Source organism: Bos indicus x Bos taurus, chromosome 15 (assembly GCF_003369695.1).
Source record: "Bos indicus x Bos taurus breed Angus x Brahman F1 hybrid chromosome 15, Bos_hybrid_MaternalHap_v2.0, whole genome shotgun sequence".
NCBI lineage: Eukaryota > Metazoa > Chordata > Mammalia > Artiodactyla > Bovidae > Bos > Bos indicus x Bos taurus.
The window spans coordinates 1,141,748-1,211,528 of record NC_040090.1 but is presented as its reverse complement, the minus strand read 5'-3'; the positions used below and the strand labels follow the sequence as shown (position 1 = coordinate 1,211,528).

The window sequence follows — 69,781 nt, the reverse complement described above, 5'->3', positions numbered from 1 at the left end:
AAGACAAGACAATTTTCACGTTCTACTTGATAAAGGCTTTATTTGTTATAAAATAATAATTATGAAAATGCTGTTGTTCAGTCACTAAGGCAGGTCCTACTCTTTTGTGACCCCTGGACTGTGTGTAGCCCACCAGGCTCCTCTGTCCTTGGCGTTTCCCAGGCAAAAATACGGGAGCAGGTTGCCATTTCCTTCTCCAGGGAATCATCCCGAGTAGTCAATTAAGTTTTCCTTGAAATGAAATTCAGCCTTTACACATGAGGCTAAAATATTATAAAGTCATTACCACGTTTATATTTTTTAACACTTTACTGAAGTACGATGTACATACATATAGAAAAATGTACATAAGCCTAGAGTCTGATGAACTTCCACACAAGCTGAATACATCTTTGCAACAAGTACCCAGATCAAAGAAACATAACATTCTCAGCACCTCAAAAGCCTCCCTCACGCTCCCTTTAGTTTTGCACACCTCGGTTCTTTATGTGAACAACACAGGAGTGTGTGTATCTTTTGGCCTGGATCATTTGGCTCCACGTATTCGTGAGATTCGTGGATGTTGTTACATGTAGTGAGATCTTCCCCATTGCTACGTAGCAGTGTGTGGATTAACAGTTTATCTTTTCTACTGTTAGCGGGTATTTGTGCCATTCTCCAGTTTGAGGCAATTACAAACAGTGCTATGAACATTCTAGGCTATGTCTTCCAGTGGACACATAGAACAACAGATTGTTCTTAAGATGGAGATAGGTAGATGGATGACAGAGAGATACATATAGATCTCCATCTTAAAATAATAGCTAATAAAGATATCGGAGAAGGCAATGGCACCCCACTCCAGTACTCTTGCCTGGAAAATCCCATGGATGGAGGAGCCTGGTAGGCTGCAGTCCATGGGGTCGCTAAGAGTCGGACACGACTGAGTGACTTCACTTTCACTTTTCACTTTCATGCATCGTAGAAGGAAATGGCAACCCACTCTAGTGTTCTTGCCTGGAGAATCCCAGGGATGGGGGAGCCTGGGGGGCTGCCATCTCTGGGGTCGCACAGAGTCGGACACGACTGAAGTGACTTAGCAGCAAAGATATAGGTATCAGTATTAGCAGATATAATCAAACAGCAAAATGGTTATTTGACACCCCACCAGCAGGGTTCCAACTGTCTCATAGCTTCACCATCACTTGATACTTTGCAGTTTCTTGCTGTGATTTTAATTTGCATTTCCCTGGTAATTAATGAAGCTGAATCCGCTTTTCGATACTCTGTTGTGAATTTTTTTCTCCTAAATGTGCATCTATTATTTCAGCCATGCTGGGTCTTCCCTGCTGTGCAGACTCTTTCTAGCTGCAGAGAGCAGGAACTCCTCTCTAGCTGTGGTGTGCGGGCTCCTCCTGGCGGTGGCTTCTCCGGCCGCGGAGCACTGGGCTCTAGGGTGCTCGGGCTCCGTAATTGCGGCTCCCAGGCTCTGGAGCACAGGCTCGATACGTGGGGCTCACTGGCTTAGTTGCTTTAAGGCGAGCGGGATCTTCCCCGACCAGAGATCAAACCCATGTCTCCTGCACTAGCAGGCAGATTCCTCACCACGGAGCCACCAGGAAAAGCCCTTTGGTGAAGTTTTGGTTCCTGTCTTTGGCCATTTTCTGCTTTGCTCATCTGCCTTCTTCTACTGATTTGCAGAAGTTGTTTACATACTCCGGATGTCGGTCTTTTCTCAGCTCTAAGTATTGTAAGTATCTTCTTCCATTTGAGAGTTCTTTTAATTCTCATAGTGATGTCTTTTCTTTGCGTGTCCTACAGCGCATGCTTGCTCTTCATCACGGCAAGTGTCACTTGCTACAGTACATGGAGAACTGAAGAGGTCCCCACAGCTGTCACCTGTGTCTCAGTGGCCACAGTGATAGAACCGACCTGCTTGAACGACTCCCGTCAGAAACCTGGGTCACCTTCTCCCTCACGATGGCGTACAGAGTTGCAGGCACAGAGCCTGCCCAGAAAATAAAGAACCTCCCAGGCCAACAGCAAAACCCAAGCGACAGAAAAGACAAGGGTAGATCTCTTAATACATCCTTTAACTGTGCTGTTATTTCTTCCAGAGATGTACTTGAAAAAGAATCTGTGACCCCATGGATCAGGGAAACTATACCAGAGTGAAAGAATTTATTTTCCTGGGCATTACCCAGTCTCGAGAGCTCAGCTGGGTCTTGTTCGTCTTTTTGTTTCTGGTTTACATGACGACTCTTCTGGGAAACCTCCTCATCATGGTTACAGTGACCTGGGAATCGCGTCTCCACACCCCCATGTACTTCCTGCTCCGTAACCTGTCAGTTCTTGACATCTGCTTTTCCTCCATCACAGCTCCTAAGGTCCTGGCTGACCTGCTCTCAGAGAGGAAGACCATCTCCTTCAGTGGCTGTGTCTCTCAGATGTTCTTCTTTCACCTGCTCGGGGGAGCGGATGTGTTTTCCCTCTCGGTGATGGCCTTTGACCGCTATGTGGCCATCTCAAGACCCCTCCACTATCTGACGGTCATGAGTCGGGGGCGGTGCACTGCCCTCATCGTGGCCTCCTGGGCGGGGGGCTTCATCCACTCCATCGTGCAGATCTCCCTGCTGCTCCCCCTCCCCTTCTGCGGACCCAACGTCCTGGACACTTTCTACTGCGACGTCCCCCAGGTCCTCACACTCGCCTGCACGGACACCTCCTCTCTGGAGCTCCTGATGATTTCCAACAATGGATTAGTCAGTTGGTTCATATTCTTCTTTCTCCTCGTCTCCTACACAGTCATTCTGACGATGCTGAGGTCCCACTCCGGGGAGGGCAGGAGGAAAGCCATCTCCACCTGCACCGCCCACATCACGGTGGTCACCCTGCACTTCGTGCCCTGCATCTACGTCTACGCCCGGCCCTTCACCGCCCTCCCCACCGATAAGGCCATCTCTGTGACCTTCACTGTCATCTCCCCTCTGCTGAACCCCCTGATCTACACCCTGAGGAACCAGGAGGTGAAGGCAGCCATGCAGAGACTGAAGAAACAGCTAGGGCATTCAGAAAGGGTTTAGCGTCTATGAGGACAAGATAATACCAGAATTCAAAGATAAATATTAGGGACTTCTCTGGCAGTCTTGTCATTCAATCCCTGGTCGGGGAGCTAAGATCCTGAAAGCTGCTTGATGTGACCAAATATATATACATACACAGGAGAGGGGTCCATTTGAGCCAGTCCTGAAAGTGGACTGTATTCCAGCCTTTAGTCCTACAGCCCCAACTAACTGCAAGGGAGTCGGGAATGTAGTCCAGCTCTGCACCCAGAAAGAAGAGGTGAGATCATGAAAAACGGTGAGCGATAGAAATCTCTTTGGCATTTATGACTCATGGCTAAGAAATCACGATCGGATCAGAGTACAGGGACTAGAACATTGTGTTAAGGAGTCTCTTTATACATAGAAATGTTTGCTGGAAGGAGTACTGCACACTTGGAACGCACAGAGAACCACGCTGAAGTGAAAGAGACAAGAGATGAAGAAATCTAACTTTCCTGACCCAGGGATTGAAGCAGCGTCTCCTGCATTGGCCGGCAGATTCCCGACCAGCAGCGCCCCTGGGAATGCCTGTTGTAAGCCAACATTTATTAATACAGAGGCTCCTATAGAGATGAGCGTCGTCTTCTTACTGTCCTTTCCAGCGTTCTGTTCTCTTTCCACCACTCAAATATGTTCTGAATTATTTTCCAATATTAGACATTCTTCCTCCAAGCATCAAAGTCCCAGTAAAGACATAACTTGTCTTCAGTTGGATCCATCTGTAGAATAAACCCTCCTTTACTGCCTGGTTCCGTCTTTACTCTGGTACCATTGTTCTCCAGCTCCTCTGTACTTTTCACAAAGGTGTCTTTTTTCCCCCTACTTCTCTGTTGACTTTACCTTGAGCAAAACTGTTATGACTGGGCAAAACTTTAAATAATCAAAGATCTATACCATCAGAGTCTGTGTTCCCAAGTGTGCGTGCGTCGCTCAGCCCTGTCCAACTCTTTTCAACCCCATGGACTGCAGCCCCCCAGGCTCCTCTATCCATGGGGGTTCTCCAGGCAAGAATACTAGACTGAGTTGCCATGCCCTCCTCCAGGGGATCTTCCTAACCCAGGTATCGAACTGGGGTCTCCTGCATTGCAAGCAGATTCCTTACCAGCTGAGCTACCAGGGAAGCCTGTTCCCAAGTGTAGGACCCCACAAAAGACTGTAACCTACAAAAGTTGTTCACGAAGCTGACTTGGACCATTTGCAACATGCAAAACAACCTCATAAAACAGTGAGGAAAAGCAGCTGAATTCAGAAGACCGTTAAATTTACTTGTCTGTCACCATGACATCAAATACTTACTTGGATCAATATATATACATATTTTTTCTCCAAGTAGAGACATTTTCTTAAGGAACAATTAGACATTGAGCTGATTCTAGTTTATTCTACATACATTCCATATATCTGGCCCTATCATTTGTGATGTTTTTTCCTACCCCAGAAACATTGATTTTTTAAACTCCCATGATATTTTTCATAAGCAAATAAATGTATCTATATACACGGATGGGTTAATTCAGGGGTGATCCTGTCATTCTGGATGTCTTTGAAAAATTCAAAGAAGAGTCAGGTTGCTTCAGCTTAGTTTCCAAGATGCTAATGGGGTCAGCACCACAGAGACTATACTGAAGCAACCGTGAGATTCCGGCCAGAAAACTCTACCCTGGACGGATCTGCAGAGTTCTGCTGTCGATACTGTTGTGTAACTTGTCTTTCGAGTCTGGAAGAGAGTGTTGTCCACATGGCTCTTACTCGATAACAGACTGTCAGCTCAGTACGATGTTAGTGAGCTATTGCTGTACAACCCATTACCCAAAACTTAGTGGCTTAAAACAGCACCCGTTACTTTTTATTTATCTATTTATGGCTGTGCTGGGTCTTCGTTTCTGCACAGGGGCTTTCTCTAGCTGCAGTGGGCGGCCTTCCCACCTTTGTGGCAGCTTCTCTTGTTGTGGGCTCACGGGCTTCAGCAGTTGCAGCAAGCAGGCACAGTCGCTGAGGCCTGAGGGCTCCAGAGTGTGGGTTCAGCAGCTGTGGCCCACAGGCTTACTTGCTCTGTGGCACATAGCATCTTCCCCAACCAGGGACAGAACCCGTGTCCCCTGCAATGGCAGGTATTCCCGCCCCCTGTACCCAGGGAAGTCCCACACACATTTCTTAAGTCACAGTTTGTGTGAGTTGGGGATCCGGGCACAGCTTAGCTACATCTTCTGCATAGAACCTCTCACAAGGCCGCAGTCAAGGCATGAGCTGAGAGCTGCAGTCTCATCTCAAGTTTCGACTAGGGAAGGGTCGGCTTCCAAGCTCACTCATATCGTGAGCCATTGGCCTGGGGGCTGCAGTTCCTTCCTGGCTGTGGCTGGAGGTTATCCCCAGGTTCTAACCCTCCAGGGCCTCTCTCACAGGGCACCTTATTTCACCAGAGTGCACAAACAAGGAGGAAAAGTGGGGGTCAGCAAGACAGAAGTCACGGGCTCTTATAGCCTGATCTGGAAAGGGGCAGGCTATCATTTTTGTCAACGTCTCATCTTTAGAAGCAAGTTAATTAAGTCCAGTCCACACACAAGGCAAGGGGATGGCACAAGAGCATGAATATTAGAGCAGGAACTGACAAGCTCTCCAAATAAACTAGGAAAAAATGATTGCAAATGATGAAAGAAACCTAAAAGCAATTGATTCAGGAAGAGTTACAAAAGACCTCCCTGCCAAAAAAAAAAAAAGAGTAAAAGGAAGTATCAGAGGTATTTCAGAGATACTGAGTCCTTGTGACAAGGAGAAGAACAGTGCCAGGTATACCGAAAGAAGGATTGAGGTGTTCTTTTTTTTTTTTTTGGCTACACGGGGTCTTCACTGCTGTGCTCGGCCTTTCTCTACTGCGGAAGGTCGAGACTACTCTCCAGCTGTGGCGCACGGACTGCTCACTGCTGTGTCTTCTCCTGTTGCAGAGCACGGACTCCGGGGCTTCAGTACTTTGGCCCACGGGCTTAGCTCCCCACAGCCTGTGGAATCTTCCCAAATCCGGGATGGAACCCAGATCCCCTGTATTAGCAGGCAGATTCTTAACCGCTGGGCCACCAAGCAAGTCCTAGTTCTTTAAAAATATTTGCTATTTATTTGGCTGTCCTAGGTCTTCGTTGCAACATGCAGGATCTTTGGTTGTGGCGTGCAAAGAATTAGTTGCTGCATGTGGAATCCAATCCCCTGACCAAGGATTGAACCTGGGCCCCCTGCTTTGGGAGCACAGAGTCTTAGCCACTGGGCCACCAGGGAAGTGCCGGAAGTACTTAGTTCTTGAGAGCAATGATCAGATCTATTTTAGACGTTTTGAGTTGTAGGTGTGCCCTATATCCAAGTGAGACAAGCCATGGGTATGTGGTGAGAGACGAGGTTTCAAAAATGATATTGAAAATAAGAGGAGGGGGGAAATGGAGTTTTGGGGCTCATAGGGCCTGGAACAAGGGAGACAGTAAATATTTAGAGATGAATGGTACCAACCCATCCTTTGTCTGTTTACTTGCCTTCTTTGTATGAGAAGTTTGGGGGAAAACAAGAAAAAACGCATCTCCAAGTCTCTATGATGCATCTGATCATGTATACTATCAGGACGACAAGCAAACTACCTGCCTTAAAAAAAAAGAAAGAAATGAAACAGGCTGCACACACTCTCCTGGGAGTTCTGTTCATTTTCCCTGAGTTCCATCTCTTAAGGAGACAGAATCCTGTCTGCCCCCATGAGCCCTTCAGGCAAAGATCCTCGGGTTCTAATCAGAAATCGAAGAGAAGTCACTCCTCCCCCGCACTAGGAGAATTTCAAAACCAAGGTGTGCGCGTTCGCATACCTTTTCCGGCGCGTGTTCAATTTCTTAATAAGACTCAAGGGAACGGCATCCCATTAGGAAAGTCTGGCCACTCAAGTTCAACAATCACATCTGGAAGCACACCCGGAGCCGAGGGACTGGCACTCGGGGCAGCCACACCTGCGGCTGGGTGGCAGGACGACGCGGAGGCGATTCTTGGAGCCTGCCATGTGCCTTCGGCAGCAGGAGAGAAGATACAGTGCGGCCAACCCCCAGCTGCACGTCCGCCTTAAAGGGGACTGTTGATGAGCATCCATGACTCCTAAGATCAGCGTATGCCGCCGGACGGCCAGCACTACTTCTCAGGTAGGAGTTAGAGGTCAGGGGCTCTAAGTGGCTCTATTTGGGGGCTTTGGGGTGCGGGCCTGTGTGTCTGAGTGTACGTCTGTGCCTGTGTGCGCATGCACTACCAGCTTGGAAAATCTTATTGTGGATTTCAGAAATACTTTGAACGTTAATAATGCTCCTGAAAGGTAGAGGATGCTGGACGTTAAAGCTCAAAACTTCAGAGACGCAGCGCAATTAGCCCTTCAGTATTCGGAAGGGTCCTTGAGGAGCAGAGAGAGGTCAGCTTGTCAAGAGGGCCCCAGGGGGCACACGCTTGGTGGACAATTGAGGGGGTGAGGAGTCCCTCAAGTTGGGGGCTCCATGACGTTCCTTAAGCCTGTTTTGGTTGGGGGGATGTTGCTGTTTGGTTGCTACTGTTGTTTTGCATTTCAGCTGAGCCGTTCAGCTCGCAGGATCTTTAGGTTCCTGACCAGGGTTCGGACCCAGGCCCCATCAGTGAAACCACCGAGTCCTAATCACAGGACGGCCGGGGAATTCCCTAGCCTGTTTTATCAGAATGGGTTTCTCTGGCCCTTTATTACTATTATTATTCTTTTTAAACTTTATTATGTAGATTAAAATATTCCCTTTAGAAGTTATCACTTTGCTTTTATGAGGGTTTCTTTTGTGAGCAGTACATTCGTTTTTTTAATTGAAACATAATTACAATGTTGCGTTAGTGTCCACAGTACAGCAAAGTGAACCATCCGCGTGTGGGCATACATCCCCTCCCACCCCACGCTCCAGGTCCGCACAGAGCGCCGCGCTGAGCCCTCGCGCTGCACAGCAGCTCCGCTAGCTGTCTATTTTACGCATAGTGGTGTGTATGTCAATGCTGCCCTCTCGACTGGTCCCTGGACCTACTTCTAAAGAAATTCTTGGGGTCTTGAACTCGTTCTTGCCAAAAGCAAAAAATAAAGCAAACATAAACAGTAATGTTCTGCTTTCTTTCCTTCTCTCCTGTTGCAAACAGACACACATACACAGAGGCTCTCATCTGTCTTCCCCTTTCCGCCTTTACTCTTAGCTGGGCAAATGCCCTGTGGAGGGAGGAGCAGCATTTTCAGCATTTTTCAGTTGGATCAATGATCACTTTGACCACTCCCTCCTGCACAGAATCTTGTGCCTTTGGGTTTCAAAGCCCATTCTTCTCACCACTAGGACGAACTGCCCCTGGCATTTCTTGCTACCAATCAGCCATCAGTTAACTTCCAAGACACACTTGAGATTTATAGGTTAACTGAGATTCAAATGCTGGTAAGCAATAGACAGAATACAATCTTAGACTCATCACAAGATAATTGAGGGCAACACTATTTAAAACAATCGAGAATTAAAGCTCCAAAGGTCTAGAGCAGGGGTAGGGGGTGGGAATAAATTGGGTTTAACAAATGCACACTGTCATATATTAAAATAGATAAACAAGAATTTACTATATAGCACAGGAAACTATATTTGATATCTTGTAATAAACTATAATGCTATAATGGAAACAAATATTTGTAAAGAATATAGATACTTACATATATGTATATATAAAACTGAATCACTTTGCTATACTCTTGAAACTAACATGATAAGTCAACTATACTTAAACAAAAAATAATTTAATATATATTTATTTTTAAAAAGTTCCAAAGGACTTACCTGGAAGTCCACTGGTTAAGACTACACTTCCACGCAAGGGGCACAGGCTTGTCCTTGGTCAGGAACTAAGCCCCCACATGTTGCACGGTGCAGTCAAAAATATTTCTAATTTTTAAAAAAATGAAAAGAATTTTTTTTTTTTTAAAAGCTGCAAAGGTCTGGAAATCACCTGGACCGATGGATCCATTTAATATTGTGTAATGCCGGGCAGACCTTGCCCGCTTACAAAGGGACTCGAGGCAGCGTGTTCTCCCGTTTCACGCATGAAAAGACTACACATCCTGGAGTTTAGACGCCTTTAAAACTTCCACTGTTGCTTCATGAAGTCCTCAGAGTTCAAATCTCCCAAGCTGGTATCTTCTTTCTGAGCCACAATACTTCCCACTGTAGTTTAAAATTTAAAAAAATAAATCCTCTGTGCGTTATCTAAAAAACTAAAAAGCTGCCTATGTTCTGATCACTTTATTTCAAAAATCTTTTAAAATATTTACTCTGGAAAAAAAAATAAGTGGCCCTTTTAAAAACAGAAAGCATTTGAAGGGGATGAAATCTTTGGGGAGTTATTGATGGATTCGTAGGTCACTGGGAGTAAGCCAAGAAAATTAGCTTTGCTTGGCTTGGCCTTCAAAGGAAAGAGAATAGGAGGAAAGTTCACACCGTGAAGTTCTGTTCTGATGAGAAAATGACACATAAAGTACAGTGGGATCCAAAGACATAAAGTACAGTGGGATCCAAAGATCTGAGTCGTTAACTGAAGCTGAAGCTCCAATACTTTGGCCGCCTGATGTGAAGAGCTGACTCACTGGGAAAGACCCTGATGCTGGGAAAGGTTGAAGGCTACAGGAGAAGGGGACGACAGAGGATGAGATGGCTGGATGGCATCACTGACTCCATGGACATAAGTTTGAGTAAACTCTGGGAGACAGTGAAGGACAGGGAGGCCTGGCGTGCTGCAGTCCATGGGGTCACAAAGAGTCAGACACAACTGAGCGACTGAGCAACAGCAACAGCAAAACAAAAGGATGGCTTCAAAGTGGGAAGGACACAGAAAGAAGTAAAAAGAAGTGTCAGAGGTGAACACAGCCCGACGTCCGTGAGAGCAGCAGTGAAAGGACTGAGCTCCGCGCCCATTTGCCCAGAGTGATCAAAGGGAGCGCGAAGGAGGGGGACAAGCTAGGGCTCGGCAGAGTCGAAAAAGCAGAAAGTGGCAGAGGTGGTCGGTGCCAGTGCAGTCAGGCCTGTCTGCCAGCGGCATTTATGTAAGTCACCCCCTACACAGACTGGGAGACAGAGGCTCCTTCCTTCATGATGATCACATTCAAGGAAATGGCTCTTGGTCCTTGAAAGAGACGCTTGTAAGTTGCAAGAGATACACATCACAGTTGCCAGGCTGCTGCTGCTGCTAAGTCGCTTCAGTCGCGTCCGACTCTGTGCGACCCCATAGACGGCAGCCCACCAGGCTCCGCTGTCCCTGGGATTCTCCAGGCAAGAACACTGGAGTGGGTTGCCATTTCCTTCTCCAATGCACAAAAGTGAAAAGTGAAAGTGAAGTCGCTCAGTAAGTGTCAGACTCTTCGTGACCCCATGGACTACGCCTACCAGGCTCCTCTGTCCATGGGATTTTCCAGGCAAGAGTACTGGAGTGGGTTGCCATTGTCTTCTCCGACATTTGCCAGGACTGTCCGTAAATGCTCTAAGCAAGGGAGATCGGGGGCCACCTCTGATGTTGGCTGGAACAAACAGTAAATTCTCCTGGCAGCTTTGTGCTTTCCCAGGCAGGCATTTTAAATGAGGGCCTGGGGTCATCCTAAGGACACTGTCCTGTGTCTCCAGAGGCCATGTGGTGGTCTGGTCATCTCTTTTGCAGGTTTGGACAGAGTCCTTAGGTGCCAAAATTCCGCAGTTCTCAGGGGCACAAGCGAACTTCAGGCTGAGGGAGATGTTCCTTATCCTAATTTGGTGATGGTTTCATGGGTGTATGTATATGTCAAAGCTCATCAAACCTTTAAATGTGTGTAGTAGTTCATTGCAAGTAAGTTACACCTCAACAAAGCTGATTTTAAAAAAAGAAAAAAGGTGCAAAGGATAGTTTTTTTGTTGTTGGTAAAATCACAATAGACTGATGCCTGTTAACACCCAAACTAGAATTCATTCTAAATACTCTCTTTAAAACAGGGTTGGAAACAGGAGAACAGCAACAAATTAGGATCAGCAAATGAAGCTCGGTGATAAGCGTTTTAAAAATTGTGTTCCTTTGCAAAGTAGAAATGTTCTAAATTGTTTTATCCTTTGGTATATGTGTTGGGGCGGGGAGGTTCAGAGGAATAGATTTTATTTCTTAGAACAATTTTAAATTTACAGAAAAATTGGACAAAATGTACAGAGAGCTCCCATCAACTACCGTTGCCCACTGCCAGCCCAGTTGCCCCTCTGACTCCCACTGTCCACAGTGGGCTCCGTTGGGTAAAAGCTGACAGACCAGGATGGATACATTATTCTTAACCCCCTCTGACTCCCACTGTCCACAGTGGGCTCCGTTGGGTAAAAGCTGACAGACCAGGATGGATACATTATTCTTAACTGAAATCCATTGTTTGCATGAGGGCCAACTCTTTTTGTTAAGAAAAAAGGAAATTTTAAGTTTCCTTTCCATGCCATACATGATCATTTAGTACGAGGAAAGGAAAATTGGTTGCAATCAGTTTTCCATATTCTAGATGTGTTTACAATACTGATACTTTAGCATTACTTTTAAAAAGGGAGGAAAATAGACACTTACCACATTCCTATTCTTTCTGACAAAAAACAATAGTTCAAATAGTGCTAACAGCTTAATCACAAAAACAGATTATGGGTTTTATCCATGAAAGATAATGGATATTCACTTTTATCCATTAACTCACTTAGTGCTGAGTATTTCCATTTTCCTGCCAATAATAACAGAATAATAAAACATATGTCATAAGATGAGTATAGTACTTGCATGATTTTAGTAATGTTTTTTAAAAAGTAGATCTACCCTTCAATGACCTAGTATTGAATAACTGCAGTATTTCCTAAAAGCATGATTTAAATGATTTTTAAGCATTTGCTGAAAATTCTTTAAGTATCACTAACAATGATAGCATGACAATTAGAGTGTTCTTAAAGCTCTTTAGAATAACAACTTATAATATTTTAAGCTAACCTGAATCATGAGTGCAAATTTGGCTTCAGTGTAGAATTTCCCCTGGCAGTAACTGATTCAAGTGTGTGACCCAAATCCTTCCACATACTGGAAAGCAAGAATGTTATGTGTGCTTGTGCAAGATGAAGGTGTTCCACACGCATGAAAAGTCTGATCATGACCCGCTGAAAGCTTGAGACCCTGATCTTAAACGCCACTCGATGTTGTACATTCTATGGGTTTACATGGTGCTGTGTACCCGCAATCTGAGCGGCATACAGATTAGCTTCAGTGCCCTAAAAATCCCGTGTGTGTGTGTGTGTGTGTGTGTGTGAGTTGCTCAGTGCCCTAAAAATCCCGTGTGTGTGTGTGACTCGCTCAGTCATGTCTGACTCTTTGCGACCCCATGGACTATACCCTGCCAGGCTCCTCTGACCATGGAATTCTCCAGGCAAGAAGACTGGAGTGGGTTGGCATTCTCTTCTCCAGGGGATCTTCCTGACCCAGGGACTGACTCAGGTCTCCTGCATTGGCCGGCAGATTCTTTACCCTCTGAGCCACAAGGGATGCCCCTCAAATTCCCTGTGTCTCACCTATTTATCCCTCCCAGCCTCCACACCCAGCCCCCAGCAGCCATTAATATTTTATTATAATTGTGTTATAATCTTTCAATTATGATTTATTATATTGTCATTTCCAGACTGTCATATAGTGGGATCATACAGTAAACACCTTTTCAGATCGGCTTCTTTCATTTAGTACTATGAATAACGTTTCATCCCCATCTTTTGCTGGCTTGGTACCTCATTTCCTGTGATCACTGAATAATATCCCATTGTACAGAACATATCTGCTTTTGAGATGCTAGATTAGATAATAGTTGCAATTATTTCAAAGAACCATATTTTATAACAGAAGTATAAAAGTGCATTTTTGTCAGTGTTTTCAAAAAAAATGTATAAAAGACTGACCCTGCAAAATGTTAAGTGTATTATACATGGGGGAGATGTGGTCTGTGTCACCTCAGGTTGACTGTATTCAGCAAGTCTCCTCAAGGTCCACAGTCCTGTAAAACAAACACGATGATACTCAGTTTTACTGATGATGAAGAGTTATCTGCCAATTAAGTGGCAGCATCTACATTCAAATTCAGGTCTGCTGCATACAGAACAGACTTGTGCTTGCCAAGGATGCGGGTGGGGAGGGATGAATCAGGAGTTTGGGACTATCGGATGCAAACGTATTATACGCAGAATGGAGAAGCAACCAGGTCCTACCGTACAGCACACGGAACTATATTCAATAGTCTGTGATAAACCATAATGCAAATGACTGAATATGTGTGTAACTGAGTCACTTTGCTGCACGGCAGAAATGTACATGCACTGTAGATCAGCCACATTCAGTAGAGTAAATTTGCACACACACACACAAATTCAGGTCTGCTGATACTAACATCTTTTTTTTCTTTTGAACTTTTTATTTTGTATTGGGGTACAGCTAATTAAAAATGCTGTGATAGTTTCAGGTGAACAGCAAAGGGGCTCAGCCACACGCACACACGCGCAAAATCCATTCTCCCCCAAAGCCCCTCCCATCCAGGCTGCCACAGCACACTGAGCAGAGTTCCCTGCGCCGTACACTGGGTCCTTTTTGGTTACCCATTTTAAATATAGCAGGGTGTGATACTAACATTTTGCTCTTTGTGCAAAACTAAAGCCTCTACAAATACCGAAGCGACGCACAAATGTAGGTGACAAAAGGGAGGGAGACTGAGGAAGGAAGAGCACTGGTCCAGGGGCCAGGATGGTGAGGTCTTTGGCAACAGCATTATGAAAAGCAGAGACTGTAGTTGCCAAGTCCTGATCTTGGGCCACAGAAATCAGAGGAAAGCAAGACACCAAAGAGAAGGGAGATTGAAAAGGAAAAGAAGAAGGAAGAGGAGAAGGAAGGAAGGAAAGAAGAAAAAACAGAAAGAAAGAGAGATGCACCCAATTAAATTGTCTTAGCTGCTGCAAAGCTGTTTGTCCTAAGTAGAAAGTAAAATGGAAACTGTCTTTCTGGCCTTGATTTAGTGCTGATCACTGGTATCATGAAGATCCAGCAAGACTATGCCAAGTAGATTGTCTCCGGTGGGAGAAAATGAAGGAGAGGCTACGAGCTTGCGTTAGAGCCACAGACTGTGCGTTATACCGTCCCCTCCGCGTGTTTCCCACTTCCTAACAACTGGATGCGTGAGTGTTCATTGAAAACAAAAACAAAGCTAGTCTCTTCACTTCTCAGAGCATTCAGCGATTTTTCAAGAATAAAATGATGAGACATACAATTTTTAATAAGAATAACATACTAATTAAGGTGTTTTAATTAATTTGTTGGTGTTCACTCATTAAGTCATGTCCTACTCTTCACAACCCCATGGACTGCAGCACGCCAGGCTCCCCTGTCCTTCACTGTCTCCTGGGGTTCACTCAGATTCATGTCGATTGAGTCAGTGATGCTAACAAACTATTTCATCCTCTGATGCCCTCTTCTCCCGCCTTCAGTCTTTCTCAGCATCAGGGTCTTTTCCAATGAGTTGGTTCTTCGAATCAGGTGGCCAAACTATTGAGCTTCAGCTTCAGCATCAGTCCTTCCAGTGAATATTCAGTGTTGATTTCCTTTGGTTTGATTGTCTTGCAGTTCAAGCGACTCTCAAGAGTCTTCTCCAACACCACAGTTTGAAAGCATCAGTTCCTCCTGCTCAGCTTTCTTAATGGTCCAACTCTCACATCTGTACATGACTACTGGAAAAACCATAGCTTTGACTATACAGACCTTTGTCAGCAAAGTGATGTCTCTGCTTTTTAATATGCTGTCTAGGTTTGTCATAGCTTTCCTTCCAAGGAGCAAGCGTCTTCTAATCTCATGGCTGCAGTCCCTGTCTGCAGTGATTTTGGAGCCAAGAAAATAAAATTTGTCACTGCTTCCACTTTCCCCCTGCTATGTGCCATGACTGGAAGACCCCTGGAATGGCAAACCACTCCAGGATTTTTGCCTCAAGAACCCCATGAATGGTATAAAAAGGTTTTAACTAAATACTCCTTTGAAAACCCACTCTTTGTTTTGCTCTGAGATAACTCAAAAACACCATCTACGGCAGTTGGCGTCTTTCCCCAAAAGGAAAATAACTGCAAAAATAACACCCAAGGCAGTCCAGTCATATAATTCACACTCCTTTGGTTTTTAATGATATGTTTTCTGTATTCCATTTTCTGTCTTCTCTCCAGGAAGTTGAGAAAGAAGAAAAAACATGACCCAATGGAGCAGGGAAATCACAGCAGGGTGAAAGAATTTATTTTTCAAGGACTGACCCAGTCCCGAGAACTGAGCCGGGTCTTATTTCTTCTGTTATCATTGGTGTACACAACTACCGTGTTGGGCAACCTCCTCATCATGGTCACTGTGAGCTGCGAGTCTCGCCTCCAGACCCCCATGTACTTCCTGCTCCGCAACCTCTCCGTCTTGGACATCTGCTTCTCCTCCATCACCGCCCCCAAGGTCCTGGTGGACCTTCTTTCAGAGAGAAAGACCATCTCCTTCCGTGGCTGCCTCACGCAGATGTTTTTCTTCCACCTCCTCGGTGGCGCAGACATCTTCTCTCTCTCAGTGATGGCCTTTGACCGCTACGTGGCCATCTCCAAGCCCCTGCACTACGTGACCATCATGAGTCGGGGGCGGTGCATTGGGTTGATAGTGGCCTCCTGGGCGGGGGGCTTCATCCACTCCATCGTGCAGATCTCCATGTTGCTCCCCCTCCCTTTCTGCGGACCCAACATTGTGGACGGTTTCTACTGCGATGTCCCCCAGGTGCTCACACTCGCCTGCACTGACACCTTTGTCCTTGAGCTCCTGATGATTTCCAACAATGGCTTGATCTCTACCCTGTGGTTCGTCTTCCTGCTTGTGTCCTACACAGTCATCCTGATGATGCTGAGGTCCCACTCTGGGGAGGGCAGGAGGAAAGCCATCTCCACCTGCACCGCCCACATCACGGTGGTCACCCTGCACTTCGTGCCCTGCATCTACGTCTACGCCCGGCCCTTCTCCGCCCTCCCCATGGACAGAGCTGTCTCCATCACCTTCACTGTCATCATTCCTGTCCTGAACCCCCTGATCTACACCCTGAGGAACCAGGAGATGAAGGCAGCCATGAAGAGACTGAAGAAGAGACTTGGACCTTCTGAAAAGGAATAGATACCATGCAGTCTAGAATGGAAGAGTCAGAACTGAAAAGTATTTTCTCACACACAGTAGAAGACCCTTATCAATAGACCATCGTGAGGCCAGATGAGGCCATCTTTACCCTATGGCAGAATCTTCTAACGAAGATGGTCTGAAATAATTGTTTCAGTAAGGATTTGTCATGGTGAGATTTTCTGCTACTTAAGTCTCAGATCCAAAAGCCATTAGCTCATGATGTTGTTGTTGTTCAGTTGCTAAGTTGTGTCCAACTCTTTGTGACCCCATGACTACAGCACACCAGGCTTCCTTGTGCTTCACTATCTCCCAGTGTTTACTCAAATTCATGTCCATTGAGTCAGTGATGTTATCAGACCATCTCATCCTCTGTCACCCCCTTCTCCTTTTGCTTTCCATCTTTCCCAGCATCAGGGTCTTTTCCAATGAGTCGGCTCTTCCCATCAGGTGGCCAAAGTATTGGAGCTTCAGTTTCAGCATCAGTCCTTCCAATGAATATTCAGGGTTGATTTCCTTTAGGATGGACTGTTTGGATCTCCTTGCAGTCCAAGGGACTCTCAAGAGTCTTCTCCAACACCACAGTTCAAAAGCATCAATTCTTTGGTGCTCTCACATCCTTACATGACCACTGGGAAAACCATAGCTTTGACCATATGGACCTTTGTCAACAAAGCGATATCTCTGCTTTTTAATATGCTGTTTAGGTTTGTCATAGCTTTCTTTCCAAGAAGCAAGCATTTTTTAATATCATGGCTGCAGTCACTGTCTGCAGTGATTTTGGAGCCCAAATAAATAAAATCTGTCACTACTTCCATTTTTTCCCCTTCTTTTTGCCATGAAGCAATGGGACTTGATGCTGTAATCTTAAAGGAACTCCAAAGTTTATATCACTCAAGCACCTCATTTTACAGGTGAGGAAATGAAATCTGAAAGAAAATTACCTCTCAGTTCTTGAGTTGTGGCTGTACCTTCTGCAGCCCAAGCAACAATTAGTAAAATGATCTTTAGGGACCAGAGTCCATCCTATAAAATCCAGCCACTCTTCCCTTTGTGGAAAATTTCCATTGCCCATTTTGAGGATATCAGTTCTGTTTTTCTAAGGAAACCTCTGGGTCTTCCTTACAGAAGCTGAGATGGTTCATATTTTATCAAAGTTTTTATCATTGATAAATAGCTGAGACAAGGCTAGATCTGAGATATCTGACCTCAGGTAAATGCATGTCTGACTACTCCTGTTGCCTCAGGCAAGATTTGATGGCATCTGAAACAAGCTCGTCTGTTTATCCTCTATTGTAGTGTTGAGCTTCCCAGGTGGCACAATGGTAAAGAATCCGCCTGCCAAGGTTGAAGCTGCAGGACATGCAGGCTCGACCCCTGGGTCAGGAAGATCCCCTGGAGGAGGGAAGCGGGCAGGCCACAGCCTTTAAATGAATGACAAGGCCTTGAGGATATGACAAACTGGCTAGAACCGACTAGGTCCAAGATGGCAGAAGATGTGACTTCCAGTGGACCTTGAGCCTCATTATGCACTCATTGTAATACACTAGCATCTAAATGACATACCTACAGTCACCATGACAATTCCGAGGCCAACCATCAAAGACCAATGATGCTGATACATGGTGCTCAGTTGTGTCTGACTGTTTGCAACCAGTCAGACTGTAGCCCACCAGGCTCCCCTGTCCTTGGGATTATCCCGGCAAGAATACTGGAGTGGGTTGCCATTTCCTCCTCTAGGAGAATTGTCATGGTGCCTGTGGGTATGTCATTTAGATACTAGTGTATTACAATCCATACATGACTACAGGAAAAACCATAGCTTTGACTAGATGGTGGAGAAGGAAATGGCAACCCACTCCAGTATTCTTGCCTGGAGAATCCCAGGGACAGAGGAGCCTGGTGGGCTGCTGTCTATGGGGTCACACAGAGTTGGACACAACTGAAGCGACTTAACATGCATGCATTGACTAGATGGACCTTTGTCCACAAAGTAATGTCTCTACTTTTTAATATGCTGTCTAGGTTGGTCATAGTTTTTCTTCCAAGAAGCAAGTGTCTTTTAATTTCATGGCTGCAGTCACAATCTCCAGTGATTTTGGAGCCCAAAAAAATAAAGTCAGCCACTGTTTCCCCACCTATTTGCCATGAAGTGATGGGACCAGATGCCATGATCTAGTTTTCTGAATGTTGAGTGTTAAGCCAACTTTTTCACTCTCCTCTTTCACTTTCATCAAGAGGCTCTTTAGTTCTTCTTTGCTTTCTGCCATAAGGGTGGTGTCATCTGCATATCTGAGGTTATTGCTATTTCTCCTGGCAATCTTGATTCCAGCTTGTGCTTCATCCAGCCCAGCATTTCGCATGATGTAGTCTGCATACAAGTTAAATAATCAGGATGACAATATACAGCCTTGACGTACTCCTTTCCCGATTTGGAACCAGTTCCCTCCTGTTTCACCATCACTACAAAAGTTAGATACATTTCTGGAAGGCCATGGCCATCTTCTGGTGGTTACGGTGTAGAAAGGGCATCTGCAGGCCCATTCTCAGTAGTGTCTCACTAGTGATTAACTTCAGGTGGTCTACTGGCCCAATCAATGGCTCCAGGTGTCATCTCACGGGGGAAGAGATACAGGACAGGACAACTGCAGAGGGTGCACATGAGGGAGATATGTCCAAGCCCAGGTGTCAGAGGTAACCTGAGAGACCCAGGTACAGACAAGTGAAATACTTCAGCCAGGTGACGGGCAACACAAGACAGAAGCTATGGACAAAATTCACATACACTCATATCTGATCCTGGACTTTTAAAACTCTACATTAAAAAAAATCTACATTTGCTTCTTTGGGGTGACTGTTACTTTCTGACTATAATTAAAATCATTCACCAGATTTCTGACTATAGCTTTGAATTTTGTACCTAGCTATCCACATGAATGGAGAAGGCGATGGCACCCCACTCCAGTACTCTTGCCTGGAGAATCCCAGGGACAGGGGAGCCTAGTGGGCTGCCGTCTCTGGGGTCGCACAGAGTCGGACACGACTGAAGCGACTTAGCAGCAGCAGCAGCAACCCACATGAAAAAACATCAAGAACAACAACAGAAAGTCAAGAACAATTCAAACTTCCTCTCAAACCAAAGAATACAGAATCATAGTCTCCCATAATCAATATGTTGCTTTATCACCAATAGCTATTTGGTTCCTTGTAAATCAATTTTTATACAAAAAAAAAAAAAAAAATTCCCTTCCTCATACCTTTTCTCAGCATTTAATATTTACTTTCTAGAGACAGTGAATTGAGAATTCCAAATACACACACACACAAAATCATAAACACACAAACACCCACACATTTACTTTTAAGAAACAATTGATTTTAAAGAAAGTGAAAGTATTAGCCTCTCAGTCCTTTCCAACTCTTTTCAATCCTATGGGCTGTAGCCCACCAGGTTCCTGTCCATGGGTTTCTCCAGGCAAGAACACTGGAGTGGATAGCCATTCCCTTCTCCCGGGGATCTTCCCTACCCAGGGATTGGGCCCAGGTCTCCTGCATTGCAAGCAGATTCTTCACCATCTGAGCCACCAGAGAAGCCCAATTAATCAATTACTGGGTTCCTAAAAGACTATGGTACTTTGGAGACATAGTATACATTAAAATCTGTTTTCCCAAGGAATTCCCTGGCAGTTAAGCAGTTAAGATTCTGAGCTTTCACTGTCAGGGGTGCAGGTTCGGTCCCTGGCCGGGGAACTAAGATCCCCAGCTTTCTGTGTAGCCAAGTTCTTTTAAATAAGTTTGTGCTTTAAAAAAAAAAAAATATTTTTCACAAAAATGTGTTTCTCCTCCTTCAGTGTGATAAGAACATGTTGCTTGACAACAATTGTTTAACATATGAGTTCTAACACAGGGTATTTGTATTTTGACTAAACTGTTCAACATCTCCCACCCTAGGAAGCTGTATTTCTTTCCTTCTTTTTTTTGAAGCGGGGTGGGGGGTGGGGGTGTGCTATATTTCTAAAGAACCTCTTCAATAGGAGCAGAGTCTACAGAGCAAAATGGTTCATAATGTCTTCTCACCACTAGAGGGAAACATTCATTTTCCATAATCCTCCCTTTGGCAAACCTGTAAGAGTTTAACTCAGATTTTTATTTCCAGAGATGAGGCCTGAAAACCCATGTTGAATGGGGGGGGGGGGGGGGGGTGTGTGTGCAAGGACACACAACCTAAGAATCAAGAATTATGTTTTATTCGGTGGACTTACTGAGGACTTAAAGCTGGGGTCCAGCCTCTCAGGTAGCTCTGAAGGGTTGTTCTGAAGAGGAGAGGACCAGGATGTAAGAGTTTTTTGAAAAGAAAAACAAAAAGTCAAATATCAAAAGATTACTGCTAATTAAAGAGACATCTCAAGTTAATGAATTTCGCACCTTTTTTATGCACGGGAAGATGCAAGAGTTGGGCTCGATGGAATAATTGCTCTGATGCGTACCATGACTGTCTAGGGCACTATGAGACTTGGGCTATCAATTAACTTCCCTGTTCTTTCTCTTCCTCATCTGTAAAATAGGTCAGATAATAGTGACCATTCAAGATTTCTGCTATTAGTACTCTACAGACTGATCCACTCCAAAACCTACACATAAGGAAACCCACTAGAGCATGGTCTGTAAGACTGAATACAATGTAATCGCTCATTAAAAGGCACAGATTAAAGAACTGGGCTATACCCAAACCATGAAGTGAAAGGATGAGTGAAGGCTTAAGAAGGAAATAGAAAGACTTCTAGGATATTGCTGGGGCGGGGGAGAGGTCCTTATGGCATGCTACCTTTTGTACAATAATCATAAGTCTTTTACGAAGAGGGGCTCTGGGTGGTGCTAGTGGTAAAGAACCCGCCTGATGCAGGAGACACAGGCGATGAGGGCAAATTCAGCTCCTGTCTGGAACAAACAGTAAAGGCGGAACGGGGCGGCAGCCTTCAGCTTTCTCAGGCAGACTCTGTAATTGAAAGTCGGGCCATTTTAGGGGGTGCAGCCTTGAATTCAGTCAGTTCAGTCGTGTCTGACTCTTTGCGACCCTATAGACTGCAGCACGCCAGGCCTTCCTGTCCATCACCAACTCCCGGAGTTTACTCAAATCCATGTCCATCACGTCGGTGATGCCATCCAACCATCTCATCCTCTGTGGTCCCCTTCTCCTCCCACCTTCAATCTTTCCCAGCATCGGGCTCTTTTCCAATGAGTCGGCTCTTCACATCAGGTGGCCAAAGTATTAGAGTTTCCGCTTCAGCATCAGTCCTTCCAATGAATATTCAGGACTGATTTCCTTTAGGATGGACTGCTTGGATCTCCTTGCAGTCGAAGGGACTCTCAAGAGTCTTCTCCAACACCACAGTTCATTAAAAGCAATACTGGTGTTACTGTCTCTTCAAGCCTTATAAGCCGGCTATTTGAGACAAGGGCTCAGAGGGGCCGGCTACAATTTGGTCAAGGAGAAATTCTTAACCGGGGGAAACAACACTGTAAAAACAGAGGGGCATCCGCGTGTTACTGCTCAGCGCTCAGTCGTCTCCGACTCTTTGCGACCCCAGGGGCGGCAGCACGCTGGGCCTCCCTGTCCCTCACTTTCTCCCAGGGTTTGCCCAAGTCCACGACCATCAGCACACAATGTTTCAAAAAGTACTGTAAACTTAAATGAAGCAACAGGTCAGCGGACGTGAAGTAATGAACAAACAAGGGAGGGGACCGTAGGGATGTCCCTCGCGGCCAAGCAGGCGTGGACAGAGCAGGGCCCGCGGACCTCCTCAGGGACCCGGAAGCAGATCCACTGGCGGGCGCGAGCGCGCAGGCGCAATGGCGCGCGACGCCCGCGGCCCCCTCAGGGACCCGGAGGCCGACCCACCGGCAGGCGCGAGCGCGCAGGCGCAATGGCGTGCGACCCCCCTGAGCCGGGCGGGGCCGCCCGCACGCTCCTAGAAACGCCGCGAAGGGGCAGCCTCGGCGGCCCGTCTGCACGGGCACCTCGGCGCGAGTCTGCGCTTGGGGCTCGGGGCAAAGCCCCGTTGGGAGTCGCAGTCGCCACTTCCCGAGTTAAAACTCAAGCAGCGGCTGGCCCCAAGAAGTCTCAACTTAAAATGCTTCTAAAAGAGAGCGACCCCCGCCTCGTGGTTCCACTGGGGCTCGAACCCAGGACCTTCTGCGTGTAAAGCAGACGTGATAACCGCTACACTATGGAACCGCGCGCTGCAGACCTCCGCCAGGATGGGATACAGAAACCGCGCGCAGAGACTTTTTCCTCCGCACAGTGAGGCGGAGGGTGGAGGCCGGTGACGGCCGCGGAGGGAAGCGTTCAGATGGCCCTCAGACCTCTCCCCGCAAGTCGCGTCCGCACTTGTCCTCGGCGACACGAGCGCCCCCACTTGTCCGGGACACAGCCGGTCTGGATGCGCCCGTGGCGGCCCCCAGACGCCGCCGCTCTGCCTTGATGTCAGCTGCGCGGAGGGGGCCTGAGCACCGGGCTCTGTGGCGCAATGGATAGCGCATTGGACTTCTAGATAGACGGAGGCATTCAAAGGTTGTGGGTTCGAGTCCCACCAGAGTCGCTTCTCTTTTGATAAATGAGGAAAGAGTTCGGAGGGAGATAAACACATCACCTACCAAGTCCAGCGACCTTCGCCCACGTTGGGAGGGGTCCCATCCCACTTCGCTGTGATGAGTCCTGCCTCTTCAGTCTTCCCCATCGCTTTGATGTGGCTCCAGAGCCTCTGCTAACTCGACCTGAGGAAATTAACAGGCCGTGGTGAAAGCTGCTGAGCGGCCCCTCCCCACTCCCATTCCCTTGTTGTTCTTGTACAACAGGAATAAAATTTAAAAGGAATAAAATGTTTTATTGTTTTACAACTTAGCAGTAGCTTAATATGACTCAATTTGCGTAAAAATAAGACTTACTTGGCAGATACCAGAATGGCCGAGTGGTTAAGGCGTTGGACTTAAGATCCAATGGATTTATATCCTCGTGGGTTCGAACCCCACTTCTGGTACAACGGGTCCTGCTTTTCCAGCCTGAGGCGCGATGACCTTTTAATCTGAAAGTTTGTAGCAGACCTGGAAAATGTAGCAATAACTTCAGAATTTACGGCTTGGAAAGTTAGAAAGTACACGTCAACGTGAAGCTATGCCACTTGGTAGAGAAGTGGGCAGGAGGCAGTGTGCAGTAAAAACTTTCGCTTTTTTAAACAGTCACCAAAATAAATTTAAATTAAAAAATAAAATAAGCAGTCGCCATTTAAGACCATGCTATGTGCCAAATACCGTTCTGAACGCCGAGGTTGTGGGCATGCGAAGATTAAAAAAATAAATAAGCAGAAAATAACATGAACAGCAACAAATATACAAGGTCCTTACCAGCAGGCTTGCAGAGTAGAGTAAGAGAGGGGAGAGATGGTTTATAAACCAGCAAATAGAATTCCAGATGGTGGTAAGCGCTATGCACAATTAAGTGGGCTGGCACGATAGAGTGCCACAGAACTTTTTCAGGACAAAGGTGGGCCTGCCTGTGGTGGGCGCAGCAATACCGACGGTCTAAGAGTCCTCAGGACCGGACGCCCTCTGGAAGGGATCAAGCCGGGATCTCTGTGGTAAAGACAGGCGAGATCCCTGACTTTAAGGACTGGAGGGAACTTCCCAAACCAAAAAACTTGGAAAGTGGGAAGACGGTGGCATTTCAGGATGGAGGACGAAAAGACGGAGGGATAGTACATAGGGGGGGAAAAAAAAAAACACTACAGTTTGTTAAATGAGATTGCACACAGCTCCAGTTAACTCTCTCTGTGCTAAGCAACCCAGTTCCACACCATCAACACTTGATGTTTCGCCCTCTGAGACTTCGGTTCTCCGTGTTCAGTGCCTGTCCATCTAGTCTGCCTTAGGAGAACAGCAAATAGATCTTCATGCTCCCCCAGTTGCATTCAAAGCCGAACTCAGCTTTGAACCCAGAGCTGTGGTAGAAGCCGAGGTTATGCCAAAAGCTCACCAGCTCCTCAGAGGATTGACTTCATCAGACAGGGAACTCCTGAGGCAGGGGTGGGGGAGCTGCTTTTATTTTTCTTGGTTAAAGCCATGTCATATAATTCGTAGGGATCCACACCTTCATTTGTGAAAGATGCTTCTAATTTCACTGGTGATTTTTCACTACCAGTGGAGGGGAGCAAATTCACCACCTCAAAATGTGTCTTTGGCACGAGGATTGTCTCAAGCTGAAAACAATTGAAGTCTAAAACGCTGGAGAATAAAGTGTGACTTTTAACCTTCTCCCTGACCGCCTGAAGAAAGGCCATGGAGAACCTGTTCCAGGCAGGGAGCTATTGCTGTAGACAGCAGGAGCCCCAACAGGTGTGTAGACAGGGAAACACCCAGCACAGGCTCTGCATTAAAAGTCCCTACCCCCCCCACCCCCCCACCCCCCCACCCCCCCACCCCCCGTGGCCTCTGCATGGCCCAGCAAACCTTGGTTTAGCACACATTTGCTTTTCCATCCCCATGTCAGTTGCCTTCTTCCCCTTTGAGGTCCCAAATCACTACCCGGAGCATCCTCTTTTGGCTTTAGCTGAAGATATTTGTGGTGAGGGTTTCAGACATTTTGGCAAGTTACTGATTTTTCTGGGTCCCTTCCATGTACACGTTATTCAACTTTTCTTTGATTTTTTCCTGTTAGTATGTCTCATCAATTTAATTCTTAGACCATCAGAAGAACTAAGAAGGATACAGGGGAAAAGTCCTCCTGGACACCAGTAACTCCCCTCCAAAACCCTGAGGCACAGAGGGAGACCCAGCCCCTGCTGCTGCTGCTGCTGCTGCTGCTAAGTCGCTTCAGTTGTGTCCGACTCTGTGTGACCCCATAGACAGCAGCCCACCAGGCTCCCCCATCCCTGGAATTCTCCAGGCAAGAACACTGGAGTGGGTTGCCATTTCCTTCTCCAATGCATGAAAGTGAAAAGTGAAAGTGAAGTCGCTCAGTCGTGTCTGGAGTGTCTGGAATACTGGAGTGGGGTACCATCGCCTTCTCTGGACCCAGCTCCTACTGGGAGGGAAATTTGTTTTTCTCTTTTGTCTGCTGGGGTCTGTAGAAAACACAGGATCAGGGACGCTTTGATCTGAAGGACTGCCTATGTGATCTCTGAAGGATAGAATAATCTGATACATTTTTTCTTCATTTATTATTTAAAACAATACGCGCTTGTTTTTTTTTTACCCAATAATACAGATGTACTTAGAGGAAACACACACTTCAAAGCCGTTCCTCTAAAGGTGGTCATTTTTATTAGATTGTTTTCTATTCTTAAACATCTCATGTATATGCAAAAAACAAATATGTAAATATATATATTTAATACATGTATGCGTTTATACATGTTTATACATGTTTAATACGTATATATACAGATATACACATTTAAAGGATGTCTATTCCTGTGCACATCCTTGACTCTTCCACACATATTATGGCATACATGTTGTTTGGCAACTTCTGTCATTTTTGTTCAACGTAACTTGAATATCTTTCCATACTGGATTACTTTTTAAACTTTGTTCGTAGTTCCTGAGGTTAGCGGCAGGAGCTGGAAATGAACTCAGGTGCAGCTGTTCTCACTCAAAAGTCAATGTTCAAGAGACACAAGAACTGGTGGGGAAAGAAAGCTTTTTATTCAGGAAGCCAGCAACCTAGGAAGATAGAAGACGGGTGTACCCCTAACCGTCTCCAAGTTTTCAGATGGAGAGAAAAAGATTTCATAGGGAAAAACCAGGAAGTGTCTGGGGTGAGCGAGTGGGTCTTGTGTGCAGAACAGCACAGCCAGCTCTGACGGTCGTCTCAAAATGAGTAACGCTGTGGTCTGGCTGGACTCGTCTTGTTTTAATCACAGTTAATCTTCAACTCCAGGGTCAGTTTGGTTCCACTTTCTTGAGGCAAATTTCTGGAAGTATGCAAGCCACAGATTTGGTACCGCTCAAGATGGAGTCATTTGTGTCAAGGCTACAGTCTGCTCTCTGTGCAGCTGGCTTTTTCCCTCTGGTGGTGGTTTTAGCATCTGCAAACCACCTCAGGAATGTGCATCAGATACTGTTATCTGTGTCTTTCAGGGAGGAACTAAAGATGCTGTGACTTATGTGGCTGATCTATTTCCATTGTTACCAGTTCTCTTGGCCCAGGAAGGGGGCGACAGAGGATGAGATGATCATATAGCACCACCACTCAGTGGGCATGAATTTGAGCAAACTCTGGAAGACAGTGAACAACAGGGAAGCCTGGTGTGCTGCAGTCCATGGGGTTGCAAAGAGTTGGACAGGACTTAGTGACTGAATAAAAACTCCTGGCCCAGCTGCTAGCTTTTGTTACTAGATGTTTACATGTTTCCAATCCTTACCTCTAGAGCTAGCCTTTGGGAGGCCTGGGAGAGGAAACCTTTTCTACAAACAAGAGACAGGTAGCTTTGTAGTGGGGGTGAGGAGTGTGTCCCAGGAAGGCCCCCTAGGATCCTGCTCAGTTACGTGGTACATTTCTCCATAAAAGAACTACAATTATTCTTCCCCAACAGAGGAGGTGTCTGAATTCCAGGGACAGCTAAAACCCTTATGAGGCTCTACTCCATAGGATTCCCTTCCCTTCCTTTCTCTTTCAAGGGATCTTATCCAACGCCTTGATGAATAACATGGCAATGAAGGAGCAGAAGTAAGAAAAAAAAAGCGGGGGGGGGGGGTTGCCTACTATTGACAATTGAAACACACACACACAACCGACAACTTACGAGTCACATTTTATTCAAGGACTTGACTGAAGACCAGCCAGAGAAGCAGACTCTCAGGTAGCTCTGAGGAACTGTTTCAAAGAAAGTAAGGCAGGACCCAGGATATATAGGGATTTTTTCTGGAGGGGAAAAAAAAATATAATTGAACATTAAAAGATTACTGCTAAACATAGAAAAACATACATCTCAAGTTAATTATTTTAGTGCTTTCCTAAGTATGGGATGATGCAATCGTCATTGAAATTATTGAAATTATTCCTTTGACATGCATCTTAACTATCTAGGGCCAATATCCTGTTTTTTATCCATTCTGAATTCCCCTTAGAGTACACAACAGGGAAGCTGCAGTGCCTGAAGGCTTGATGGCTGCAGTGCCTGATGGCCTGATGGCTTGATAGATGGCTATCTATCAGTGTTTGATAGAACGGTAGGCAACATGGGTTGCCTCCAGGGTAATAGGACTTCCTAAAAATATAAAATTCAGCCTGATTGAAACTTTTCAATGAGAGCTTCAAGGAAAATGTTCAGATTCACTAGCGGAGGTCTTTTCCCTTCTGCCCTTCCCTCTGCTCAGGATTCTCTTCCTGAGCCTTCAGGCCCCCAGTCACCACTGGCAGCTCAGCTGGCAATCATCATCCGCTGGAAGACTAGTTAGGACCCTTAACTTCTGGTGTTGACCCGCTTCCCACCACCCAAGCGCTTGATATCTATCTCGTGTGTCTTCCTGCCTCACTGAGGACGCCTACCGAGTCTTGGTCCTGAATAGGTTCTGATGAATAAAGACAGGAAACCTAATCAATTATTCATAAGGTTCCACCCACAAGATGCTCTGGGGCTCTTCACAGACCAAGACTGGGTTTAGAAATCCCCAGTTCCCCAGGAGGCCCCCAAGGGTCCTAAATCAGAATTCCTCCTGAGATGCTTCCTTGAGATGCAAGGGGGAGAGCATCCCCCTCTGGTCGGAGCAGGGGTTGGCCGGCACTTACTAATATTTTCTTCAGTCTGTCTGTGACGGGATCAGAAAAGACTTCCACCGAGAGCCTGCTCCAACTTGATTTTGCAGTTTCACCACTCACTAAATCAACAAAAAGACTCAGAATTTTAATCCAATAGGAACGGCAGCGCGGTCTATTTTCTGTGGATAGACTAGGAGAGGAAGTATTTTAGGGAGCCCGGATAGCTCAGTCGGTAGAGCATCAGACTTTTAATCTGAGGGTCCAGGGTTCAAGTCCCTGTTCGGGCGGCGGTTATTTTAAAATCGTGAAACAAATTGGAATGCGTCCACACCACTCTCTGAGGTGAGGTTGTGCAAAACACACTTGATTCAGTCCGGAGTTTACAACCCAGCAGGCAGGCCAGACCGGGGTGGGTTTTGCAGAAAAAGTGAAAGGGGAGGAAAGTGCCCAGTAACTTTCTCTCCCAACCTCAGTCTTTTACAGCCTTTGTATGATAGATACTTGGTCTTTGGATATTTTTATCTTAAAACTAGTGTGTAGAATTAGTTTATTTTCAAAACATCAATAAACACATAACCAAGACATTTGCATCCCTGTCGTCAGAGTAACGATGGTAATGCTCCTGACAGGAAATTTGCAAACATTCTCTGAGCAGTAACAGTTCACGCACGGTTTATGAGAAGAGAGGTGAGAAAACTGAGATTGCAAGAAATATTTTAGGTCGTGACACGTGCTTATAAATTACCTCTCCAGCCAGGAACCATCCCGACCATTCTTCTAATGCACTGGTGGGACCCTGATTTGCCAGTCCTGCTGTAGAGACAAACGTTTTTGAACACTGTCTTCATGTCTGCCTCCGATAAGAAAAACTTGCAAGCCCAACGTGATTATATCTGGCATCAAACCCAAGACCTTCCACCTGTAGACCTGAGCTGACCACATTATAAATGAGTCAGGCCACACGGCTGCGACCCAGCATCCAACAGTGTGTAAGTGGAGTGACTGTGCGACCGGGTCCAGGTTTCTTTAAAGGCTTAAGCTCTTAGCATCTTCACCGTGTGTGGTGGCCTGCCTTTGGAAAGGCACGAAAGAAAGGAAAGGACTCCAGACCCACTCAGCAAAAGCCCTGCCGAAACCCGGGATTGAACCAGGGACCTTTAGATCTTCAGTCTAACGCTCTCCCAACTGAGCTATTTCGGCGACGCTGGCTGCGTCTTCAACCCTGTTAAGGAAAATTCTAAAGAAAAATTGTAAAAAGACTCCTCTCTCGTCTCTGCTTCTTCAGTTGCCAACCTCACCTTCCAAAGTGCGCCGCTTTTAGCTCGGAGCTTTCCAGAGCAGTGAGGAAGAAACCGCATTCCTGTCGTCTGAGGAACAGTCACGGCCCGCCGAGTCCCAGGCCGCCTTTTCTCGCCCCCTGACGCTTCCCGGCCTCTCCCCCGGACGCCCACGAGAGGACCGACAGCCGCCCACCAAGTGCCCGCCGGGTGCCCAGCGCGTGACCGACGCGGGTCCCTTCAGGCGCCGCCCCGCCGTCAGGGTGGCAGAACACGCTATCTTTTAACTGCAGTCACTAATCTGCCCTCAAAGCACCCACAACCAAGCAGGGCTGCCCCGCTCCAAACTCTGGGTGAGACCGGAGGGCGGCGGCCATGCGGGAGCCCCGGCCTGCCCGACGCGCCGTCCACCTCCGCAGCGGGGCCGCGCCGCCCGCCCGCGGCTGCCCGGAAACCCGGGCTTTAGAGCGTCCGCGACGCCCGGCGCGTCTCGCGGGGCCTGTGCAACCAGGGCTTGCGGGGTCTGCGGGGCTGTTCCCCCGAAAGCGACTGGGTGCGCAGCGTACACGCGCCACATCTCACTCCCTTTTCCAAAGGAAAGAGGCTAACAAACGGAGGCTCTATACCTGGCTCTCACTTTCAAAAACCCCGGTATTTTTGTTAAAAAGTCAAAATTGCGCCCGAACAGGGACTTGAACCCTGGACCCTCAGATTAAAAGTCTGATGCTCTACCGACTGAGCTATCCGGGCTCACGACTCGGAAGCACACTCTGATGAGTGAAAGCCGTACGAAGGCTGGCGCTGAGGATTGTGGGCGAGGCGCTCCGGGCGTTTCCGGCTTCCTCCAGCGAGCGTCTCAGTTCCAGTCTGCAGGTTCCGCGGCGGGGCGCGGCCAAGTGGGGAGGGCGGAGGGGAGGGGACTAGGCGGCTCTCTGGCAGCCGAAGGCAGGTTCCTGCAGTGAAACAGGAGAGGTGCGCCTTCCTGTAGAGAGCCCTGGCACACGTGCTTCCTGAGGCCGGAGAAGCCAGCCCTCAGGGCCCCACCCCGCGCGGCGCCCTCACCCCGGAGCGCGCGGGGTCGGAGGCCTCGGTTCAGCGCGCGAGGCGGGGTTGAGGCCGCTTCCTCGCCCAAGAAGCGCCACGCGGCACTTCCCTGTCCCCGTCCTGGGCCCACGAGACGGATTAGCGGAGGGCGACGCTCTGGGCTTCGTACACGCCGTGTTTCGGCGCCCTTTCGGTCCTGTGGGCTCGTCACGCCGCGACCCCCCAATCCTTGGTGTTCCCTCCCCCGCGCTGTGGGTCCACTGTAGAGCTGGGAGCAGACCTTTCAGTTCATTTCAGTTCAGTCGCCCAGTCGTGTCCGACTCTGCCACCCCATGGACTGCAGCACGCCAGGCCTCCCTGTCCATCACCAACTCCCGGAGTCCACCCAAACTCATGTCCATCGAGTCGGTGATGCCATCCAACCATCTCATCCTCTGTCATCCCCTTCTCCTCCCACCTTCAATCTTTCCCAGCGTCGGGCTCTTTTCCAATGAGTCAGTTCTTCGCATCAGGTGGCCAAAGTATTGGAGTTTCAGCCTCAGCATCAGTCCTTCCAATGAGTATTCAGGACTGATTTCCTTTAGGATGGACTGGTTGGATCTCCTTGCAGTCGAAGGGACTCTCAAGAGTCTTCTCCAACACCACAGTTCAAAAGCATCAGTTCTTCAGTGCTCAGCTGTCCTTATAGTCCAACTCTCACATCCATACATAACTACTGAAAAAACCACAGCTTTGATTGAAGGGACCTTTGTTGGCAAAGTAATGTCTCCACTTTCTAATATGCTGTCTAGGGACCTTTGGAGCCGTGTAATTAATGCTTTAATACAGGAAGATGGAAGTGCTCAGATAACACAGAGGAATGCTTAGAAGGCAAGGAGAGAAGGACCTGCCAGCAGGGGTGCGGGGAGAAGTAGAACTGTGCCCTGAAAGGCGAGTAGGAGTGTGCCAAGCTTTCAAGCTTGTTACTTGCAGGCAAGTAACACCTGTCTTCCCCGGGCCTCTTGTTTCTATCTAAATACCTCTGGAAGAGATTCTTCAGGCTAGAAACTGGGAAGAATTTGCCTTTTTAAGGCAAAGGCCCAACATTTCCTAGGAATATAATGCCCACCCTCGTGGTCCCGAGGTGGTTGACGTTGTTCAGAGCACTTTTTCCTCAGGAGCAATAACTACTATCTCATCCTTCCATCTTACCTGTGTGTAACACTTTAAAGCCTGCCATCCCGGTGGATCTGGAGAAGGCAATGGCACCCCACTCCAGTATTCTTGCCTGGAAAATCCCATGGATGGAGGAGCCTGGTAGGCTGCAGTCCATGGGGTTGCTGAGAGTCCGCACGAGTAGCGACTTCACTTTCACTTTTCACTTTCATGCATTGGAGAAGGAAATGGCAACCCACTCCAGTGTCCTTGCCTGGAGAATCCCAGGGACAGAGGCGCCTAGTGGGCTGCCGTCTCTGGGGTCGTACAGAGTTGGACACGACTGAAGCGACTTAGCAGCAGCAGCAGCAGCAGCCCGGTGGATAGATCGAGACGACTTATTTTATCAGGGCTTCCCTGGTGGCTCAGACAGTAAAGAATCTGCCTGCAATGCAGGAGACCCAGATTCGATCCCTGGGTTGAGAATTTCCCCTGGAGAAAGGAATGACAACCCACTCCAGTATTCTTGCTTGGAAAATCCATGGATAGAGGAGCCCGGCAGGTTACAGTCCATGGGGTCACAAAGAGTCACACAGGACTGAGAGACCATTATTTCATTGGCTCAGGGGATTGTGGGGGCTGGCAAGTTTAAAATCTACTGGGTTGGCCAACACGCTGGAAATTCAGGTAAGAGTTGATTTTGCAGTCTCTAGGCCAACTTCAGCAGGGCAGCCATTTGTAGGCTCAGGCAGGTTTTCGATGTTAGTCTTGAGGAGAGTTCCTTCTCCATTAGGAAACCCCAATCTTTGTTCTTAAACCTTCAGATAATTAGATGAGGCACACCTGCGTTATGGAGGGTACTCCACTGCTTTATTCAGAGTCTGCTGATCTAAATGTTAATAATATCTAAAGAATACCTTCATAGCACCATCTCACCCGGCATTTATGTACCAGAGCTGCTATATTGACACATCAAATCCACTCTTACACACATTGACATAAATCACGCAAAGTTTGTTCTGCCTGACATTAATCCACTGTTGTTGTTGTTGTTGTTTTTTCCTTTCTTTGATCATCATTGACTTTTTCAGAGTCCCTTATCAAAATGCATCCTTCCACCCAAAAGCACAAAGATTTGGGGGATGAAGCTCCTCCTCAGTGGCTCTCTTGGCACAGGTTAACAGAAAGGGGAGAGCAAATCACAGGTCCTCCATGCCGACTTTCATCACATCTTGAGTTTTCAGAACGTGAGGTGTAGGCCTCCTGCCTCTCTCCCTGTGTCCCAGCCTGGGAGCTGGCGAAAAATGGAGCCTTGCCTGAGAGAGGGTGGTCCATGGGGCTTCCCAGGTGCCTAGTGGCAGAGAACCTGCAGCCAATGCCCGAGAAGTAAGACGCCCCTGATCGATCCCTGAGTCAGGAAGATCCCCTGGAGGAGGGCATGGCAATCCAGTGTTCTTGCCTGAAGAATCCCATGAACAGAGGAGCCTGATGGGCTACAGTCCATAGGGTTGCAAAGAGTTGCACATGACTGAAGCAACTAACACTTTTACTTGTGTGTGCCATTGCACTGCCTTGAATGAAGTGGCTCATTATCTCAACAAATTTTTCAATGTTTTCTGTTTGTTTTCAAGATTCAGTCCAGAGCTTTCAAATCTCCCTTTCCTTGATGCCCCCATCCCAGACCAATGTGGGCAGCACTGGACACCTGGAACCCGGGAAGATGGCGATTCCTGGGGTGTTCCCTGGTGGTCCCCACCCGAGGTCTTGTCTGGTGGTGACGAGAACAAATCAACTGATGCCTTTTGAAACCTGCGAGCTGTTAAGAACAAGAAACTACCAGTCTCTTCTGAAATCCAGTTCCTGCTGATGAGAGTTTCTGACTATCTTTGCTGAGGCGCCTTCGGGATGGGGGTGGGGGCGGGGTGGGGGTGGGAGGGCGCATCCAAGTCTGAGCGGTGTGGATATGGGATGGACAACAGCGATTTGCGATTAGCAAATAAAATTACAGTTAAATTTGAATTTCAGAAAAATAACGAGTATGTAATTATTATGTCCCATGCGCTCTTTGGGACATGCTTATACTAAAAATAGTCATTGTTTCTCTGAAATTTAAATTCAATTGGGCGCCGTGTATTTGATTTGGTAACCCTAGTGCAGACATAAACCAGAAAGGAATTCCAACCCCTCACCCCACCTCACCCGGCCACCGCCACCATCACCGAAAGCTGTCCTTGTGTCGTCAAACCAAGCTGCAGTTGAGGATCTCTTTGGCAGAGAGAGGGCGCAGGCTGTGGCCACCCCCGAGGACAGCCCCCCACCCCGCACGTGGCGGCTCCCTGCCCGCAAAACCCACCTGCAGAGCCGGGAGCCGCCGCCCCCGGACGCGCGGGGAAGATTGGAACTCCCGCAGCTCGCGGAGCGTGGTCCGAACCAGGAAGGCAGGATGAACTAGAAAGAGAATAAAGTAGAAGAGCCTGGCGCTTATTTTACAGAGTGAAGTCAGGAAGAGAAAAAACAAATGTATGTTAAGGCGTGTGTGTGGACTCTACAAAGATGGTATTGAAGAACCTCTTTGCAGGGCAGCCGAGGAGACGCAGACAGAGGGAACAGGCCGGGGAGGAGAGGGAGGGAAGAGTCCACGAGTAACGTTGAAAAATACACTTTATCACATATGAAACAGAGAGCCGCTGGGAACTGGCCGGCCGAGGCAGGGAGCTCAAAGCCGTGCTGTGACGCCTCCAGGGATGGGTGGGGTGGGAGTGAGGGGGGTTCACGAGGGAGGGGCATGTCTGCCTAGGGCTGACTGCAGAAAGAAACACACTACTGTAACGCAATTATCCTCTAACTAAAAATAAATTTAAAGAAAAGCGAAGGGCCCGTGGTGCATGGGGAGAGCTGGTTCCTCACACACTTAAGGGCAGGGAAAGGGACACTGACTTGATATTGACCAGCTTAAAAGCAAAGGTGTAGGGACCAGTGCTTCCTGTCGATCCAAGGGCAAATGAGGTTCCCCTCACCGAAGGGGGAGACGAGGATGCAAACCATAGGGGGTATTCAGGGAATATCGTTGGTGGTGACGCCTAAAACCACTGCCGAAACCCGGGATTGAACCAGGGACCTTTAGATCTTCAGTCTAACGCTCTCCCAACTGAGCTATTTCGGCAACTTCCGGAAAGTGGCTTCCTGGCATCTGTAATTAAATATCTGCTCCATTGTAGCAAAAGAAGGATTGGGATATACTTTTAGCGGGAGGTAGCGGAGAAGGCAATGGCACCCCACTCCAGTACTCTTGCCTGGAAAATCCCAAGGATGGAGGAGCCTGGTGGGCTACAGTCCATGGGGTCGCTAGGAGTCTGACACGACTGAGTGACTTCACTTTCATTTTTCACTCTCATGCATTTGAGAAGGAAATGGCAACCCACTCCAGTGTTCTTGCCTGGAGAATCCCAGGGACGGGGGAGCCTGGTGGGCTGCCGTCTATGGGGTCACACAGAGTCGGACACGACTGAAGCGACTTAGCAGCAGGCAAGGCCTCTGTTTATAAGCTAAAAGTAATAATTTTACTTTTCTCTTTTTCTAACTACCTTGCTATTTGTTTTTCTCATGTAAAAATAAATCATGGACTTTTTTCATGTTAGCTATGTAGACATATTTCATTCTTTTTAATGCTTACACCGTATTGGTTGTGTGGATATAACACATACACTTAATCAAATTCCTAATGATGGACATTTTAATTTGTCCCTCAGTTTTCATTATTAAAAACAATACTGTAATGACTATCCTTTTGTATTTGTTTTTCTTGTGAGAAGGCAGATTTCACAAAGCCAAAAGATACGAACATGTGGAATTTTTCAGAAATTGTCAAAGTGGTTTCAAGACATGTATGGAAGAGAACAGTTAGGAAGGCCATTCGTAAAGATTTCCAATGTAAATTTTCAATATTACCTCCCAATGAAGTATTATACATAGGGTCATGGTTCAGTTGCTCAGTCGTGTCCGACTCTTTGCGACCCCATGAATTGCAGCACGCCAGGCCTCCCTGTCCATCACCAACTCCCAGAGTTCACTCAAACTCTCGTCCATCGAGTCGGTGATGCCATCCAGCCATCTCATCCTCTGTCGTCCCCTTCTCCTCTTGCCCCCAATCCCTCCCAGCATCAGAGTCTTTTCCAATGAGTCAGCTCTTCCCATGAGGTGGCCAAAGTACTGGAGTTTCAGCTTTAGCATCATTCCTTCCAAAGAAATCCCAGGGCTGATCTTCAGAATGGACTGGTTGGATCTCCTTGCAGTCCAAGGGACTCTCAAGAGTCTTCTCCAACACCACAGTTCAAAAACATCAATTCTTCGGCGCTCAGCCTTCTTCACAGTCCAACTCTCATATCCATACATGACCACTGGAAAAACCATAGCCGTGACTAGACAGACCTTTGTTGGCAAAGTAATGTCTCTACTTTTTATATCATGGTATCTGTATGTTAAAAGCATTGATTTGCTAAATCTAAACATTTAAAGTGTACCTCAATTTTGTTGAGGCTGTATATTGTCACCCTGCTTATTTAAAATTATATGAATAGTACATCGTGTGAAATGAGAGGCTGGATGAATCACAAGCTGAAATCAAGATTGCCAGGAGAAATAACCACCTCAGATATATAGATCATTCCACCTTTATGGCAGAAAATGAAGAGGAACTAAAGAGCCTCTTGCTGAGAGTGAAAAAGCTGGCTTAAAACTCAGTCTTCAAAAAACTAAGATCATGGCATCTGGTCCCATCACTTCACGGCAAATAAATGGGGTAAAAGTGAAAACAGTGACAGACTTTATTTTTTTAGGCTCCAAAATCACTGCAGATGGTGACTGCAGCCATGAAATTAGAAGTCTCTTGCTCCCTGGAAGAAAAGTTATGACAAACCTAGACAGAGTACTAAAAAGCAGAGACATCACTTCGCCAACAAAGGTCCTTGTAGTCAAATTATGGTTTTTCCAGTAGTCATGTATGGATGTGAGAGTTGGACCATAAAGAAAGCTGAGCACCAAACAACTGATGCTTTCTAATTGTGGTGCTGGAGAAGACTCTTGAGAGTCCCTTGGACTGCTAGGAGATCAAATCAGTCTATCTTAAAGGAAATCAACCCTGAATTTTCACTGGAAGGACTGATGCTGAAGCTGAAACTCCAATACTTTGGCCACCTGATGCAAAGAACCAACTGTTTGGAAAAGACCCTGATGCTGGGAAAGATTGAGGGCAGAAGGACAAGGGGGTGCAGAAGATGAGACGGTTGGATAACATCAGTGACTCAATGGACATGAGTTTGAGCAAACTCCTGGGAGATAGTGATGGACAGGGAGGCCTAGTGTGCTGCAGTCCATCGGGTCGGAAAGAGTCAGACATGACTTAGCAACTGAACAACAAAATCTCAATTGTTGTAATCTCATCTTGGCATTTAAAAATTTTGAAACATACAGACATGGTCAAAAAGTGGAATTGACTCAGACCTCTCAAACTCTGAGAAGCAATCTATAGTTTAATAATATCCCCTAATATGCTGATTTAGCCCACCTTCTCCCATTTCATAATTTTTGGCCTTTTGCATTCATATATTATATATATATAAAATTGCACTAGCCCAAGCTCTAACTGAATAAGAATCTCTGCAGATGGGGCTAAGAATTATACATATTTTAACTTCCAGGTGATTTCAATGTGCAGCCTCTCAGCATCTCATTCCTCAGTCTTCACAAAAATGTAGCCATTACATTTGGTTGGATGACTTTAATTTTTATTGGGATATAGTTGATTTACAATGTTGTGTTTGCTTCAGGTGGACAGCAAAGTGAATCTGGGCCCATGTTTTAAATTGCTTCCTTAAGCTCTCCACAGGCTCCTCCAACTCGGAATGCCCCAAGTGAACCTGTCTTTCCTCTAGACTTGTTTAGCTAGCTGCCACCTTCCAGCCAAGTTTCCAGAGCCAGAAAAACACAGATTCCTTCCTCCTTCCCTCTGCTCCCCACCAGTAGTCATGCTCAAGTGCTACTCATCCCTGTTCAATATTCCTGGAATTCTTGCACCTCTCATTCTCACAGTTTCTCCAGCCTCTTAATTGATTGAGTAGCACTCATTTTCCACACTGGGACTCACGATCCTGCTTCCAGATCTCTCTCTGGCTCCCTCACTGAAAACAAAAACCAAGACTTCTTTGAACACCAAAGTATATAAAGACTTCCATGACTTGGGATTCACCTCTGTCCATCACCCAATCAGCGTCCTCTCCCTGACCCTAAACTCCAGCCATTCGTATAGCCGTCCAAACTCAGGATGCTTTCCTTGATTTGGGTCCTTAATTTTTGGTGCATGCAGCACTTTATACTTTGCTCTTCCTCTAACTTGCAACTCTCAACTCAGATACGTTCTCCTAGTTGTGGAAGGCTTCCGTGAACGTCTTTATCCCCCCTCCCTACTCCCTATAGGCGTGTTGCCTCTCTACAGTGCCATTTATCAACCTAGATTGTAATTGTCCATTTTTCTGAGCTCGTTATCCCTAATGTATATTATGTAACAACTTGGAAGTCAGTGTTTAATGAATGAATGAAAACATACTTAGCCGTATCTATCTCAGGGCCAACTGGTTTTTTGGTGTGTGTTAGTCACTCAGTTGTGCCCGACTCTGCGACCCCATGGACTGTAGCCTGCCAGGTTCCTCTGTCCATAGAATTTTCCAGGCAAGAATGCTGGAGTAGGTTGCCATTCCCTTCTCCAGGCGATTTCCCGACCCAGGGATTAAACCGGTGTCTCCTGCATTGCAGGCAGATTCTGTACCGTCTAAGCCAACAGGGAAGCTCAAACATCTGGTTCTTTACTAACTTCTAAAATCACCTGATCAAACTCAGGTGTGACTTCCACAAGGCTATTTATAGAAGAATCTGAGATCTCCAGTTTTCACCTTTAAGGAAACTGCATCTAATCAGCTTGTTAGCTTCCCTTGGGGAATCAAGGTGAACCCCAAGAGGAGCACTTTACCTGAAAAGACAGTAGGGAGGAAAGCCTGAGGAGAATGTAACCACCGTTTATGAACTTTGGAACGGAAAACCATGGACGGCTTCGGGAATGCTTCCCACAGGGCAGGGCATATTACTGGGCAAAAGCTTTATAAACCTTTAGAAGCAAACTCTTAAGTTTTTATAACAATGTTAAGAGCTTCACAAGATATATACCTTATAGTGAATACGTTGTAGTGATTTTTCCACACTTCCTTTTAGGACTATAAGTTGATTTTCATTTGTCTTGCTGCAAGTAGAGCAGATCCTTGAAATGTAGAGGTTTAATGTTTTTGTGGGACTTCAGAGGTCCCTGTGGAGAAGGAAATGGCAACCCACTCCAGTATGCTTGCCTGGGATAATCCCATGGACAGAGGAGCCTGGCGGGCTGCAGTCCGTGGGGTCACAAAGAGTTGGACACGACTGAGTGACTGGGCAGAGTTCCCTGACAGATGCAATACTGTGTCATTTTGCTGAGTCATATATAACTGTGAATCATGAGGAAGGTAGACTCCAGGGGATCTCTGCCCCAGCCCATCATGTCACAGCAGCCCCTTAAAGGACTGAAGGAAGGATGTTGAAAGGATGGAGCTAGACAGCCTCACACTGAGTGAAGAAAGAAAAGCAATATCATATGACGTCCCTTACAAGTGGAACCTAAAAAGAAAGGATACAAATGAACTTACAAAACAGAGACTAAGAGACTTAGAAAATGAACTTAGGGTTGTGTGGGGAGCGGTGCAGGGAGGGCCAGTTAGGGAGTTTGGGATGGATATGCACACACGCTGTGTTTTATTTAAAATGGATAACCAACAGGACCTATTGTACAGCGCACGGAACTCTGTTGAATGCTATGTGGCAGCCTGGATGGGAGGGGATTTGATGGGGCGGGGCGGAGAACGGATACACGTATGTGCATGGCTGAATCCCTCGGCTGTTCACCTGAAACTTTCACCACATCGTTCATCAGCTTTACCCCAACACAAAATAATAAGTTAAAAAAAATGAAGAAGGATGTTGAAATGTTTTGGGTACATTCAACTGCCCTTATTGGAGGACATTACACACCACCTGCTATTCAAGATTGCAGGATGCAGCCTCACAAACGTCAGGGGTCTACTACCATGCTGTAGCTGCCAGAAAAACCACTGCTGATACTTCACACCCAGCCCATAATGGGAATCGGGCAAATGACTTGTGCCAGATCAGTGGCCTTCCCAAGAACCAGGCTCGAAAAAGTTAACCCTGACAATGCAACTGATTTTGTGGGCATGAGAGCCTTGAGAAGTGAAGGCGTCAGGAGGACGAACTTCAAGAACGCTCCTTCCTTCAGGTAGGACTCCCCACACAGTATTATCCACATTAAGAAGCTTCTGGAAAGACAGATACCCATGTCTTCACGATGTTTAGCCCAGGAGGAGGAAATGACTTAGCTACCCACTGCCTTCCAGCCCAGTGTCTCACAGAACACAAGGTTGCAGAGGTCGCAAACTCCAGGGTTAAACAAACCCTGCTTGGAATTCCAGTGGTGTGACTAACCAATCAACTATGTGACCTTGAGTAAATTAGTTTATTTTCTGGGCGTCTTTCTTCATATTCAGCCTGACGACTAACATGAACGGCTTAAAAATTGTTTAAGTGGAAGTCAGGCAACGTTGAGCGCTCCAGTCTCAGGACCCTGGACACAGAAACACAGGCTGAAGACAGGGGCCACTCCCCCAGGTGCCCTCCTCCAAGGTCTCCACCCCCCCACCCCCACCCCCACCGTGCCCAGCTTCTCCCCCTTTGAACTTCTCAGAGAAAACCTAAACCAGCATTTTCAGCGTCCTTACGTCTTTCCAAGGTCTTCCAATCACCTCTCAGTTGCTTATTCTTCAAAACACAGAATTTGAATCCCTGCATGGATCAGCTAAGACTCTGAGAATTTATACGGGCGGGTGAAATTAAATTCAAACATCTGGAAACCCATGCCGAGTTTTTCACCCAGTTTCCCATGAAGATCAAGTTCCCTGACTCCCGAAAAACAAATCACCGTGGGGCCAGTTCTCCACCTCTTTCCGATGCCTCCTACTAAGTAGAAGTGAATCAGACAGACAATCTGACTTTTTAAAAATTATTTAATTTAGTAGTTTTCTTGGAAAAAAAAAACCAATAAGGCAAAAAAAAAAAAAAAGAAAATATATATAGTTTTGTTTTGCTTCCGTGTGACTATTTCACCTGAAGGACTCGAAGCTTCTTCCTTGAGCAGGAATCTGAGGATCAGGCTGGGAACGTAGTGCAGATGGAGGAGGAGGCAGGGGTGGGGCGACAGAGCAGGGAGTTCAGTCTCCGGGGGGTCCCACCGGCCGAAGCACCCACCCCAGGAGCGGGTCGCTGCTTCGTGGGCCTCCCTGGAGGCGGCAGACCTGCCGTAACCCCTCGCTCGTGCTGGGAAGCGAGTCCCCGGAGGCAGCTCCCGACAGCCGCCAGGGAGGGGGCGGGCGGGGTAGGAGCAGGCCTGGTTCCCCGGCAGAAATCCAGTTTCCCTGCGGGGCCGGCTTCCCCTGGAATGATTCCCCCCAGGGACCCATGCTGGCTGAGGCTCGGCAGTTAGGGAACACAAACAGAACACTCAGGAAGAGCAGACAAGGAAGGCACCTCGATTTGCGATCCTCACCAAGGGTGGGCGGCACGGGGGTCAGATTTCAAAGACAACTGAAACGAAACACGGAACAAAAAAAGAAGGAAACCGGGGCCAAACAGGCGCGGTTCTCTTACCCAGCCCCAGTTCCCAGGAAGGAGGACCAGCTACGCGGCGCTGCAGCGGGAAACGCCCCTCCTGCCCATCTACCCACTCTGTCCCCGGAGGAGGACAGAACGCTGGGCAAGGGGGCAGGGCTTTGTCCTGCAGAGTGGGGTGAGGAGGGGAGCGGAGCTGAGACTGCAGTGGGCGCCCAGGATGCGACCCGCGGACACAGACCCTGCCGGGTGACCGAGAGTCCGGGGAGACAAGTGAGATCCGAGAGCAAGAGTCTTAACGGGAGGGAGGGAAATCAAACAGAAAATTCGGCCTTTTCTCTACATATATATAATATACAGATATTAACACATTATTCCAGCAGTGGCTTCAGTCCGTGGGCTCTGAGAGATGGTGAAAACTCACTCGGGATAAACGCCTTCCTTCGGATTCTGAAGTCTGTCAGAACGGGGCAGGTAATGCTTTGTCCCTCGGGGCACAAACCTAAGCGGGTACTGTGCCCGGAGACAGACAGAAAGACAGAAAGAGAGAGTGAGCAGCCAGGAGAACAGAGAAGGCGGCGGGGACGGTGGGGTGAGGGGGCGGGAGAGCGCGGCGGCCAGCCGTGTCCACGCGGCCTCGTGCTCCGGGTTCTCCGAAGCTCTCTGCCTGAGCGAGTCCGTAAAGCTCCCCGTGAGGACAAGGCGACCCTTCTGCGCCCGGCCGTCAGGGAAGGCGGAGAAGAGCAGCGGGCTGTGCCAACGAGCGAAGTCACTTCCTTCCAAGCATGGCCTCTGCGCTTGCGGGTCCTGCAGACGAACCTCTTGCGGGTCGTGCGACCCCGGGCGTCTCCTGGGCCGCACCTCGGCTCCACCACGGCGCTCACCACGGTCCGTCGCCAAGTCTGAGCGTGTTTCTTTTTTGAGGGAACCTCTAGGATCAGCTCCCACTGCACAGCGCCGGGCGCCCCGCAGCAGCGTGCTCCGCGGGCCTGGCTGAGTGGCTGCTCCGGGGGGTGAGGGCCAGCATCTCGCGGGGGCGAGTGGGCCCCCCCGACTCCGGGGACGTGGGGGCCGCCTCCCCGACACGCACGCGGGGGTCAGAATGTTGATTTCAGGGTCAATCAGCTAAGGCAACCAGCCAATCACCACCAACTGGGTCTGCTTCTGGTGACTGATTCGGAACAAGAAGTGATTGGTTAAGACAGACGAGCTCGGCGGCGGCCCGGCAGCAGTCCGCGGGCTCCTCCTCCCCGGCGGCTCCTTCAGAAGATGTCGGGGCACGAGTCCCAGTCCTGCCGCTCCTTGCACTCCCAGTAGCCGCCCCGGTAGATGTGCGTCAGCTCCCGGGTCACCGGGTCCTTCCTGCGCTCGAACCACAGCGCCTTGTAGGGGTCGTGGGCCGCGCCTGTCGGGCAGGAGGCGGGGAGGCGGGATCAGGGCCGCGGGCGCCTCCCTCAACCGGGGCGCGGACACGCGGCGGGGCGCCCTTACCGTCCTCCGTGGCCCTCACGGCCTCGGCCTCGCGCCTCTTCCTTGCAAGCCGCTGCTTCTCCTCCAGGCGCTGCTTCTCCGCGTTCGCTTCGTCCCAGCGCCCGTTCTCCATCAGCCTCTGGTCGGGCCGCAGCCGGCTGTCGGTGGGCGCAGTGCCGGCCTCCCAGGCGTTGAGGGTCAGAGCCAGCTCGGAGAAGTAGTACATGTTCTCCGCGTTCTTCCTGCAGGGCAGGGGTCAGGAAGGGACGGGCAACGCCAGAGCCCAGAGCCCCGTGAGCCAGAGCACAGCTGAGCTCGCCCCAGGGATACAGCCCCAGGTGTCCACAGAGCCTGTCGGCGCGCCTAACTGAGACCGGGCGGGACCATCCCCTCCCCTCCCAGGGCCCCCTAGCTGGATTGTTTTCTGGGTGTGGGTTATGCTCAGTTGAAATTAGGAAGACTGAAACATTCTACTAAATAAAACCTCAAGCCTGTTTCCTTTTGCTTTTTTTTCACCACTTTCTGGGATAACCTTGGCTATCACTAAGGACTAAACATATTAAATGATGACAGCAGACAAACGGTCTCCGTCTTAATTATTTCCAACGTCCTGGACATTATCTCAGGAACCATCATATTGCCATAAGCCTTTAGGCCACAGGTGGTAGGCATCTTTATTCCTTAGCCGTTTCTGAACAGTTTTGCTCTAAATTACAGAAAAATATTCTTCTGAATCACAATCTGAAGGACCTCTGGGTGTGTGCATGCTCAGTTGCCAAGTCGTGTCTGACTCTGTGACCCCATGGACTGCAGCCTGCCAGGCTCCCCTGTCCACGGGATTTCCCAGGCAAGAAAACACTGGACTGAGTTGCCATTTCCTTGTCCACCAAAGGACCTTTAGGAGACACCAAATTATTTTTTGGCAGGTGTGGTCTGAGTCGTTTGAACTCTCCTGGGACAAAGCAGGCGACAACCCCACCCCACAGGGCCGCCTTGGGGTCCTCTGCAGGCGTCCACCATGGCGCTGGTCCGCGCAGACTGAAGCCGGAGGGCAGGGGAGGGGCCGGCGAGATACTCACGGTAAAGGGTTCCGCTTCCAGAGCAGCACCCTGCTCTCCTCCGCGTCGTGGCCGCGCTGCCGGGCGTCACCCCCGTTCTCCCCGGGGACCGGCTGCACTTTGAAGCAGTCCATTTTCTCATCCCACGTGCCCAGCAGCGCGAAGTGAACTCTCCCCGAGGCATCGGTCACCTCCCCCGTCACCTAGGGGTGGAGAGCAGGCTCGGGAGGGCTGCACAGAGGCCGCGCCCCGGACGCCCTGGCCCTGGGGCATATGCTGCTCGCACCCTGCTGCACAGACTCCGGGGACCGCTTGACTTACTCCGGGAGCGTGTGCCTGAACTGCTCAAAGGAACAGCGTCATGAATGGGAGCTTCGTCACCATTCGGTGGTACAGCGGTTTTTGTCCTACGATGTATGCAGAAGGGTCTGACCATACTGGGGATTACGTTGTGTTCTTCTCAGAAATCAGAGACCACAGACGGACCTCTTCACTCTCCCAACACAATCCCCGGCACAGTTCCGCCGCGGTGGTGACGGACGCCTGGCTTGACTTCACAGGGGCCTCGCTGCCGTGCCTGCTCCCTGCAGCCCTCCCCTCGGTCCTGCCGCAGCGTCCCCCATTCTCAGTCTCTCGTGGTTCTGTTGTTTGTTTGTTTGCCACCTTTGCTCAGTTTGCAGGATCTTAGTTCCCTGACCAGGGATCAAACCTGGGCCCACGGCAGTGAAAGCCCCCTCACCACTGGGCCAATTCTAATCTCTCACTGCTCTTGACTTTTACTTTCTAACTGTCTTTTGCTGAGGTTCTCCTTTACCGCTCCTTTTTTTGAACACACACACACCCGTCTGTGCCAGCTCCAAAGGAACAGACTTTCTACAGGACATACACTCGGTGAAAAACACTTTAATTCCAACTTCTCTTACCTTTCTCGCTACGTCCCGAGAGAAGTAGCTATAAGGAACAAATTTGAGATTGCACTTGTCTCCCGTCTTGTGATTCACAATGTCAATTTCACCAGACTATGAAAAGAAAAGAACCATGGATTGTTTTATTAAGACTGAATGACTTGGATATACGCTAAGCCCCACGCCTCATAATTTTGTTCTTTTCAGTCTTACGTTCTAGAGCTTGTACACTTAAGATTCAAGTCTCAGTCATTCTTGAGATGCTGTGAAATGCTTTTATCATCTTGGTATTCCTGGTTGGAATCAAGGCCAAATGACTTTAAAAAAAAAAAAACTGTGTGCCAAGTTAGGTGGCGTAATCCAACCTTCAGCACACACACTGACATTCACATAATAATCTACCTTCCCAAACCAGTCCTCCACTCAGTCTTCATGAACTCTGTGCTTAAATCAAAGGATTCTACTCACAGTCTCAAGACTACACGCGGTGGGCCTTTCTGTATTTTATTCATTTCATTCTCTCCTCCTTTCTATCTTGTGAACCCCAATCCACTCTTGAAGACTCAGCTTCATTCCCATACCTACTGTGAAGCCTCTCCCACTGCTCGGACAATATTCCCTCTTTTTTCCTAAGTTTACTGCAACCATTGTCTTAAGAGCAAATTGATAATTAATTAGATATTATCTTAGTACACCTCTTATGTGGGTCATTTTGTCAAATACTTTTCATCCTACACATATTTGTCAAAAGTCTCCAATGATAAAATAACTCTTGAGGGACAATGCCCCATCTGACTTGGTACCCCAGAGACCCTGCGCTCCACCCGGCAATAAATGTCTGATGTGTAATCACATGATGGAGGCTGGGAGCCGAGCTTACTACTTTCTTGGAGCCTTCCTGGTGCCTAACCCAGTCCTAGGAGAGCAGTCACCGAATGAATGCGGTGACCTGGTCATTTACAGGTGGGCATTTGTGGTACAGCACGTCAGCAGCTGGGAGTGTGGCTGCTGCCGGAGAGGAAGCCCTTCGGTAACAGACAGAGCAGGAGCAGCACTCTGGGTCCAGGTCCCGCGCCCTAAACCCTGCAGAGATGGACACGAGGGCGCTTCTGGGCTTCAGAAGCACGCAGAGGCCCCTTGCTCACCTGGTCAATCCACAGTTTGCCCACGATGATGTTGTGCACCGTTGTGGTCACTTTCTTCCAAGTGTAGTGGTGCCCAGTCGCATGGAAAATACAGTGGATGCTCCCTAGAAGCAGAGCGCGGCACACATTAAGCCCAACGCCAGAAAAGCAGCCCCGTGCTGGCTGGAAATAATGATGGGCTGATTTTATTCTATCAATATTTCTTACTTTTAAAAAGAAAACAGTACATCAGAAAGGACTTATAATCTTTACAAATGTTGAAAGTACTGAATCTTTCACTAGATTTTTAAACTTGTTCAATATGAATAAAATATAATTAACAATGATGAACACTAACAACTGGTACAACTTAACTGACAAATAGTATTCTGCAACAACAGAAATAAAAATGAAGCAAAACCCCAGTCTTCACTAACTGGGCCTGCCATACTAGCAGCAAAATTAACAAGAACAGGTCAAATCTATCCCAACATGAAAAAAAAATTGCCTTGTGGCAAAGAGCACGTTGGTGATCAGTACTGAGGACAAGCCCCATTGTGAGTCACTAGCTGTGTGACTTTAGGCAAGTCACCGGTCCGTATATGGGCCTTTAAAAAAAATAAGCCTTTAGCATTTTTTTTAAAAGTCTTTACTGCATCTTTTACAAAACCGCTTCTGCTTTACATGCTGGTCTTTTGGCCTCGAGGCATGTGGGATCGTAGCTGCCAGACCAGGACTGAAGCCGTACCCAGTGCACTGGAAAGCCGAGTTTCAGCCACTGGACCATTAGGGGGTCCCTACCTTTGAGCCTTAATAGATAAAAAAATAAAAACAAAGAGGAGTAGTGGATAGACCAAGGGCTCTAGAATCAGACAGAACTGGTTCACTGGCTCCACCACTCGTTAGCTGTGTAAGCCTGTGTCGTATAATAAAGAATTTGTCTGGTCTTTGTCCAACATTGAAACCCTTGCAATTTCCCAAGTGATAGTGTCTCTGTTACTCGTGAGGGCCCTGGAGGTGTCTGCCAGTGAGGTGCCTCAGCTGGGCCCCTGGACAGCAAAAGTGATCTGAATCAACTTCTTTGTAACTCTGGAAATTAACCAAAGACTTACAGTAATCCAAGAAGCATTTATTCAAGAAAAAGGGCTGAATCTCAGCAGCAAAATGAGCTGTGTGGCATTGTAACTTGTCCTACGACCCTCTCCCCAGCTCAGCAGAAGCCTTGGAAACCGGCAGCCTCACCGTCATGATAACCAGGAAGACCAGCTAGCAGGCCAGCAAACACCGGAGCGGGTAGAGCGGCATGAAGCCCCCCAGAACCCAGCTCCAAAGTACTGTCATTATCTGACCTGTCTGGTAGTCCCCTGTTAAGTCCCACTCACAGGGCTGATCTTTACTGGATCTGATTCAGCACCAGCTCACCTCAAAAAGCTTCTTTCCTGGGACAAGTATCAAAACAATCAGAGGCAATTATTTAACACAACAGCTGCCAGAAGTGGTGATAACAGTTGGAGCACTTGAAGAAATAATGGCCCCAAATTCCCCAGGTTTGACAAAAAACACTCATCTACACATCCGAGAAGTCCACTGAATGCCAAGCAGGATCAACTCAAAGAGTACCACGTACAAACCCACCATAATCAAATGAGAAAGAGTCAAAGAGAATCGTCCATGCCCTCAAGGAACAGAGGAGTGGCCGCAGCGCGAGCGAGCGAGAGGCCGAAGAGCCATGGGGCAGAGGCAGCAGCAGGACACAGCCGAGAGGCTGAAGGCCCTGTCCTGCAAAACCATCCTTCACAAACACAGGAGAATGCAAGACATTCCCAGAAAACAAAGCCAAAAGAATGCATCGTTAGCAGATCTCATCTTCAAGAAACATTCAAGGAAGTCCTTCAGGCTGAAATGAAAAGACACGAGACAGAAACTTAAATCTACCTCAAGAAATTAAGAGACCAGTAAGTGCTGAGTCACTCAGTCGTGTATGAGTCTTTGCAACCCCATGGACTGTCACCCGCCAGCCTCCTCTGTCCATGGAATTCTCCAGGCAGGAATACTGGAGTGGGTAGCTATTCCCTTCTCCAGGGGATCTTCCCAACCCAGGGATTGAACCTGGGTCTCCCGCATTACAGGCAGATTCTTCAATATCTGAGCCACCATTAAAAGACAATTATGTAAAGCAACAGTTATAAAACAATGTTGATGGAATTACAATGTACAGAAATGGTTTGTATGACAATAAAAGCACGAAGGAGGGAGAAGGTAACGGAGCCATACAAGGGCAAAGTTTTCCTATACTGTAGAAACTCCGCTGTATTAATCTGAACTAGGTTATTAGAAGGTTTTAATACCAGGGTAACCACAGCAAAAATATCTTTAAAAACCACAGTAAAAGAAATAACCAGGGAATTAAAATGGTAAACTGGAAAAATCCTATTTAATACAAAGAAGGAAGTAATGGACAAACAGAGGAACAAAAAAGACGTAAGATCTACAGAAACAAAATACTAAAACAGCAGATGTAAACCCTACCTAATCAATAAATATAGATGGATTAATCGCTCTAAGCAAAAAGTAGAAACTGGAAAAATGGATAAAATACAAAAGGAGGATTTTTTGACCCAAGTGCCGCTGGAGCAAATTCAAGGTACGTGGAGCCCAGCAGTCACTGCCACAGAGACCAACAAGCTGAGCACTGGCTCCGTTCAGTCTCAGGCTGTGACTCTCCTCAGGCTTGAGAACTCCAAGCTGTGAAAGAAGAGTCTTATTTAAGTGTACCTCTTTAAACTGCAAGCTGCCACTCAATTCCAAAGTGAGTGGATGAGTAGACTCGTATTTATCCTCTACCACAGTCTTCATGATTTTGCAAACATCAATTACATTTCCTAGAAGCGTTCTTTTTTCCAGATTGCAAGAACTCTAACCTTTTCAGTCTACTTCACAAGAAGACTCAGACTTCTGTCTGCCTCGTTTATAACCCTGTCTGTACTTCTTTCACCAGTGACGTCTATCGCTTAACAATTTACCCTCTGAGAGGTGAACATCCCTGAAAATGTGAAAATGACACTGCACAGTTCTCCTTCCAAGTCACGGATGAAAAATATTAAGTGCAGCCATCCTCGGGGCTAACGTCCGGAAACCCCTCTTTATACTCTGTACTCAGGTTCCTGTCACTATGTCAACTCTTCGTTCAATTTCTTGCATATTAACCATGAAGCAATAAAGTTAACACTTCAGTTTCACTTCCAACATCCTTGGGTTTTTTCCTCACATCCAGTTTGCACTGTGCCTGCTACACTGTGTGTTTTCTGAGGGAAAGCGGGTGGAGCCAGCAGAAAGCTGTCCTGCAACAGCCCAGCCCTGCAGCTCTGCCTCCTGAAAGACGAGCTCAGGCGCCTACTGCCAGCCGTCTCCAGGCTACTTGGTCTCTCGATCTGCTCTGGGTTTCTTTTCCTGCAGACCAGCACTCGCTCTTCAACACGTACAGGGTCAAACGTGGCTCCTCTCGCTGAACTCCAGGTTATTCAAGAGCCTGCTACACTTTCTGAATAACCTGAAGTCCAGACATGCTAACGCGGCATACTAGGATTCCTATTCCCAGGCCGGATCTTTTAGGTCTTGGTGCAGAATTAACTTGTAATCCAATAAGATCTTTTAAAACAAAGTTTCACCTTACCTGGAGTTTAGCTGTTACATAAATGATACCTAACCCCTCTGGTGGAGGGGGGGAGGGGCTACCAGGAAACCTATATAACCTTGCAGTCATAGGAGTTCTGATCTATGGAGAGAAACTGCCTGCTAGGGAATGAGAGGCAACACCACCAGTTTAAAGACAGAATTTTTAAAATGCAAGCTGAAATGTATATCCTAAAATAGTACTTAAAAGTAAAAGGAAGTGTCAAAGCGTTAGCCGCTCAGTCCTGTCCGACTCCCTATGGCCCGATGGACTTCTCAGCCCATGGGATCCTCCGGCAGGAACACTGGAGTGGGCCGCCATTCCTTCTCCAGATCTTCTGGCCCAAAGATCAAACCTGCTTCCCCTGCGCTGCAGGCGGTTTCTTCACCATCTGAGCCACCAGGGAAGCCCCCAAATAAAGATGCATTAGACGTAAGCTAAGAAGACAGAGAACCTGTGACTGAGTGTCCCTACAGAGTCTCTCAGCCCTCATTCACCCCGGAACCAGCGACCTCCTCCGTTCCACCAGAACGGCTTTCCTTCCCGGAGCACCAATCCTGACCCAGGCGCCGGCCTTACCGAGGGGCATAATGGAGAGGTATTTGCCGCGAAACTTGCTGGTAATCTTGATCTCCTGCCGCAGCGTCCAGCCGTTTCTGGACTCGGCATGGTGTGCAGCCGCGGGCGGATGGTGGCTCACCTGGAAGAGACCGGGAGCGCAAATGAACAGGCAGTCAGGAGAGGAGATGCTGCCTAGTCACGCCCCAGATTCCCGCTGGACGTCGCACGCCCACAGCAGGAGGTGAACACCGGGGCCTCCAGGGCTGAAGTCCTGAAGGAAAGGAAGGCAGTCTGGGGTGAGGGGCTTGGAATTTCTGCAAATACTAACACCCAGGTTGGGGAGCAACCCCCCGAACCCCCCCTTCCGGCAACAGGAAGCGTGCTACAGTCCTGAGGCTCCTTCACCTGCTCACAGAGGGATCGGTAGCCATTCTCCTCTAACCGGTCCAGCTCAAAGGTCTCCCCGAGGAGTGGGTTGAACGGCTTGCTGGTGCGGAAGACAGTGGTGGAGTAGGAGGACACGGTGAAAGCTGCAACATAACAGAGCTGTTCTAGAGAGTTCTCGCACGTGGCGGCCCGGTCCAACAGCTCGTGGTACTCCAGGTCTTCAGTGAGGCGCTGAAGCATGGACAAGGGCTCGTTAAAGTTCACCTGTCAGGAAAAGAGCAGATGTAAACGCCTTGCCTGCACAGCCACACCACACCATTTCTTCTTTTCTTTCTCCGCAGGTGGAGACACACACTGAGACGTCAAGACGATAAAGCAGATCCCTGGGGAGAGCAGCCTCTGCTCCATGGGGACGCTCTACGCCAAAGAACGCCCGTTCTCCATGCTGAGCTGCTCGCGTCTGGGGCTGGGCGATCTCCACCTGCACTGATTTGCTAGCTGAAAACTGAGACGGGAACCATGCCTCTTTTGTTCAGCACTGCATATCCAAGAGCCCCGGACGCCTGGCCCCAGGAGACTCATAAAACAGGCATCAAATGAGTCAATGAAAGGGGAAGGACGTGAGCACAGGGACACCCAGACAGGAGGCTGGGCACGTAACCCTTCTGAGGAGGAGAGGAAAGCTAGCAGAGTCCAGGAGCAGGCAGTCCTGACGGGGAGCACGCTACAGGGGCCAGCTTCCGCTCCACACCTGGCCATCACTGGACTCAATTCAGTGCCCCGTCAGGCCAGGTGCTGCCTTCTCTCAGGCTGCACAGCTGCATTCTGGACCGGGAGTGTTCACACCAGGGGCAGGGAAAGGGCTCTGCGTGCTCCTGTCTTCACGTTTAAGAGCCAACTTGAGGACACCAGACTACAGGATGAAGCGAGCGTGTGTCTGTGTGTGCCTCTCTCGGGAGAAGGTGTCCACGCACGCCACAGATTCATGGGTGCCAGGCCCTACACAACCCACTGGGGGCAGAGACGTGAGCAGAAGAGACTTTGTTCTCCCCACCCCAAAGAGTCAGCTTCTAGGTTGACTGTTTGGAACATATCATGACTTTCTATTTAAAAACTTATTATCAAAAGAGGTTAGGTTCCCAGGTTAGCCCATAACGCTGTTTAGTCAGCAGCACAGCTAAACAAGCCTGAAAACCAGCAGCTCAAGTTCTGAGTCCAGAGAAGAGAAGAAGGAAGGAAAAAACGCCCTTTGTACTGGATGAAGCTGACCGAAAGCGCCGTTTTGGTTACTGAAACAAGCAACAGTGACACTTTTCTTCCTAGACTCCCACCTCTTTTCCTGTCTTTTTCTGCACTTTTATCCAACCTTCTGCCCGCCACTCTCTGTGAGTCACATACTACCCTAATATTTACTGTCCTGCCAATTACGAAATATCTTGTAATTTCCACTATGACACTTAGAGAAACAAAGTTTAAAGGAAAAAAAAATCTACTTAAAATACCATCACCCAAATATAACTATCCTTAATAGTTTCATATTTTTTCTATGCATTTATATATTTTTTAAAAGGGCCTGTTTTTTCCCAAAAAATAAACCAAGCATTTTTCTGTGAAACTTTCCCAATGGGGAAGGACGATCTACCATGCCTCAACTAAAAGTCTTCAAGTACCACACTCCAGCGCCACCTTGTCCACGGAGAGGAGAGCGGTGTGATGAGAAAAGTGCACACGGAGGGAAAGCGGACGGGCAGAGCGTGAAGCCTCCAGGTCTTTCAAAAGCGAGCACTGATTAACTACGCAGACAAAACCTCTCAGGGGCTGAGCTGCAGCCGACGTGCAGTCACACTTCCATACGTTTTGGGCAAAGTGGGGCGGGGACGGCACATCCTCAGGTCATCACCACTCATCACATGCACGGCTCTGCCCCCGAGAGCTATGCCAAGACCCACAGCGTCCCCGAGAGCAGGCAGGCTTTCCCTCCTGGTCTTTTTTACCACTCAGAGGCCTCACGGGGGACAGAGAAATCTGAGACTTCGAAGTGGAAGGGAGCGGGCATTAGCGACACGGTTGATGGAGGGCAGGGCAGCGTAAGAGACAGCCCAGAGACAGCAGCAGGAAGCCCTCGGCAGGCTGCAGGGACCGAGGGACGCACGGGGTCACTGCACACAGAGGCAGGGGCCCGTGCAGGACCTGAGGCCTCTGGGCCCGTCCAGCGGGAGCGTGGCCCAGGAGGATGCAGCCGCGGGGAGCACCCTGGGGTGGCTCCCTCCTCCCGCCCACTCCAGACGCCTTCTAGGGCCTCGCCCGGGGCATCCGGGGCCGGCACAGCCCACAGACGAGGAAGAAACCGCCCAGGGGCTCAGCTCCTGTGACTCGGCACAGGCAGGTGAGGGGTGAGGGCCAGGCTGCAGCAGCACCAGCAGGAACCGAGGTGGACGGGGGCCACCTGGACGTGGATGCTCCTCTGAGCAGGAACTGAACTTCCACGGCGATGACTGGCCTTTCCAGCCCCCTTTCCTACCACTTCCTTAGGGCGCTGGGCTAAAAAAGTGGGGCTTCTTTTCAAGACCCCCGCCCCACCCTGTGAACCAATTCTTTTATGTTTCTCTGCACCGTGCCTACTCATGGCCCTTCTGGTCTGCAGAGGAGTCTTTTTCTACCAAAAGTCCTACACGCTTACAGACAAATCTATTTGTTTTCCAAGACTCACATTTGCTGAATGATATACACGTGCCAGGCCCTGCTATGCATCAGGGGTATGAAGGCTGGTAAGATGGTCTGGGCAGAGCGCTGTCCATGGGAGGCGGAACCACTCACTGCTCCATAGGCCCTGAGCGGCCAGGAGCCTCTGTCTCCGGACGGCGCGCGGGCAGAACCTGCAGCCCCCCACACTCCACTCTCCCCTTCGTCCACAGGCAGCGGAATCCCCAGTTCTCATATCAGCCACACCACCAAAAACAGAAGTCGTGATCTCCAGCTAGCTGAGGCCATGTAACTGAGCTCAGAGTAAATAAAGAGACTGAAGGGGATGGTTCGCGCAATTTGCAGGAAGCACCCCGAAAAGGCAGGCGTGCCGTCTCCTCTCCCCCTGAGGGCCAGGGCTGCAGCAGCCACCCAGAACCCAGGAACTGAGGCCACGGGGCAGCACGGGGCAGGGCCACGGGCCAGGGTGAGCCTGGTCACAGCAGCAGGAGCATCGACCAGAACCCGACCACCTGCTTCTGGACTCCAGCATGATGGTGACTGAAGCTCATATTTACAGGCCAGCTTTTTCTGTGAGAGGCCAGACTGTAAATATTTGGGCTGTGAGGGCCATATGGCCTCTGTCACACCTACTCAGTACTGCTGTTCTAGGAGGACAGCAGCCACAGACAATCGGTACGTGAATGAGCGTTTACTGTGTTCCAATAAAACCGCCAGGACACTGACATCTAAACTGTATATAATTTTCAGATAACAAAATATTAGCCTCTTTTTGACATTTTCCAACCATTTACAAATATGAAAACGATGCCTGGCTTGTGAGCTGTGCAGAGGGCAGCGAGATTTGCCCCAAGGCCACCGTCCGCTGACCCGTGGTCTAAACCAACATATTTTGGACTCGTTAAACTGAACCTATACCTAACTGAATCAGCCCCGGGCAGCTTGGCCGCCAGTAAATATTCGGGGAATGAAAGAGGAAGTGAAACCCACTGCCCAGAAATAAACGGGGGCACTTGCTGGAACATAGGGCTGAGACCACTCGCCCTGACGGGACGCCTGAGTGAAGGGGGCTGACGCAGGGCTCTGCAGTCAGCTCCTGAAGAACAGGCACCAGCCAGGGTAACAGCAGAGTGGCGAGGGCGGTGGGAGCTGAGGGAAGTGCAGGCAGAGAGAGTAGCATGGGCAGATGCCGCGGGGGGCAAACGGAGGAGCCGGTGCAGACCTGAGGTGGCTCCCCCCGTGGGCACACTGCCTGCACTTCCCTGGGGGGAGGGCAAGGCCCGAGGGAGCTGGGCTCCACTCAGAGCAGGGAGCAGCGAGCAAAGGATTCCCAGGGAAGCGGCGACAGGACGTTTGCAATCCTAAACCCATCCCCTTCTAAAGCACTCTGGACAGACAGGAAGTGGGCCTGATGGGAGGCAGGGACATCCTCCCCCGGAGATGGGCCCGGGCTTCCTGCCTGGAATCAACTGCCCTGCTTTGCGCTCCCCAAGCCTCTGTGCGTGCAGCACTGCCCACCAGACGGTCACAGAAAGCGATGTCCTCTACCTGTCTTCGCGCCTGTCTCTTGAACTACACGGTTCGTGAAAACGGAAACGATGCTGAATTTATCTCTGCACGGCCCCAGCACATCTGGCCTAGGAATCTGCTCATAAATCACTGCTTCTGAACAACGCATCTGATTCTCGCTGATCTGGAAGCATACCAGGAACCTAGCCGAAATCGAGGCCCCTGATCCTAGGCGATGGTCTATGATGGTACGGATAACACGGGTCACGCCGCAGGCGGCCGTGCGGGAGGGCAGGGCCGTCCCGGCAGCACCCCCGGGCCTGAGGGGCCCCGGCGTGTGAGACCCTCACCGGCATGGGGATCTTGGAGAGCTCTTTGCCGATGCAGTTCTTCATGATGCTCCACAGGTTTAGGCTGTAGTTTGGCTTGTAAGGTATCCGCGTCCGCTTCTCCTTCTTGGTCTCCTCCAGCTGGTGCTTGTACTAAGCGTAAACACAAAGATATTCAGGGACCCGCAGAGAACAGAAAACCCAGGATTTCTAGGCCTCCCTTCCCCCATGCTAAAAAACAAAAAGTCAGTGTCTCCTGTTCCTCTTCATGCTTTACAAGCACACCCTGGGAACACACTCACTCCGCCCCTGCTCATCACCCCAGGTGAGGTACCTGTTCATCGAGGCTGATGTCACTGCTGGCTCCGCTGATGTTGCTGCCGGTGCGTCTACACGGGCGGGAAACGGGGATGAGAATAAAGATCAGAACTAGACGGTGGTCCTCGCCACGTCTTCACAGAGCAGAACGCTAAGGACACTGCACAAACTTATTCACGAGTGGCCAAGAGACGACAGGTAGAAAAGCGTGCGTAGGAATAAGCGTCTCTGGAGAAGCTGCTCACGTAAAAACAGACGCTCTCCCAGGTACTTAGGGCAAAGAGTCCAGGCCTTGGGCAACAACCAGGATATCCCCACTGAAACACGTCCTGCCTTTCATGGCTGGGCCAGGGGAGGGCAGTCAAGCCGGACTCACTTGTGGCCCAAGTTCTCGGGCACAGTGATGATCTCAGGGGCATCAAAAAACTCGTTCTCGTCGTCTTCATCACTCAGGTCTCCTTTGCCAGAGCAGGACTGATCTGCCGGGAGGGGGACAAGCTGCGTTCGTTCACTTTGCTACATTTATTGAAACCTGGCAGGCAGACCTTCTAAACACGAACCACACACACGGGAACTAGGGCAGCAGGAGACACACAGGGCTGAATCCCTGCTCGCGTGAGACCCGGGGCTGCTCTGTCCGCCTTGCGAGGCCCCTGGCCGGTCGGACGCCCCCCGCCCCCCAGCCCCCCACCTTTGCCAGAGCCGGCGCCGCTGGCCGGTCAGACGCCCCCCACCCCAAGCCCCCGGAGCCCCCCACCTTTGCTGGAGCCAGCGCTGCTGGCCGGTCGGACGCCCCCCCGAGCCCCCCGGCCCCCCACCTTTGCCGGGGCCGGCGCCGGGCGCGCCTGCGGACAGCACCGTGGCCCCCCGGAAGGCCCTCTCCAGGTGGTTGTGCTGCTTTGCCAGCTGCTCCAGGGTCTCCTCCAGGCGGATGCGCTGGTCCCTCTCGTACTGCAGGGACTTCTGCCACTTCTTACTGTGGGTCTGGGCCAGCACGAGGAAATCTCTGCAGGCCTGTATGGAGACAAAGCGCTCGTGGGTCCCCTCAGCTCGACCAGTCAGAGTCCCCCCTGCCTCTGGACGCCCGCGGAGTAAGCTCACTCTGGGAGCCTGAGCCAGCGAAGCACAGTGAACGGCCTTCCCTGTCACGGCAGTGTCGGGGACAGCCAGCTCCGTGACACAACCAAGGTCCACGCAGGAAAGACACAGAAAACCGCCAGTGTGGCTGTCACGGTGGCTTAGTACTCTCCTGGTCGCGAGGACCACACGGGTGCCTGCTGAGCAGCAAACCCAGACCGGGGGCTGCTCGAGAGGAGGCCGGCTGACCCGGAGCGGAGAGAAGGCATGGGGCGCCGGGTGTGGCTTTCGACCCATTCCTGACCACACTCAAGCCGCCGCCCGCGGAGGAACTCAACGCCGACGGCACCTGAGCCTGATCCGCATCACCCGGAACACGAGGAACTTCCTTGGTTTCTATCTCGGTCCCTAAGAGAACCACAGACCTCAAAAAGCCAACGCCTATGTGACCTCGAGACAGAACACAAACCCGACCGCGCTCAGTCCCGCCCCAGGCTCCGCGTGGGTTGCAGACCCAGGCCAGACGGCTGGCTGCGGACGCACAGGGCCCCGGCGGCCCCGCCCCGCCACGGAGCCCCCGGCCGCGCACCCTTCTCAGACACGCAGATCTCCGCCAGATCTCCGCCGGACGGGGCCTGTGCTGTTCGCGCGGCCTAGGATGCCCTCCGCCCCCTTCCTCTACTTGGCTAAGCGCTCCTTATTCTTTGAGACCTATGGCAAAGTTACTTCTCCGTGACACCCCTTGCCCCCCAAGCCCAAAGGAGCCAGGCTCTCCTCTGCTACTGCAGCACTTGGCACATATTTCTATTTCTCAGCATCCACAGCATCCGATCGTGACTTTCTCTCCAGATGGATCGTGAGTGACTTGAAGATACCATTTATAGCTTATTCACATGCTTATCTCCAGCTCCTAACTTGGCTGCTTTGTACACAGTGGGAGTCCATAAAGTTTGCTTAATAAATAAATGGAGAAAGGAAGCAATGGAAGCTTAAAAGTCTAGACAATGTTAAAGAGAAACTAAAAGGTAAATAGAGTATCTGCTGCCATGGTTTCAACCCTGATCTATGGACTAAGGCCTATGGAGTCAGGAACTCCAGCTTTGTGCTCAGGGAACTGCAGATCAGACTACCCAACTGCCTACCAGAAAGCTCAAAGTAAGCTCAACATTAGCAGGCTCGCTTTCCGACTAGGCATCTTCTCGTTGGCAGAGAAGCAAGGGGCTTCCTGGATTCTGAGTCTTCCTCCCTCCCCAAGTCCAACGATCAGAGCCTACGGACTGTTCTTTGATACTGCTGGGATCTTCACACTTCTTTCCAAACTCTGTACTCGAGGCGGCACGGAGAACATACCCTGGGTCGTCACAGCTCTATCCCGCTGTCTAACTGGACTCTTTAGCAACTGACTGAACCGAGAAGCGCCTCGCCGTCCTCATCTGTGAAACAAGAATGACCACCGCAGCACTCTCACAACGTCGATCAACAGGAACAGGGAAAGCTCTCAGCAAGACCCGGCTCAGAGTCATCACTCAACAAGGCGATCGTGACTACAGTTACGCCTGCACCAAAGTCGGTCTCATCCCCTCCTAACCCACCCCTGCCAAGCCCATGTGGGATCTGCACACACAGTGTCCCCGCCCACCTGAGCGCCTCTTCAGCCTTCTCTCAGCTCCCTCCTCCACCAGAGAGGCTCCCCGAAGACGCTGGGCAGCTGGGCAGTGATGCACACCAGGGATGCGCGCCCTCATCCGCATCCCAAGACCAGCGACAACTTGGTCAGCAAGAGGAGACGGCATGCCGGGCACTGTGCCCACCTCTCGACACCCATGAGCTCATGAAAGCCTTTCCACACCCCAAGAGCAGGACCATCGCCACTTACAGAAAAGGAACTGGAGTCACAGAGGAAGGAGGCACCCCAAGCTATAGAGACGGTTAACTGGGGCCACTGGGCTCCTCGGCCCCGAATCAGGGGTGCCTTTTTTTCACAGGAAGACTCTCTCAGGTCTTCCAGCATTTAGTTGAAGTGTTACCTTCTCAAATCCTCCCGGTCTGAGCTTGACACCCCCAAGGATTATAGTACAGCAGCCTGTGCCCACATCTGTCGGGGCGCTCAGCACACTCCATAATCATCTGCTCAACTCTCGGCCCCTAAACAGAGAGTAATCTCCCCGAGGGCAGGGACCACGGCCATATCCTCTAGCACCGGGCCTAGAACACAGAAGGTGCTCAACCGTGTTCACTGAAGTAGAAAATGGATACACTAACACAGGGCCGAATTCACTCGCCTGCTTAGAGACTCGCTCTGGCAGCAAGAAAAGCTGTATCCTAAGCAAGCGGGCAGCTGAGCGAAACTCACGCGCTCTCCCTTGCACTGGCACGGCCCGTTTTGAGACGTGATGTGCTCGCAGCGCTTCTCAGGCCTTGCCACTATCCGCTAGGGAACAACACACGGATTGAAAACACGCCTTCCCAGCAGTGACCGGCTACAGAAGGGGCAAAGAGTGCGCTCTGGAGAACGGAGTGAGAGCGGACACAAGCTCTGGATACCTAGAACTCAGGGAAAAAGAATTCTCCCCAGGAACAAAGACAAGCATATTTTCAAGAAAAAAGTTCAAGATAAAGTTTCAGTTTTATGAGACATTTTTAAATCAAGAGGTGTTTTATGTAGCAAATATTTATCATAGTAGAAAAAAAATTGTCATGGGAGCTGCTGCTGCTGCTAAGTCACTTCAGCCGTGTCCAACTCTGTCCGACCCCATAGACAGCAGCCCACCAGGCTCCCCCATCCCTGGGATTCTCCAGGCAAGAACACTGGAGTGGGTTGCCATTTCCTTCTCCAATGCATCAAAGTGAAAAGTGAAAATGAAGTTGCTCAGTCGTGTCCGACTCTTCGCAACCCGTGGACTGCAGTCCACCAGGCTCCTCCGTCCATGGGATTTTCCAGGCAAGACTACTGGAGTGGGGTGCCATTGCCTTCTGCAGACTTGGATAAAAGGCAACAGACATTTGTCTCCTAAGCTGTTCTATTTCATACTACATTTATGTACTATTGATTAAACGCCCTGTACAATTCATGAGTTTTCCTGATCACAGGAGGACCAGAAAAGCAGGCACCGAGAGGTGGAAGAGTCTGGAAAGAGCACAGGACCGGACGTCAGAGACAAAGGTGCCCGCGCTGGAGCGTGGAACGCGGACTGGTGCTGCTGGGAGGTGCTGACCTGCCCCCAACCCCTAAATGGACAGAACAGCTTCCCTCTTCGCCTCTGTGTGAGTCAGAGCACGGAAGAGTGTTCAGTGTTTCAGAACAGGGCACGAAAATAGCTTCTATTATGGGGTTTTAAATGCAGGAAAGTAAAACTTCCCTTGGTCAGAGGAAAAGACTTTCGATCTCTGAGAGCCGCACGAACTAAACTAGTTCTAAACAGAAGCCTCATCATCACTTCTTCAACAGGGAAGAAATCTGGCCCTACTGAAGGCAGTGTGAAAGTAGCTTAGTTGTGTCCAGGTCTTTCCCACCCCGTGGGCTGAGTCCATGGAGCTCTCCAGGCCAGGACACTGGAGTGGGTTGCAATGCCCTCCTCCAGGGGATCTTCCCAACCCAGGTTTCCTGAATTGCAGGCAGATTCTTTACCAGCTGAGCCATACGGGAAGCCCAAGAATACTGGAGTGGGAAGCCTTTCCCTTCTCCAGGGGATCTTCCCGACCCAGGAATCAAACCGGGGTCTCCTGCATTGCAGGCAGATCCTTTACCAGCTGAGCTATCAGGAAGTGTTAAGTTCCTCCCATTTAAGTAGACAGGAAACAAAAGCACCACCGTGTAAGTCCTTTCTCACAGATTCTCACGTGCCTTGAGAACTATGCTCTCGTGTTCCTACCTGGAAGCTGACTAACACAACCTGCCAGGTGAGGGTCGGTCTCCAGCAGAGGAAGCGCGGCACTGTTTACAGACTGTGTACTCATTCCATACCTATCCCCACGTATCTGCCCCACATCACCAGGGCCAGTGGCGCTTTGGGTTTACCTGGAGCCCTGCCTCCAAGCAGCCGAAGCATCCCACAGACCCATGACAGTCACCCGAGCTACAAGTCACAAGGGGACAGAAGCTCTGGTCCCTTCTTTTGAAAAAAAGTGCCCAAGGTTGATTATGTCATCTCATCACCTGGAAGTGTGCTGAAGTATTAGTTGCTCACTTGTGTCTGACTATTTGCAATCCCATGGGCTGTAGCCCACCAGGCTCCTGTCCATGGGATTCTCCAGGCAAGAATACTGGAGTTGGTTGCTATTTCCTTCTCCAGGGATCTTCCGGACCCAGGGATCAAACCCGTGTCTCCTGCATTGCAGGCAGACTCTTTACCAGCTGAGCCACCAGGAAAGCTCTATCACCTAGAGCTCTCTCACCTCTCAAAGACTAAAGGTGAGACTCACCCAGATTCCAAGGTTCTCAGTAATACCTGACCCAGCCCCCCACTTACCACACTGCAGGCCAGCATGCACTAGCAAAGCAGGGGTCAGACTCCAACGGAAATCTCAAAGAACAGAAAGGTGGAAAGGACCCATGAAGATCTTTCAGTTCCAACAGATAGAGTTAAGAAAAACAGATAAGGAGGAAGGGAGGAAGAAAGAAAAACAAAGAAAGCGTGAAAGGAAAAGAGAGACAAAGAAAGAGTCGCAACCCCGAGAGGTGAAGGACTCGGCGTTTCCATCAGAGGCCCTGCTGGGGTAGAAGCCTGGCTGGGCAGCGCCCTCCTGATGGCTCGAGCAGGGCAGCGTGGAGGGTCATTCTATCCATCCACCCTATTCAGTTTCACGCAACAGACACTGAAACTCAAATCCCCTGAACAAGGAGGCAGGACCTGTGGTCTACACTTGGCCAATTACAGCCTTCCAGCATGTGGGGGGGGGGGGGCGGGGGGGCGTGGCCTTTCCCGCAGGGCGCTCACGTTGATCATGGCGTTGGACGTGATCCTGAAGAGTGTGGCACGCTCGTTGACCTGCTTGATCTTCTCGCTGCTCTCGGCCGGCAGCCGCAGGGCCTCCAGCTCGCTGAGCGAGCGCTGCAGTGCCGTGCCATGCTTGGCGATCAGGTCGTTGCAGGTACTCAGGTCCTCCACCTTGCTGGACAGGGTCCGCAGCGTGTTCTGCAGCTCCGTCTTGTCGGTCTGGGAAACGGACTCTTCGTCTCCTGACTCATCTGTGGGGCGAGAAGGGGAGCGATGGGACTCCAGGCCCAGGGCTGAGAGCCGGAACTCTCCCGGTCCACCCGCGGCGTGACCAGCCGGGCTCACCGCCGCCAGGGGGCTCTCCAGCACCGGTCCTCGGCCCCGCTAGGGCGGACACGGAGGCAGGTAACAATCGGCGTTTCTCCTGCTCCCGCTTTTCTAGTTTTATCAAGGTGTAACTGACGTACGATGCTGTTTTAAGTTTGAGGTGCACAGCACATACATCTATCGGGAAATGATTAAAGTAACTAACCTCCGTCACCTCATACAAACACAAAAGGAAGGCTTTTCCCTGCGATGACACTTTCAGGATCTGCTCTCTTGGCAACTTTCAAACACACGGCACAGCAGAGCTCATCACAGTCACGTGCTGTCCACGCCATCCCTAGTACTTACTTGCCTTCTAACTGGAGGCCCGCACCTTTGGACCGCCCTCATCCAACCCTCTCAGGGCCCACCCGAGGTTCTTCCTAAAGGTGCGGAGTCTCTGGCCCCACACCTAGAAAGGCTTTGATCCGGCTGGTGTGAGGCAAGGTCCAGGAATCTGTACTTCGCAAAGCTGCCTGAGTGATTCTGATGCACACTGAGGTCTGTGAACTAGTGACGAGAGGTCAGGGTGGAGAAGCTAAATGGCTCTGACGGTTGGGAATGAATTATTGAGCCTTTAACCATAGCGTGAGGGTCCCAAAACAGTCAATCTGACTGTGAATGCCAACCCACAATTATCTGTTGGGTGACTGGCAGGCCCCTGTATGTCCTGGGCTGAGTCGCAGCCCAGCCGTCTGTGAACCACACTCACATCCTCAAAGGGCACATGAATTCCTCTTTCCTACAGGAGGACTCAGGAACCTCACGATGAATTCATCCGACACTGAAGCCACCGCTGCATGGAAAGCCGTGCAAGGCCTTCTGTTAAACGCCTCCTGAATAACAAGTCACGGAGAGGCTGTGCCTGCCTCTCACTGGCAGGTTTGTCCTTAACGCTGTGTAACTGCACAGTTCTTTTCTAGCCACGTCACTTCCTCTGGGGGAGCTAAAATCGGCACTAAAATCAAAACAAAACAAACGAGGAAAGACCTGCCCTGTCTATATCTGCTAGACAGAGGGGCAGGGCCAGAGTCAGAATATAACCTGTGACGCAGAGATTTATAAAGCAGGAAACTTGGCTTTCATTGCTTAAGAGACATTAAACAGCATGGGGAACCACAAGAGATAAGAACAAGAGATGAACAGAAGTCAGCAGGTGAGCAGCACGGTCAGCTCTAAGCAAACAAGCTCAGTATGATGAAACTACCACTTTCCTTTAAGAAAAATCAAAACATAAGCAGACTGTGCTTTTTAGTGACACTATGGTAGCAAAATAAAGATTTTTCACAGAAAATATCACAAGTAATTTTTTCCCATGTGTCTCAGGCATGAAACAGCTCCGGCCGCCCGACCCAGGTGTCAGGCAGGGGTGAGGGACGGCTGGAGCTACTCTGCCCCAACCCGTGAGAGCAACCCCTCCATCAGGGCTCTCTGCCCACTGCCAGGGGGTTCACACATCATGCTTTGGCAGTCTACGGAGACTGCTGGTTTCAATTCAAGTAAACAACCAGTTAAGTAAGAAGATGTCAGGAGAAAAGGAAACAGTAAGGACAGAGCCAACCTGTGAGTTCATCGGTTTTGATGAATTGATCTGGCTTATCAATAAAATCAATAAATAAAAACTGATTTATCAATAAATCATCCTTTCTCAAGATTTTAAGGCAGTCAGTGAGCATTAAAAGGCAAAAGCTAACTGCCATGCTTCTAAGACAAGAGTTTCCCAATCTCAACCGCTCTGACATTTGGGGCCAGCTGCCTCTGGAGGGGTGGCCGGGGGGCTCTCCTGAACACTGGTGGGAGCTTCAGCAGCAGCCCTGGCCTCTGCTCCCACGTGTCAGGAACACTGCCCCCCTCAGTGGTAACAAGCCGTCTCCAGACATCACCAGACGTCCCCTGAGGGGCTGAACTGCCCGGCTGAAAACCAGCCCTCCAGGAGAGGTTCTGCCTGCCGGGCAGCCAGCGGACAGCTGGTAATTAGACGACAGTGGGGGCAAAGGAGAGCTGCGAGTGCGGGGGAGCGGAGCGTCCCCAGGGGCTCGCCCCACCTGACTCAGCCAGCATCTTCACCGCCTTGGCCTTGGCCAGCTCCAGGGCCGTGACCCAGCGCTGCCGCTCCACCTCCGAGCTCGCCTTCAGGTGGTAGGTCTGCGCGCCCCCGTTGGAGATGATGAAGTTGCAGGAGTCCTCCACCGTGATGTTGGCCGTGGCGAGGTTGATGGTGCCGCGGCAGGTGTGCCGCATCTCTGCCTTGGACCTGCAAGAGCGAGCCAGACAGCTGAGCGGACGCAACCGCGTCCCAGCCTTTCAGACATGCCGCAGTCTCAGCAGGCAGCAAGTTCCAATACGCCCCTCGCACGGCTCCCTCCAATTAGAAAGCCAATCAGCAGGGACTCCCCTTCTGAGCCTGAGCGAGTTCTGAGTTGGAGTTTACTGCTCCGCTCTCCCCCTCACCCTGAGCTTTGGGAAAACAGGCTTCACTGAAGGCGAACTACAGACAGCATTAACCCAGCAATTTTAAGTGTACAATTTAGTGAGTTTGGACAAATGTAAGCAATTGTGCAACCACCTCCACAGTCAAGATGGAGAACACTTCCATCACCCCCCAGAGTCCTCTCAGGCCCCTTTGCAGTCAGGAGCTACCTTTCATTTAGCAAGATACAATTATCAAAGGGTGCTTTATAAATTCATGCAACCAAATTCTGTATAATAATCTCATTCTCTAAGAGAAAGAAGGAGTTCTCTGGCGGGCCAACGGTTAAGACGCTGTGTTCCCAGGGCAGGGGGCACGGGTTACATCCCACATGCCACGTGGTGTGGCCAAAAAAAAAAAGAAGTTAAAAGAATAACTCCATTTTACAAATATTGAACAATCCACTCCCCCAGTCCACTATAACTCAGCCCCAGTGAGAACTGTCATATCACTCTTAAAACCATCTTGCAGACATGTAAGGCACACTTAGATGTTTAGAGTATTAAATATTCCATGTGTGCTTAGCTGCTAAGTGGTATCTGACTCTCTGCGACCACATGGGCTGTAGGCCGCCAGGCTCTTCTGTCCACAGGATGATCCCCCAGGTGAGAATACTGGAGTGGGTTACCATTCCCTTCTCCAGAGGATCATCCCAACCCAGGGATCGAACCGCATCTCCCACACTGGCAGGCAGATTCTTTACCACTGAGCCACCAGGGAAGCCGTTAAATACTGACTACAGCTTAAATGATATGAAAGAGGAGTCACTAGCTGTCCGTGGCAGTGAAGAAAGAATATTCATTAAAAGAGCACGGGGTGGTATAATCTTTCAGGAATATATTCTTTCCTAAGGTCCACTGATCTCTATTGGTGGGAACTCCTAAGCCACCCTATTAATAGCTAGGAGAAATTCAGCAAATCTCTTCTCAGAGGACTGGGTGTAAAAATTTTCTTTATTGCTACTGACTGACAGCTCTATTAATAGGCTAACTCTTGAACCTTACAGCCCTGCTTGGTGACAACAAGCTACAAGAGACTTGGCATGAAACAGAGCTGCCAGCGCAGCCGAGTGTACAGGGCGACCTGCACTCATTTCCCGGCCACCCGCCGACCTACCCAGGGGACCTGTATGTTGAGACTGCAGTTTTCCCTGACCAACTTGGAACAGAAAGAGGTCAAAGTCCTTTGCCAACTGCCAGCGTGCAAAACAGGGCCGTCTCTCTTTCACGAGTGCCAAGCGGCCAAACACACCTGGCACATCCCAAATTCCTGCGTGCCGGAAACGATGACACTCGCTCCATCTCTAGAAACCAAGACTGGGGTAGGTTTGAGAAAGCCTGTTTGCTGTGCTTAGGAAGACAGCTTGGCTATTGTTCGGTTTGTCACATGAAACTGGTTTTTCCTCCTCAGATGCACAGACTAGAAGCCTGGGATCGCCGGTGGGGAGGGCCGGCGTCTCAATAAACCAGGCCATTTTCCACCTCCCGCACCTGCCATGCTGTTACGTGACCCCTGCTCTTTCGACTCCTCGTCCCCTCCCCCACCCCGTGCTGCAGTTACTTTATGCTCACCCTCACTTTCTACTCCAAAGGTGCAACTCGGACCTTCTGCCACATCCCTCAAATGCGCTGAGCTTTTCCACAGGCCGCTTCCTAGGAATCTCCTCTGCTCAGGTCATGTCCATCAACTAAAAAAGTTTCCTGAATCATACAGTCTACAGTACTTGTAAAAATACCAAAGGACTCTGGAAGTTCGGGCAGGCTTGACTCTAGAGCTCTTGGGCTCGAGCAGATACCCCTCTGCTTATAAACGATTAGTGCATAAGTATTTCAAAAGACATGCTTTTCAGGGTGCAAGAGGAGTTCTTCAGGCACCACAGTATTAGGTGGTGTTCTTCCCGGAAAAGGCCAGCCAAAATAGTAGCTCCATCTCTAGAAGCTAGCCAAGAAAACCAACACCACGGGCTTGTCACTGTGTGTCTGGGAGAGCTGGGATTCTACATGTGGTGTTAAGTAACAGGACAGCTGTGTAACTTTGTATGTAACGAAGAACAGGATAGGTAAAAAGAAGGCTTGCCAAAGCCTATTAGGACAGTTCATCAGAGGATGGGTTTAGGAAGCACTTGGTTAAAAACAAAACCGTATTTTGTAAAAGGCATATACAGGAGATGGTTTTGGAGGCATAAAAAGCAGGAGCCAAGATGACTTGGCTAAATGAACCCTAAGAACATGGGGATCCAAAGAACCAGTTTGGAAGAATACCAACTGGTTGACAGAAAGGACTTCAATGTGATTTTGAGGGTAGCGTGTAGACTTGATAATTCCGAATGCTGTTCCTTGGTTGGTTTGTGGGTGGAACGGTCTTGGCTGGCAAGGACAGGCCCGTGGCATATTTCCCAATACATGGTTTGGTATGTTTGGGAAGGCGTTCTAGCTGTAGTCAGACAGGTACCACTAGCTCTTGTAGGAGAGAAATTAAAAGTGGTTACAAGTACTTAAGAGATAACAACATATACGTTATTACTGTCCAACCAAGATCAATATTGACCAAGACAGGTACTGATTAAAGACAAAACTGGGCTGGAAAGTGGATCTGATTAAAACCTTGCATGAGGAAAAATGACCACACATTAAGGCTCTCAGCTGATACACAACTATTAAAAAATGGGGAATCAGTGTTAATACTGACTTATAAGCCAGGCTAGGATATGAATCAGTTAACATTACAATGATGGTCAATGTAACAGGAAAATATGAACTTGAGCAGGGGAAAAACTCTGGAACAAACGAAAACTTTACATTTGTGATTTAACCTTAAACTGATAGTCCCGGACGAATAATTAAAACGGAAAATTAAAAACGAAAATCAATTCTGAATAATTCAAATGATACACATAGACGTTCACGATTAATGTCACTTAAGCAGTGAGGCTGCACTAAGGCGTTTTCTACCGTGTTAGAGACCAGGTAAGAATGTGCTCCTACTTCCACAACCTCCAACTCCAGTCTTCAATTCCTTTCAAGATTCTTTAAGAGTCAAGACAATGAAGTTGAGGGAAAAGAGATTCCTTCACCCAAACTGTCCCAGTGGCAAAGCGACTCCTGGCAGAGGGCAAGAAATACAGTCTTAACAACAATCTTTCGGGTCTCAAATAGAATGGTCTTTATAAAAAGACTTCACTTAGATTTTCCACTATATTAAACAAAATCTTCCTTAAAGACTTCTATACATTTTGTATAACACACACAGAGTGTCTTATCTATAAACTTGCTGTAGACAAGTAGTTCTCTCTTTATCTGACTGATTCACGTAACACTAACCTGGGTTTTAGGCTGTGCTGGTATGAAAAGAACTAGTTTCAAATCCTGACTCAAGACCTTGGGAAAGCTGCCCACGCTGTCTCCGTTTCCTCACTGGTAAGGTGGGAGATCTCCTAACTTCCAGGTTGCCGTTGGGAGTCAAATACTGGACATAACACACCTGTCCAAACTGTCTAGCACTCAGGAAATGTTTGTCTTGTCCCCAGATCCAGTATCCCAACCTATCTATCTATAGTAATGCTCGTAGCCAAAAGCATGCTATGTTATGGCAAGACTGTGAGTCACCACAAGCGTGTATTAAACGTCCCAACACAAGCGCAGCTAACAGGAGTCAAACAAAAGACGTGGACTCTTCTTTTGAGGAAACTTGGACCGAACTAACCGGCTGGCCCCCAGCAATCCCGGCTGGAACACTTAATGATCTCCCCTCGGGAGGGCGCGGGGGCGGACGCAACGACCAGAAACCCTGGAGGGCGCGTCTCCGTGGTGGGCTGTGCAAAGGCGAGAGCTGAGGCGAATCTGGAGGAGATAAGGCCTGGGGACAGACCCCGAGGCCACCCTGTGCGTGGCGTCCTTGTGCCTGAACGTGGAGGGAGCAACGGCGGGAACGTCAAGGGCCGCTGATAACCCTGAGTTCTGGAGCCGGGGCACAGAAAACCAAGCCTCGGGACTCTTGACAGCAAGTTCCCCGGGAGCGGTGCCCGGGTTCTGCCCCCTAAGCACCGACACCGGCGCCCTCCCTGCGGACTCTTCACGGCACCGAGGCGCGGCTGGGGACACAACTCAAGAGGAGAAGCGATGCTCCCGGGACAACTGGCGGGGCCGGGGGCCGGGGGGCACCGAGGGCGGGGCACGCGGGCGGCGCCGTACGTCCCGGCGCGCCCACTCTCGCGAGGGTGGGCTTGTGTGGCGGCCGGCGGGGGGACGCGCCCCGGAAGCAGTTACCTGTAGTAGCTGAGGAGCCCGTTGCTCAGCACGAACCACCGCCGCTGGTAGCCTTTGATGTAATTGGTCCATTTGAAGAGCCAGCCCTCGCGAGCCGAGCCCGAGCCCCCGGCGCCCGAGCCGCCAGAGCCCCCCGCCGGCGGCGCGGGAGCCGGGCCCGCCGCCGCCACGGCTCCGGCCCCAGGGCCCGGGCCGCTCGCCGCCACCGAGGCCGCCGCGCCCGGCACGAGCCCGGAGCCCGGCCCGGAGTCTCCGCGGCCGCCGGCGCCTCCACCTCCCACCCCGGGGGGACCGGCGCCGCCGCCGCCCGGGGCCGCCATGGTGGCCGGGCCCGGGCCCAGCGCTCCTCTGAGCTCCGTCGCCGCCATGAACCGCCGCCGCCCGCTGATACACGACCGGAACCGCCTACGAGAGCCGCCGTCGCCGCCTGGAGGGCCCCAGTCGGCGAGCGCCTCAGCCGCCGCCGCGCAGCGTCCCCGCCCCGCCAGGCCGGCCACGGGGAGGAAGAAAGTCGATTGGTGCCTCCGAGTGTCACTTGCGCAGGGCCCCTAGGCCATTGGCATTTCTCTGGGACCTGTCATGCCACAGCGCCCAGTGAGCGTCGGAGGAGGGACGCTTCCGCCAGGCCCGCCGCCGATTGGTGCAGGTGAAGGCCAATCAGACTCAGGTCAAGCTCATTGGCGCTTTCCCGAAGTCTCCGGCGCTCGGGGAGGACTCGAGAATGCAGACCGCCCAGCCCGTGTAGCTGTCGATTGGCCAATATTTCTGCCACTCATTCACAATGTGCACTCGTCACCGCCACGTCACCTCCTCCCATGAGTCGTCTCCGCGGCCCTCTTCCGCCCTTACGGATTGGTGGTTGATATCAGCTACTCAACCTTTACTACCATTCACTGAACGCGTTGAGGGAAAAGGGGCGGAGTCTACGCGTCACATCTTCACTCTCATTTATTATTGGTTGGAGTGGATGTCACACCCAAGGCGGCGAAGAGCCGGGGCGGTGATTGGAGGCGATTGGTTCCTGGAATTGTCTGTGAACGCTGGAGCGTGACACTTCTGACCAATGAAAGAGACCGATTGAGAGATTGGGCGGGGCAGGCCAGGGCAGCCAATAAAACCCGGGAAGAGCAATTGGGGGCGTGCCCATCTGCTTCCGCCTTCGGGGAAGTTTATGAGTGGCCAAAGCCCGTAGATTTCTCTAACGCGTGTTTTGATGCTGTGTGTCAGTGTTGGAGTCGCTGTTTCTGAGTAAGATCGTCAGTTTGTTAGAGTGTTTCTGCGTAGTCGGCCTTTGCCTGAGTTTTTCCCTGCGAGCTGGAGGCCCGAGTTCCTGGGGACCCCAGAAATGGCTTC

General features: G+C 49.6%; 3 protein-coding genes, 1 long non-coding RNA gene and 7 other non-coding genes across 11 annotated transcripts; 5 read left to right on the top strand and 6 right to left on the bottom strand.

Annotated features, from left to right (window-relative positions):
- Positions 1-1,569: 1,569 nt before the first annotated feature.
- On the top strand, positions 1,570-4,042 carry LOC113904606 (olfactory receptor 4D9). Its single transcript, XM_027561736.1, has one exon. The coding sequence runs from the start codon at positions 2,127-2,129 to the stop codon at positions 3,060-3,062; it is 936 nt and encodes a 311-aa protein (XP_027417537.1). The 5' UTR covers positions 1,570-2,126; the 3' UTR covers positions 3,063-4,042.
- A 10,957-nt stretch (positions 4,043-14,999) lies between these two features.
- Positions 15,000-16,601, top strand: LOC113905229 (olfactory receptor 4D9-like). The gene has a single exon (XM_027562226.1). The coding sequence runs from the start codon at positions 15,303-15,305 to the stop codon at positions 16,308-16,310; it is 1,008 nt and encodes a 335-aa protein (XP_027418027.1). The 5' UTR covers positions 15,000-15,302; the 3' UTR covers positions 16,311-16,601.
- Positions 16,602-22,472: 5,871 nt separating this feature from the next.
- On the bottom strand, positions 22,473-22,545 carry TRNAV-UAC. The gene has a single exon. It is a non-coding gene; the product is annotated as a tRNA-Val (tRNA).
- Positions 22,546-22,823: 278 nt separating this feature from the next.
- On the top strand, positions 22,824-22,909 carry TRNAR-UCU. The gene is given in 2 exon segments: positions 22,824-22,860; positions 22,874-22,909. It is a non-coding gene; the product is annotated as a tRNA-Arg (tRNA).
- A 355-nt stretch (positions 22,910-23,264) lies between these two features.
- On the top strand, positions 23,265-23,347 carry TRNAL-UAA. Its single transcript has one exon. It is a non-coding gene; the product is annotated as a tRNA-Leu (tRNA).
- Positions 23,348-25,602: 2,255 nt separating this feature from the next.
- On the bottom strand, positions 25,603-29,962 carry LOC113905228. The gene is made up of 3 exons (XR_003514617.1): positions 28,096-29,962; positions 27,110-27,228; positions 25,603-26,278 (listed from the first exon to the last, which is right to left on the bottom strand). It is a non-coding gene; the product is annotated as an uncharacterized LOC113905228 (long non-coding RNA).
- On the top strand, positions 28,280-28,352 carry TRNAK-UUU. Its single transcript has one exon. It is a non-coding gene; the product is annotated as a tRNA-Lys (tRNA).
- TRNAF-GAA lies at positions 29,193-29,265 on the bottom strand. Its single transcript has one exon. It is a non-coding gene; the product is annotated as a tRNA-Phe (tRNA).
- A 57-nt stretch (positions 29,963-30,019) lies between the features above and the next one.
- TRNAK-UUU lies at positions 30,020-30,092 on the bottom strand. Its single transcript has one exon. It is a non-coding gene; the product is annotated as a tRNA-Lys (tRNA).
- A 4,518-nt stretch (positions 30,093-34,610) lies between these two features.
- On the bottom strand, positions 34,611-34,683 carry TRNAF-GAA. The gene has a single exon. It is a non-coding gene; the product is annotated as a tRNA-Phe (tRNA).
- A 6,922-nt stretch (positions 34,684-41,605) lies between these two features.
- On the bottom strand, positions 41,606-69,539 carry OSBP (oxysterol binding protein). Its single transcript, XM_027562225.1, has 14 exons — positions 68,429-69,539; positions 63,739-63,947; positions 61,328-61,578; positions 56,132-56,327; positions 55,690-55,792; positions 55,330-55,384; positions 55,017-55,148; positions 50,473-50,718; positions 50,086-50,206; positions 45,855-45,958; positions 44,728-44,823; positions 43,826-44,007; positions 42,768-42,988; positions 41,606-42,681 (listed from the first exon to the last, which is right to left on the bottom strand). The coding sequence occupies exons 1-14, from the start codon at positions 68,794-68,796 to the stop codon at positions 42,539-42,541; spliced, it is 2,427 nt and encodes an 808-aa protein (XP_027418026.1). The 5' UTR covers positions 68,797-69,539; the 3' UTR covers positions 41,606-42,538.
- Positions 69,540-69,781: the final 242 nt, after the last annotated feature.

Coding starts and splice junctions, on each gene's coding strand:
- OSBP (XM_027562225.1), bottom strand. CDS start 68,796: ATGGCGGCGACGGAGCTCAGAGGAGCGCTGGGCCCGGGCCCGGCCACC. Junction 50,207..50,472: donor ACCGATCCCTCTGTGAGCAG/GTGAAGGAGCCT, acceptor GGTCTCTTCCAG/GTGAGCCACCATCCGCCCGC. Junction 44,008..44,727: donor CTCGGGACGTAGCGAGAAAG/GTAAGAGAAGTT, acceptor CTCCACCCCTAG/GTGACGGGGGAGGTGACCGA.
- LOC113905229 (XM_027562226.1), top strand. CDS start 15,303: ATGATATGTTTTCTGTATTCCATTTTCTGTCTTCTCTCCAGGAAGTTG.
- LOC113904606 (XM_027561736.1), top strand. CDS start 2,127: ATGGATCAGGGAAACTATACCAGAGTGAAAGAATTTATTTTCCTGGGC.